This window comes from Chenopodium album, chromosome 9 (genome assembly GCF_948465745.1).
Source record: "Chenopodium album chromosome 9, dcCheAlbu1.1, whole genome shotgun sequence".
NCBI lineage: Eukaryota > Viridiplantae > Streptophyta > Magnoliopsida > Caryophyllales > Amaranthaceae > Chenopodium > Chenopodium album.
In genome coordinates this window covers 3,934,959-4,007,047 of record NC_137842.1, presented here as the reverse complement: position 1 = coordinate 4,007,047, position 72,089 = coordinate 3,934,959, and the positions used below count along the sequence as shown (strand labels likewise).

At 34.7% G+C, this 72,089-nt stretch overlaps 2 protein-coding genes and 4 pseudogenes across 2 annotated transcripts; 1 reads left to right on the top strand and 5 right to left on the bottom strand.

The window, feature by feature from the left end:
- Positions 1-27,595: 27,595 nt before the first annotated feature.
- LOC145557323 (7-deoxyloganetic acid glucosyltransferase pseudogene) lies at positions 27,596-30,511 on the bottom strand (annotated as a pseudogene).
- Positions 30,512-34,168: 3,657 nt separating this feature from the next.
- LOC145559421 (stemmadenine O-acetyltransferase-like) lies at positions 34,169-36,175 on the top strand (annotated as a pseudogene).
- A 257-nt stretch (positions 36,176-36,432) lies between these two features.
- LOC145557321 (akuammiline synthase 2-like) lies at positions 36,433-36,831 on the bottom strand. Its single transcript, XM_081618514.1, has one exon. The coding sequence runs from the start codon at positions 36,829-36,831 to the stop codon at positions 36,433-36,435; it is 399 nt and encodes a 132-aa protein (XP_081474640.1).
- Positions 36,832-38,435: 1,604 nt separating this feature from the next.
- LOC145559420 (2-methylpropanoate--CoA ligase CCL4 pseudogene) lies at positions 38,436-40,115 on the bottom strand (annotated as a pseudogene).
- A 2,563-nt stretch (positions 40,116-42,678) lies between these two features.
- Positions 42,679-44,226, bottom strand: LOC145557320 (stemmadenine O-acetyltransferase-like). Its single transcript, XM_081618513.1, has one exon. The coding sequence runs from the start codon at positions 44,224-44,226 to the stop codon at positions 42,838-42,840; it is 1,389 nt and encodes a 462-aa protein (XP_081474639.1). The 3' UTR covers positions 42,679-42,837.
- A 1,584-nt stretch (positions 44,227-45,810) lies between these two features.
- On the bottom strand, positions 45,811-65,219 carry LOC145557319 (7-deoxyloganetic acid glucosyltransferase pseudogene; annotated as a pseudogene).
- Between the last annotated feature and the right edge of the window lie 6,870 nt (positions 65,220-72,089).

Sequence of the window (72,089 nt, the reverse complement as noted above, 5' to 3'; positions counted from 1 at the left end):
AGATCTCCCAGATTCGACATGCTCAAGCACAGACGCTAGACAAGCATGTCCTACCCTACCGTTTGCAAATAGAAGCTTGCTAAAAATGCAAAAAATATATGCCCTTCTACGATATACATGATAAGACTTAGAGATGGGGCGATTAAAATATAAATTAGCAAGTTTTTCTAAGTCTACTTCATTACCACACACAATTCTATTTAAATCTGGATCTGTTAGATTTAAGTGGCGTTCAAAATCTTGGTAATAATATTCACGTAGGGTAGGCATGGCAATAAGATTTCTAGCAGGAAATCCAAAAATTGCACCAAATTCCTCCGGCAGAGGACAGATTTCATCATAATCAAATTTGAAACAGTGTGTTTCTGGACTCCAATAATCTAATACTGCCCTAAGAAAATCATGTTCAATAGCTACGTGTTGCAGGGCTAGCAGACCCCTGACATGAAATAATTCTAACTCTCTTTTTCAGCATTAGTCAAAGAATAAGACCAATCGCGCAATGTATTATCAAAATTCTGAGACATGATTATTGAAATATGAAATTCTAAATTATTTTGTGTTTCGTAATTATGCATATCATGAATAAACTAGTCTTATTTTATAGTAAAAGCGCTCGAAATTGCCCAGAATTTATCTTTTCATACGCGTAAAACAAACCGCTGACTAATACGCGTCCCGTGCCACGGGAAATTCCACCGTGTCACGGGAACTTTTGCTGTGACACGGCAAGTTTTTCCGTGACACGGTGTACAGTGCCGTGTCACGGCACTTCACGCGTCTTCTTTTTTTCATCTTTTCCCGTATTTATCCGGATTTTTTATAGTATTTTATCTTCACCGTTTATTTTCCAGTTTTTTGAGAGTTTTATTGCTAATAAACTTCTCACCTTTTTTTATCTATATTATTATTATTATCTTTATTTTATTTTATTTATTCATCACTTTATTTATTTTTTATTTCTTTTTTCTTTTGGGGGAAGGTAATTTCATTTATTTATTTTATTTCTTTTATTTTCGCTTGTCTTTTTATTTTCTTTTCTTGTGGGGAAGGTATTTTTATCTTTATTTCTTTGTTTTTATTTCTTTTTCTTTTGGGGATAATAATTTTATTTTTGTTTTTCTTTTTATTTCTTTTTCTTTTGGGGAAGGTCGGTACCCTCCATTACTCCACTTATGTTTTTCGTCGCGTCGTTAATAAATACACAATCACACACAAGGAGTCTCAAACACATACTAACACACAATAATAAACCGTAAATAATGTACAAAGAGTCGTAATACATAAATATGTCAAGTGTCTAGTATGTACAAATAAAAACCCTCGATCAAAAGTCCCTAGAGCCAGAATCAGTATCATCTCCACCCTGTGCATATGGGAACGGCGAACCAAAGAGTCCCTCCACCATCCGAGTACGAGGAGTAGTATCCCTACTAGTCCCTGTAGCCCCAGCAGTAGCCAAGCTCAAGGCAGGACCCGTCCAGCCGGAAAACGGTGTAGACTGGCCCAAAGACACTAGAATCGTCGGTGAAGGCATCGTCCCTTACATCGGAACCGAGAACAAGCCCGACAGCGGCGGAGGAATCCCGGACAATGGAGCTGAAAACGAACCAGGATCCAAGTGAGTCAAAACAGACCCAAACTCAGGTTGCGGAGGCTGTGAAAACGACTGTCGCTGCCCTTGACTCTGGCCCGGAAAGCGCTGGGAAGACTGAGGCTGCTGCCACTGAGCCTCCTGAAAGGGCTGAGTAGTCTGAGGCTCTCGCTGAAAATGAGAACGCCGGTGAGCCTCGGGAGATCGTCTACCGCGACCAAGCTCCTCCTCGTCCGAGCCTCTAGGCCTCGAGCACGAGCGGGACCTCCGTCGCTCCTGAAAAATACAAAATCAAAAGGTGTCAACAATGCAAAATAAAACAAATGGTAGAAATGAAAAAATGAATGATACCTCAAGAACGTCGCTAGAGCTCCGACAACTCGCACCACGCCGAAGCTTGATAATGCAATACTTCAGGGCGTCCACCAGCTTCATGAATCCCATCATCTCTGGGCGGTTAGGCTATGGATAAAACAAAGAAAAGTCAGTAACAAGCAGTATTAAAAGGGTGGATAATGCGTCGAAGAAAACTCACCGGCTCAAAGACCCCGGGGAGAGACTTCTGAGCCTGTCTGTAACCCTATGACGCGTCAGCAATATGGTCCTCCGTAATACCAATCGGCCCTGGATAGCGGACAGACTGAGGAGGAATCTCGATCCTCCCCACAGGGCGGATGGTCGTCTGAAAATATGATCGAATAATCAAGTTATTCGACTATTTAAAACAGAGACTAGTAAAGAAGATCCTCAAAAGAAATCATACCTCAGGAAGACGGGGTGGAGGAGCCAGAGAGGCAAGCAAGTCCCGCGCATAGTCACTCTCCATGTGAACAAGCTCCTGCCATGGAAGAGTATAGCGCTCTCCCCTGTTGATCAACTCTCTGATCAAGCGGGAGTCCAGCATCGACTCTGGTGGAGATGAGGGCACCACAAAGCGATCACCGCTATGCTGACGGGCAACTCGCTCTCCCAAATACCAGACAAAGCGTCCGGTACCAACCAAAATGGTACGGTACGCTGAAAGACGCAGGGCCTCAGGTAGATCAGTCATCCCGGCCCAAGGACGATACTGGACATCAATGGGAACCTGGAAACCATAAAAAGTTGGCATGAAACAACGGAAACAACATCAGAAGGAAAGAACGCAACAAAACTAATCCTTACGCCAACAAAAGAGGTGCCTCGGCGTAGTAGCCCACGCAGTGCCGGGACGGACTCCACCCGCGACTCTCCTCGGTCACGCCAGCTGGCCCCGACAGGGAAATCATGGACCGCTCCACGACGCCGGCGAGGAGCCAAGCCTGGGAAGTACTCGTAGAACCATAGCTGCGACAAAAGTAATCTTTAGCACATGAGTCGAACAAACTAAAGTGAAACAAAAAGGGAAAAGATCATCACCTCTACGACTCTCCACAAACCATAGACGGTGATGGGAGACTTGTCATTCAGCTGCCGGCAGCCATGACGTAGAGACAAAAGAAGACCCGCGTACCCAAGACTGGCCCAGCTATAGGATCCTATCTCATGGATCCTGGCCAAAGAGGGGAGGTAGCAAAGGAGCACGCGTGAACTCCTGTCGGGAGAGAGGGTCATAGAGATCAGGATCAGGATGAAGATCCGCACCCGCTGCTCAGCCGTCGTATCCTCCATCTCGAAGCCGCGAGCTAGAACTAAAGCCAGCTCCGATCGTCCACTCCTAGGACCACCTCGAGACACTGGTCGGGTCCTGATGTGCTGAACAATCGGACCCAACAAATCAGCTGCCTCAGCCGATCCCCAAGATAGATCGGACATCTGACCTACAGCCCGGTCGGTGAAGCGCAGCCCGCTGATCATGCTGAAGTCTAGAGGGGTCACCGTCATCTCCCCCCAAGCAAATTGAAAGGTGTTGGTAGTATCCCAGAAATACTTCAACAATGTGCGAACGACTGTCACGCCGCAACCCCGGTGGCTGCGAAACCCTACAACCGCCGTGTAGAAATCTACTAAGCCAGCCGATTCCCATAGGGCGTTCGTAGCAGGATCCCTCGTAATGACCTGGTGAAGTCGAGGGATCAAAACGCCGGCTCCGGAACCATGTTGGCGAAGCGTGCCATCGACTATGCCGGAGAGTGGGCGATGAGAGACATGGTTTTCACGGCAGAAAACCAACTGGTCCGGAGTCCACGGAGGTGGAACCCACCTACCCCTACTCGTAGAAGTCCGAGGCTCGGACTCTAAGACATCGTCGTCCATGCCCTCAGGGACAGTGGGAGTGTCCTCCCGAAAAGCCCGACGCCGGCCGTGGGTAGAAAGATCGCAATCTCGTCGTCTAGGCATGCTATTGTCAAAATCTAAATGTTTAGCATCATTTCCTAAACATTTAATTCAAGTTGCATATTTATAAAAATAAAAATACTTAGCATCATTTCCTAAGTTATTTAATTTTTTGTTGAATTATATGCTAAATTTTTACCTCCAGGCTAAAAATTGGCAAAATTATGGTATTTAGTTTCTCCATGACAAACTAATACTATAGTTCTCCTAGCCGCATGATACTATATTCTCCATGACAATATAGTACATATGCAAAATATGAATCAACACATCATTTCACAAGATTCACCACCATTTTTTCATCATTTCAAGAACTGTAGGGAATAGTTTCAAGCCTTTAAAATCCCACTAGCTTGAACCCCACTGTGATCATACACTAAAGTACGGTGGCGTCCAAAAAAAAAGAAGATAGAGCAAAAGAGTCGCCAACAAGTTTTTAAGGAACTTGTAAACCATCACGAGGTGAAGGTTACACCCCTTAACGATCCAAGAGATCGTCAACTCCATAAGGTCATGAACCAAATAAGGGTCCGGGGATGATGGTACAAATCCAACCTAAAAGAGATTGAACCTGCCCTAATAATAGGCCTCTACTTTATTCTGCTCGTATTCATGTGCGCTTTCTGACTAACATACAATCAATAGGATTAACCCTAAACCTGTTTAATCTATGTTGGTTGAATTTAATGCACAAATAAACTATTATTGGCGATCACTTGAATTATAATCACAATTAACCTAACCAGATTATTAATATCTTATTAAGCGTGATTACAAGTACAAATTCCCTTTAACATGCAATAAAAGGTGATCAAGCAATAACATAAAATAAAATAATGTATATCAAGCAACATAATAAATATTATTAACAATAATAATAATAATTCATCAATCATAATTATAATAATCATGTTAAAGCATAGCAAGATCCTAGGCATGATACTAACAAGATTAATAACAAACCCTAGCATGTCACTAAGCAATAGAAATCAAGTCTTTAGCCCTAACATGATACTAACATGAATAAATGTTAGGAAGAACATAAAAGGCATCATAGCAATCATATTTAATATTAAAAATACCCTAGACATGATACTAGGAATATCATAATAACAATCTAAGCATGATTTCTACATCATAAAATCAATAAATCAATAAAGTACTTACTTGGATGCCTCGTACCTCTTTCTAATAACAAAATACACACGTTAGTAACTTCAAGGAAAACAATAAACAAAGCAACTAAATTAAATAATTGAAAGAGAGATTTGGGACCAAACCCTCAGAAATTAAAACCTTTCACGTCTAGGGCGAAGGCAACTTCGAATATGGCTAGGTGTATCAAGATCTTGTGAATGCGGAATTTTGTATTTGAAAGAAAGAATTTAAGAGAAGAGAGAATAGAGATGAATTGTTGAATGAAAGAGATGAATGATTTGATGAATGAATATTGATGATTGGTGATTGTTCGTGAATGAAACCGGAGTTTTTAATATGATATTTATAGAGAAAATCATCCAAAAAAGATAATTTATCAAAACAGAGTCTGAAGACCACAAATCCACCTTGGCGCCAGACCTGGCTCATTGGCGCCAGGATCTGTGGCTAGCGCCAGGCGCCAATGCTGGCGTCTGGCGCTAATCCTGTTTCCAGGCGCCAAGGCTTGGGGTTGGACGCCAAACCGGATTTTAACGCGTTTTCGAAAATCTGATAATTTTACCGTACTGGAAGATAAAATAATATAATTTCAATCGAAAATGCTATTTGATCTGATTAAAACTCTGAAGAGTCCTAATTGAATTAAGAATCACAAGACCTTCTAGAATGTTCTAGAAGACTACAACCATTCCTAATTACATTAGGAATGATAAATTATATTAGGCCCTCCCCTAGATCATAGGGCCGTACTTAAAGCTCAAACCAGGCCCAGTTTAGTAAATTGGCCATAAATTCCTCAATATTCATCGGAATTGGGCTTATAATATATCGTTTGAAAGGTCTTTGCAAGCCCCATCCAACTATACCACCATTGGACCCATATTATGGACCAACCAAACAGGATTGGCTATTTTCTTAAAAATAAAGTTTTCAAAAACAGAGAGAAGAGAAAAGAAATAAAACTTTCCGCAACACTAGACCTTTCCACACTTTCGTTTCATTCGATTATGATTCGATGAGAAAGGCACTCATCACTGGGTTTGGTTTTGGGGAGACACAAATGGGTGTCTACAAGAACAAAGGAATAACATGAACATTATTTCACAAAGTAGTGCCCAAAAATGGTGATTCGCTCAATTCTCCATCAAATTATGCAATTTTTGTCTCAAATTCCTCACAAACACACATGCATACATATACAAGTAAAATCATGGCAATAATTTCAACATAAAACCTCGAAATCAAAAACCCCCAAATTGATTTTTAAGGGTTTGTCATGAAATTACTTACGTGAAGCAAATTCAAGACAAAAAATCAAAGGAAACTTACATGGATGCTTGTAGAGGGTCAAAATGAGGAAAATAGCAAGAAATTACAGCAAATTGGTGAAAATTCGAACTCCAAAAGCTCGAAAAAAGCTCCGGCCACCAGCAGGACCGCCGCGACACGGTCAACAAAATCAGTGACACGGCGAAGCTGTCCCGTGTCACGGTGAGCTTCACAGGCGACAGAGCTCCGGTGACTCAGACGGCAGCTCCGGTGACTCTGTCAGCATCTTCGAACAACAGCAACAGCAGTAGGCAGCACGAAACGACAGCAGCAGCGGGTCACAAAAAAAAAATAAATAAATAAATAAAAAGGAAAGAGAAGAGGAAAACCGCCGTGGCACAGTGGTAAACTCCGGCCGACGGGAAGCAAAACCGGGCACCGGTGAGAACTCGACGAGACACGACAACCCAAGGAAAATTTTTGAATTTTTTTGGAGTGAGAATCAGATGAGAAAGAATGGCCAAAATGAAAAAACATGTTGATATTTAAAAGCAAAAAGTAACCGTTGCAACGGACCCCGTTCACCGTGCCACGGTTACCGTTATTGTGTAACGGTAAACTGCTGACGTGGCGCGCTGGTATTCGTCGATAAAAAAAGCACAATATTCACGCGTTGACTGATTCAAACAACGAAAAAAAAGGAGGGAAAATATTCCCGTGACACGGGATTTTGTCCCGTCTGACGGGAGTTATTCCCGTGTCACGACAAGGCTGTGACGTGGCGAGGCAATTTTGTGCATTGTCAGCAAATATTCCTGACGTTTTTGACCAGTTTGAACGATTTTTCGAGGTTATTGGGCGATTATTTTTCGCTGGAATCACGCGGAAAATTCTAACTGATACTTCAAGGGGACTAAAATTACCATTTTACCCTGGCAAGCATAAGCTCTATTTTTCGGCATTTTAAGTACTTAATATGGTCGAATAATCGGCTTGAAATCGTGAATCATCTGCGGCCCACGAACCATCATACACTTACCAATTTCAGCAATCGTCGGCTTTCCTCAGGCTTGGAAAGCGTTATCGGTGGATTTTTCTTCAAGTATAGAAAACCGCCAAGTCGGCTTTCCTCAGGCTTGGAAAGCGTTATTGGTGGATTTTTCTTCAAGTATAGAAAATCGCCAAGTCGGCTTTCCTCAGGCTTGGAAAGCGTTATTGGTGGATTTTTCTTCAAGTATAGAAAACCGCCAAGTTGGCTTTCCTCAGGCATGGAAAGCGTTATCGATGGATTTTTCTTCAAGTATAGAAAACCGCCAAATTCTTTTGTCGGCTTTCCTCAAGCATGGAAGGCATTATCGGTGGATTTCTTCAAGCATAGAAAGACACCAAATTCGTTCGTCGACTTTCCTAGGCATGGAAAGTATTATCCGGTAGCTTTCTTCAGGCTTAGAAAACTACCAAACTCTTCAGTCGACTTTCCTCAAGCATGGAAAGCATTTCAACAAATGTCACTCGGTGGATTCCTTCAAGCTTAGGAAGCTGCCAAATTCGTTTGTCACCGATACACTGGTGCCAGATACGTATTCTATCCCTTTACTCTTTTATCTGTGGAATTAACATTTTTCTGCAGGTATCGGCGTATGCAGAGTGATTTAGAATCGCAGAACGTCTTAAATCATTCTCCGTCCCTATCGGCTACTTTGACTATCGTTTTCAAAACTGACGTTTCTACAAACTCGGTCAAAGTGGGGGCTTCTGTAGACACCTAAAAATGTCTCCCCAAAATCAAACCCGATGATAAATAACCTTTCACCGCCCCTATTGGTCGGGTTTAGTATTTAATCCCGAGAGTGCTTAAAAAATCGTATTTTATTAAATTCATACTTTTGAACGGTCCATGGATTAGTCTTAATTTCAGCCCAACTTATTTTAAGTCCAAACCTTTTTTTTTTATTTTATTGTTTTATTATTTATTTTTGGCCCAAACTCTTTATTTATTTTTATTTAATTATTTTCTTATTTTAGCCCGAATAATAAAAGCCAGAAAAAGCCCGAAATTATCAATCGGCATTTAAAAAGCCGAAAGAAGTTAGGGTTAAAAATGAATTTAGACGGAAAATGGACTGGAAGTTCCCGCGCCACGACAGACTGCCACCGTGTCACGGGAATCCTTCCCGTCTGACGGTGGGACTTCCCGTGACACGGGAGGTCTGCCGTGACACGGGACATTCCGTGTCCTTTCCGCGTAAACCCTTAACGCGTTTTTCATCCCGTTTTCTGAAAATTTCCCGCGTCACTCCAAAAGTGTACCGTGTCACGGGAAAGTGTACCGTCTGACGGTGGAGCTTCCCGTGTCACGGTACAGTCTGACCGTGTCACGGAATACTTTTTTTAGGGTTTTTATCATTTTAGGGTTCCGTGTGCTCCCTCAGCACATTTTCCCTATAAATACCCCCTCATTTCTGATGTACGGGGCACCGAGAATTTTATTATTTTTATTTTCTCTCTTCTATGCTATTAACCTAAACACTAGCCTACCCTTTTCATTTCAAAATTCCTTCTTCAAGCACTCAAAGGAGTCCATATTTTACTCGAGGTTCTGTCCTTAAGCCAAGGCATGAAAGGTAGAACTGTTTGAGGGTTTGGCCCCAAAATCAACTTTATTTCATTTAATTTAATTTAGTTATTGTTTATTTTATTTCCTTGAAGTTACTAACTCGTTTATTATTTTGTAGTTGCAAACAAACAGAATTAAAGTAAGGATCATGTTCCTTTTATTATTATTATTATTATTTTTCTAACGATTTTATGTTGTTGGAATTGTGATTAAATTGGTTTTAATATTAATGTTGTTTTATATTTATTTTGATCACCATATTGCATGTTAAAGGGAATATGTAATTGTAAATCACGCCTAATAAGATAATTTGGACAACCGGTTTAGGATCCTTTTAATCTTATTATTAATTGAAGTGATCACCAAATTTTTAGAATTATGTGTGCATTAATATTAAACCGATTTAGTTAAATAATAGTTTGGAGCGAATTGAATTGTTGTTTGTATGCCTTTGAGATCACAGGAATGCTTTTCAATATAAGAATCGAGTAGAGGCCAATATGGGCGAATGTGACTCCATGACTCACTTCGTACCATCATCCCCGATCCTCCTTTCGTGGTTCCGAACCATATGAAGTTAGTAATCTCATGGATTATGAATGGGGTGTAACCTTCACGGGTCAATCGTTGTTGCCTATCGTTGTCCCTTATCGTGGTTGCCTTTTTATGATCCGTGAACAGTTTACAAGTTCCTTAAAAACTTGTTGGCGGCTCCCTACTTTATTTGTCCCTAATCGTATTATGTTAATTCCCACTTCCTAAGAGTGCCAAGCATATTCACAACATGCTTTTAACGTAGGCGCACTTCGAGCGACGCCTACAATCACTTTATTGCTATTAGAGATAATATCAAGAGAGTATCTTGATATTATCTCATTGCTATACATGTGCCAAAATAAGCTAAAATGCTAAAGGATATAATGCCTCTGATCATGCCTATGATTATGCATATCTTATATAATCTTCTATTATTGTAAATATATATCTTTCTAATACAAAATATCTTTAGTCAAAGATATTATTAGCTTACTTAGTTAGCTCTGCTAAACTTTAGGAAATAATTTTAGTAAATAAATGTATCTTTGTGCCTTTTGTAAAGAATACGAATATATACAACATTATTCATTCCTACATGGTATCCGAGCAGGAAAAGATCTAAACACTTTTTTTTTTCTTCTCAAGTTACAAATCCTACCATGGCTTCCAACTCAACGCTCACCAACTTGAAAGGGCATCGAGTGAGATGTCAATGGTGTCATACATATAACCACACTTTACAATACTGCCCAACCTTTCAGCAACAATTTTCCATAAACAAATCCACCACCCATCCTTCCAACAAATCACTGCCAGCACTTCGGGTTCACGCTACCGCAGCAAGAAGTATTGCACTTCCCACCTCTTGGCTCCTTGATACCGGCGCCACTCATCATGTTACTCACCACATGTCCAACTTAGCTCTTCAGCATCCCTATCATGGATCCGAAGAAATTGTAATTGGTAACGGCACCGGTGTCCCCATCACTCATACCGGTTCGCTTACTCTCCCTACTTCTTCTTCTAAATCTATTCATTTAATGATTGTCTTGTGTGCACCCACTAATACTTGTAACATTATTTCTATATCTCAACTATGTACCGACAATAATCTTGTTATTGAGTTTTCATCCGATTCCTTTCTAATCAAAGATAGTCTCACGGGAGCACATCTTATTAAGGGTCCAACTAAGCAAGGGTTTATGAATTGCCATCACCTTCATCTATTTTAGGCTTATCTACCGTTAAAGCACCCACAATAAATTGGCATCACCGTCTTGGTCATCCTTCTCTTGCTATCTTCAAAAATATTGTTTCGGAATTTAATCTTGATGTTACTAGTTCCCTGTCTTTTAATTGTAATGCTTGTCAATGCAATAAAAGTCATAAGCTCCCATTTAATCACTCTACTTTGATTTCTCATGCGCCTCTTGATATAGTTTATACTGACCTTTGGACATCCCCAGTTCACTCTCTTGACGGTTTAAAATACTATGTCATCTTTGTCGACCACTTTACCAAATATATTTGGTTTTATCCCCTTAAAAATAAATCTGATATCAAAGCAGTATTTATTCGCTTCAAAGCTCTTGTTGAAAAGGTTTTTGAGAAATCAATCAAAGTCTTGTATTCCGACAATGGTGGTGAGTATAAAGCTTTAGCCTCCTTTTTAACCATTGATGGTGTATCACATCTTACGTCCCCTCCTCATACTCCCAAACACAATGGTTTTGCCGAACGACGCCATAAACACATTGTCGAAACTGGTCTCGCTCTTTTATCTCATGCCCAATTACCTATTACCTTTTGGTCTTATGCATTCTCTACTGCCTCATATCTGATAAACAGGCTTCCTACACCCATCTTATCACACAAATCACCTTATCATTGTTTATTCGGGTCTCCACCTAATTATTTAAAATTAAGGAGTTTTGGGTGTTTATGTTATCCTTGGCTTAGGCCTTACACCTCGCACAAATTAAATCCGAAATCGAAGCCTTGTATCTTCATTGGTTATTCAAAAACTCAAAGTGCCTACTATTGTCTATATCCTACCACAAATCGTGTTTATGTATCTAGACATGTTCGGTTTGTTGAAACCGAATTTCCCTATTCTACTCTTCTCAAAACGGACGCTTCACCACCAATTCCAAATCTTGAATCTTGGTGTTCAGTTACCTTGCCAATCTTAGACAACCTAGTCCAAAGATCCACTCATGATCAACCGGATTCCCCAGGCCCAATCTCATCTATCACTATCTTAAACAACTCTCGTACTCCCCTCTCTTCAAATGCTTCTGCCCAAAACCTTGTATCTCATGATGTATGCACAAATTCAACTCCTTCCTTCCCATTACATGCTGCCCACTCACCAAACTCCCCTCCCTTACACATGGCCCACCAACATGATTCACTTAACCAAAGCCCACAATCTCCTCCTTTACAACCTGATCAATCCACTTCCCCTTTAATACTTTCTTCTCCTTTGCAACAAGCCCATATGTCAAACCCCCCTAGGCCCACTAACCCTTCACCACTGCCACTTAACACATCCCAATCTACTTCTCATCCTACAAACCCACAAATTGAGAAATCACACACAAATCCAACTCATGGGATTGTAACAAGATCCAAAAATAATATAGTCAAACCTAACCCAAAATATGCTAACACTGCTACTGTAGCCTCCAAACCAGTGACTCCCACCTCTGTTAAACAAGCTCTTAAAGATCCTCTTTGGAGAAAAGCCATGGAAGAAGAACTTGCCTCCTTACACAAGCTTGGTACATGGGATTTCACTTCATCCGCTACTGTTCGTAATATTGTGAAATGCAAATGGGTTTTTCGAATAAAATACAACAAAGATGGGTCCATTGAGCGTTATAAAGCTCGTTTAGTAGCAAAAGGATTTCAACAACGTCCGGGTATTGATTATTCAGAGACTTTTAGCCCCGTGGTCAAACCAGCTACCATTCGCACACTATTGAGCTTAGCCGTCACTCAAAATTGGCATCTTCGTCAACTTGACATTAACAATGCTTTTCTGCAGGGGACATTACATGAGGAAGTTTACATGTCTCAACCTCCGGCCTTTATTGATGCACAATTCCCTACTCATGTCTGCAAACTCAAGAAGGCCATTTATGGTTTAAAACAGGCTCCAAGGGCTTGGTACACTGAGCTCACAAATTTTTTAATTGGGAAAGGATTTAAAAGATGTGTTTCCGATACATCACTTTTTATTCTACATCACACTAATACCCCTATTTACCTCATTGTGTATGTTGATGATATTATTGTCACTGGACCAAGTACCAGTCATCTCGATGGGTTCATTAAGCATTTTGCAAACCGGTTCTCATTAAAGGACTTGGGTGAACTCTCTTATTTTCTCGGGGTAGAAGTCATGCCTACTCCTCATGGCTTATTCCTTAATCAACGCAAGTATATCATCGATCTTCTAGACCGTATGGGTATGCTTGATACTAAGCCTGTGCCTACACCTTTGATTGTTACACAACAATTGACTGCCAATTCAGGTACTCCTTTGGAGGAACCCAAAGACTATCGCGCAGCGGTAGGAAGCCTTCAATATCTTACTCTTACTCGACCCGATGTTGCTTATGCAGTAAACAAGCTCTCACAATTCATGCATAGTCCACATTCTGATCATTGGTCTACCCTTAAGAGGCTTTTGCGGTACCTCAATGGTACTCTTGATAAGGGTATCAATATTTATCGAGACTCACCACCCATATTACTTGCCTTCTCCGATGCGGATTGGGCAGGTGATCGCAATGACTACCTCTCCACCATGGGTCATGTTGTCTTTCTTGGAAGAAGTCCTATCACTTGGACCTCGAAAAAGCAAAAATCATTGGCAAAATCATCCACAGAAGCAGAGTACAGGTCTGTAGCTTCAACTTCTACTGAGCTCATGTGGATTCAAAATCTTTTAATTGAATTGGGTGTTCGTTTGTCCCACACTCCGGTAATATATTGCGACAATCTCAGTGCCACATATCTTAGTGCCAATCCAGTTTTTCACTCTAAGATGAAACATTTAGCTATTGATTACTATTTCATACGAGAACAAGTTCAAAAAGGAGCCCTACGAGTTGTGCATGTTCCTACAGGTGATCAACTAGCTGATTTTCTCACCAAACCGTTATCAAGACCACGATTGGATATTTTGTTAACCAAGATCGGCCTTTCCGACCCGTCGTCCGACTTGCGGGGGCATATTAGAGATAATTTCAAGAGAGTATCTTGATATTATCTCATTGCTATACATGTGCCGAAATAAGCTAAAATGCTAAAGGATATCATGCCTCTGATTATGCATATCTTATATAATCTTCTATTATTGTAAATATATATCTTTCTAATACAAAATATCTTTAGTCAAAGATATTATTAGCTTACTTAGTTACCTCTGCTAAACTTTAGGAAATACTTTTAGTATATAAATGTATCTTTGTGCCTTTTGTAAAGAATACGAATATATACAACATTATTCATTCCTACAATTGCAAATCACTATATAAATATATAGCTACTTCCCTTGCTATTTCTTCCATGTGGGACTAGGGATAAAATTCTCAATAATCCTTTCCTCAAACCAAGCACTACATCACCACTTATGGTCTTCCCTCGAACTATAAACCTGACCTAGTCTGTTACTCGACCCCTTTTCATTATCCTTGATGGCTCGATGCACTATTGGAACCAGATGCTTTATAACACCATCAGCTAACCATGGTTAAATACATTCTGGTCATAGTGTTCAATACATTCTGGTCAAACCTGGAGTTAGGACCAAGCTTTGATAAATAAAAATATATAGCTCACTTCATCTATTTCTGTATCTCGATTTTTTTTAACTGTATATTTTAAGATAAATGCTTCATTCATTGCTTTATAGGTACATTATTTTGACGAGGCACATCAATGCAATATTTTAAGAACAGGTTGTATATATTTATAATAAAATGTGGGATCTTTTACCAAAATGACAATTTTACAAAAGTATTTACCAAAACGGCTAATAATAATTTTATTTTCAAAACTAGCTAAATTATTGACTTGAAAGAGATATTATTTATTTCTTATTTTTCTTTGAACCAAATTGGTTCCATTTATGGTTTTTTTGTTTAAAAAAATAAAAAGAAAATGGTTTTTTCTTTTATTATTTTGGTTTTTCAGTTTTTTTTGGGAAATTATAGTGCCATAGTTTAAAATATCTCATTAATTTGAAAAATAACATTCAATGTAATATATTTGTAACAATTCTCAGGAGACTCTACTTTATTCAGTGGTGTAAGCATCAACAATTTTTAAAAAGTTACACAAAATAAAAATATACTCCATCCGTTTTTAAATACTTGCTCCATTTCTATTTTTTGCATTGTTCATTTGTTCTACTTTGACTCATGTTTGTGATTTATACATAAGAAAAAATATAGTCTTGTGGGTACTTGTTGGAATCATCTCAATGAATAGATTATTAATTTTCAATTGTTAGAATTTATACTTATTGAAAATTAAAGATATTAGTAATCAAAGATTAGCATCGACATGTGTGTCCAAGAGAATGGAGCAAGTATTTAAAAACGGAGGGAGTATATATATTAAAAAAAAAAATCACTCAAAAAAGTTGATCCAAAAAAAAAAAAAAAAAAAAATCAACTGAGAACATATTCATTGTCTGTCATATTATATATCACATTAATATATGTTCATTATATATATATATATATATATATATATATATATATATATATATATATATATATATATATATATATATATATATATATATGACATAAATATATGTAAGTTTGATTTATTACACACATTAAACTCAAAAATATTCAAATTAGTCGACATTAATAGAGAGTATATACAATTGAGTAATTCCCTGTTTCTCCTATTGATTAACAACATTCGTTTCTCATGGGGGTAATACAGTAATTTCCGAGGGTATGAGTGGTTTTACATATTGTGGTGTTTCTGACTATGTCCAGCTGTACAAGTAGTGCAAAAGAAAAGATGATGGAGTTAAATTTCACCGTTAACTTACAAGTGAAGATCTGCATCTTGTTCGCAAATTCAAGTGTACTCAAAAGGAAGATCGAGGGATTCAAGTCTATTTCCCCTAATTTTGAAATTAAATCTGGATTCATGACGAAATTTTGATATATTTGTAAATTGGTCTTCTTTTGGCATCCATCTCTTCCACCAGTTGCTCTTCTTCTTCCCTTTCCTCACCTTCATCCATGGAATTCAAAGACTTTCAATGGAGATTTTGAAGCTCACGAACATGTTCAATGGAGTAGGAAGATAAACCTTACCATTTGGGGTTAACCATGCCCTTCTTTCCCCATTTTTGTTAGGGTTTTCGTGAACCTGAAAGACAAAGGAGGAAAATAAAGACAGAGGAACACAAAGAAGATGGTGGAGGTGCGAGTTGAAGGACACGAAGGAGATGTGGTTGACAGCTTCAATGGAGGACGAAGGTGTTGGAGGACAGTAGAATGAGGAACATTGATAATGTTTGATTACTGTAGGGAATAATTTCAAGCCTTTAATCCCACTAGCTTGAACCCCACTGTGATCATATACTAAAGTACGGTGGCGTCCAAAAGGGAAGAAGATAGAGCAAAAGAGTCGCAACAAGTTTTTTAGGAACTTGTAAACCGTTCACGAGGTGAAGGTTACACCCCTTAACGATCCAAGAGATTGTCAACTCCATAAGGTCTAGAACCAAATAAGGGTTCGGGGATGAAGGTACAAATCCAACCTAAAAGAGATTGAACCTGCCCTAATAATAGGCCTCTACTTTATTCTGATCATATTCATGTGCGCTTTCTAATTAACATGCAATCAATAGGATTAACCCTAAACCTGTTTATCTATGTTGGTTGAATATTAATGCACAAACAAACTATTATTGGCGATCATTTGAATTATAATCACAATTAACCCTAACAAGATTATTAAATATCTTATTAAGCGTGATTACAAGTACAGATTCCCTTTAACATGCATAAAAGGTGATCAAGCAATAAATATAAATATCAAGCAACATAATAAATAATCAACCATTAGAATAAACATGAATAACAATAATCATCATAAAAATAATAATCATCAAAATAATAATAATCATGTTCATGTTAATATTAAAGCATAATAATAGCAAGATCCTAGGCATGATACTAACAAGATTAATAACAAACCCTATCATGTCACTAAGCAATAAAAATCAAATCTTTAACCCTAACATGATACTAACATGAATAAATATTAGAAAGAGAATAGGAAGCATCATAGCAATCATATTTAATATTAAAATTGCCCTAGACATGAAACTAGGAATATCATAATAACAATATAAACATGGTATCTACATTATAACATCAATAAATCATTAAAGTACTTACTTTGATGCCTCGTACCTCTTTCTAATAACAAAATACACACGTTAGTAACTTCAAGGAAAATAATAAACAAACAATTAAATTAAATAATTGAAAGAGAGATTTGGTACCAAACCCTCAGAAATTAAAACCTTTCACGTCTAGGGCAAAGGCAACTTCGAATATGGCTAGGTGTTTCTAGATCTTGTGAATGCGGAATTTTGTATGAGAAAACCAAATTTAGGAAAGAGATTAAAAGAATGCTAAAGAGTTAATGATTGTAGATGAAAACTTGCGAATGAGGAGAATTGGCGAATGAAAACGGAGTTTTTAATACGATATTTATAGAGAAAATCAGCCAAAAAAGATAAATTAACAAAACAGAGTCTGACGCTCAGGAAACAGAGCTGGCGCCAACCCTGGCTAGCTGGCGACAATGGCTAGCGCCAGGCGCCAAGCCTGGTTCCAGGCGCCAAGCTTGATTTTAACGCGTTTTCGAAAATCCGATAAGTTTACCGTACTGGAGGATAAAATAATATAATTTCTTCGGAAATGCTATTTGATTTTAATTAAAACTCTGAAAAGTCAACAAAGTCAACTTATCAATGCTAATTGAATTAGGAATGAAAAGAACCTTCTAGAAGAATCTAGAAGACTAAAACCATTCCTAATTGCATTAGGAATGATAAATCATATTAGGCCCTCCCCTAGATCATTGGGCCGTATATAAAGCTCAAACCGGGCCCAGTTTAGTAAATTGGCCATAACTTCCTCAATATTCATCGGAATTGGGCTTATAATATATCGTTGGAAAGGTCTTTGCATGCCCCATCCAACTACACTACTATTGGACCCATATCATGGACCAACCAAACTGGATTGGCTGTTTTTCTTAAAATAAAGTTTTCAAAAACAGAGAGAAGAGAAAAGAAATAAAACTTTCCGCAACACTAGACTTTCCACACTTTCGCTTCATTCGATTATGATTCGACGTGAAAGGTACTCATCACTGGGTTTGGTTTTGGGGAGACACAAATGGGTGTCTACAGAAGCCCCCACTTTGACTGAGTTTGGAGAAACACAAGTTTCGAAAACAAAAGTCAAAGTATCGATAGGGACGGAGAATGATTCAGAACGTTCTGCGATCCTAAATCACTCTTGTAACACCGATACCTGCAAAACTAGCGTTAGTTAAACAGATAAAAGAGTTAAGAAACGCGTATCTTGCACCGTCGAGCACACGTCTCTGAAAGTAACCAATTTGTGTGATGACCTCCTGCAAGCTAGAGAATGCCATCCCGCTTGAAAACCGCTACGCCTGTAACTGCTTCCAAATAGAAGATTGCTTCGCCTGAAACGATCCTCCTCCGCATTGATAATATTCCACATCCTAGGGAATACCATCGAAGATTATTTCTCTTGAAACAATCCTCATCCGCATTGATAATATTCCGCATCCTAGGGAACACTATCGAAGATAACTTCGTCCGAAATTACCTCCAGTTGTTTGTGACAACTTTCCGCAAGCTAGGGAATGCCACCTTGCTGCTTTGACGTTCTGAACAAAGAGCTTCTTTTTCCCGCTGTGATAGTCTTCGAAAAGATCACTACTTTTTAATATTTGCTATGCCAGTATGTCGGCGCTTCCGTTGCTTTGAACCTGTATGTCGGTGCTTTTGCTGTGATGACAATCCTCTTTTCTTTGGGAATAGTTGCCAACACAACTCTTGTATGATGTATGACAATCCGATTTAGGGAAAGTTGTCAATGCTTCGTAACAATCCATCCTTGGAAATGTTGCCACGATGAAGCGACAATCCGTATCTCGGAAAATTTGCCAAAATCCAATTTTTGGAAAAGTTGCCAATGCTTCGTAACAATCTTTCATAAGAATTTTGCTACGATCGACAATCCACATCTTGGAATATAACTCTTGAAAGCAATCCATCTTGGAATTTTGCCAATGCTATGCGACAATCATTTTGGGAAAATATTGCCACTATTGACAATCCGCGTCTTGGAACATTTGCAAAAAAGAGTAGGCCGACAATCCACTTCGGGAAAATTTGCCATTTGCTGAAGACAATCCACGTTGAGGAACTTTTGCCGAAATTTATGATGAATAGAGACCTACAACAATCCTTTGGGAAATTTTGCCATAGGGAACTGGGTGTATGACAATCCAATCTCGGAAAACTTGCCAACGAGCTATGAATGTATGACAATCCGAACTTGAAAAACTTGCCAACAAAGAAGGAGCACGACAATCCACACTTGGAAACTTTGCCAGAGATGACAATCCAATCTTGGAAAAATTGTCGTTGAAGAATATGCACGACAATCCATTTTTGGAAATATTGTCAGTTGGGGATGACAATCCAATTTTTGGAAAACTTTGTCGTTTAATAAGAATGCGCGACAATCCATATTTGGAAACATTATCGTTTAAGTGCTTGCTTTTGAACCGATTGTAATGAGCCAGTGTTTTAGGCGTTTAAGCTAAGTGAGACGATCTTTCGTCAGGTCGATCACTTAGACTGTAATCAAATCGACTACTCAGTCATGTCAAATTGCTTATAGGGGCTAACTGGCGTACCAAGGAACCCGAAATCGCTGTATGAAGTCGAAATCACCTTTCTGAGAGGCTTCGAGCTCTGTCGTTGCTGAAATATCTCTAGCGCCAAGAATTGGAGTAGGGTCCTCCCTATTCTGCTGCACCTGTATTTATTTTGACTATAGAACTTTGCCAAATTCTTTAATCATCTTAGGGTTGACCTAAGGTTTAGCATTGCTTGACTCATCGACTTGACACGGCTCAAGGTATAAACTTGACTCGATATGATTGACTGACTCGAGGTTGACTCGATTGAACTGATACGTGTGACTCATGACCCGTGTGTTCATTGTATTGTGATTGTGCGACTCGAAAATGCAAAAAACAAAATTTTCCGTCATTTTTGTGGAGGGTACCGACTTTCTCCTGAAAAAGAAAGACGCGAAAAAAGAAAGAAGCGAAGTTTTTGAAGGTGCATGTTGAATGAGCTTAGTCAAATGTCATTTGATACTATCTCTCAAGGTGCAAGGATTAATCCATCATAGGCTATCTCAATGGTTGACTCAATGATGAAAGCATTTGGGTAACTTAGGCACGGAGGCTAAGCACTTCATACTTCGTGATGCAATGATGATTATGAGTGATGAGTGATGTGACAAGGCATGCTTCAGCGTTGTGTTAAGATTCCATGACAAAGGGTTCCTAAGGGAAGTATATTTGGTCATGTATGTGTGCAGTGTGTGAAAGTGACACTAAAGCTAGGCCTTAAGAGCTAAGTGTGTGGAAAGATATTATTTGAAAGAGTCAAATGGTGGTGACTCTTAGGCTAGGTAATCTAATGATGTAGGGATCAAGCCCCCAAGTCTAGCTCTAAATGAATAGGGATGAGCATTGGAGATCCCTTGATATGATCATGGTGTAAGTGTGTGAATGTGAATATGAATGCATTTTTATTACGGCCGCACCTCGATGTGAGGTTGCCTACGTATCCGTTAGGAATCAGGCCGAACGTAGCTCTAGCCGAACCTCGCACAAGTGTGTATACCTCAAAAAGGTCTTTTTAAGGGTTGTAACGTGGTTAGGCTAAAGGTTATAGAAGAAAGGGATAAAGGCTTAAGACCCTAGATAAGCCCCCAAGGTGTGCAACCTCGCTTTTGAATATTTATATTTTTATGCTTGAGTTTCTACTCTTTTTTTTTAGCTCTTTTTTTTTGCTTTAGCATCTATTTTATTTTTATAAGTGTGGGCAATCCCGATCATGCGGTCTATCACTCACTTGGCATTCATGTTTCTCAGGCACGGTACCGAGCACTCGATAAGAGACGCAATCTGAGACGTGCTCATATCAAAGATATTTTCATATCAAAGACATTGGAACACTTGCCCTTTTGTACACTTTTATTTATTATTATTATTATTATTATTATTATTATTATTATTATTATTATTATTATTATTATTATTATTATTATTATTATTATTATTATTATTATTATTATTATTATTATTATTATTATTATTATTATTATTATTATTATTATTATTATTATTATTATTATTATTATTATTATTATTATTTTTTCTTATTTTTGCTATTTCAATTTTTTTGAAGTACTCAAGCTTTTATTCTTTGAAAAATTGCATAAGTTGCACACCATCCCATCCCAAGGTTAGGTAGATGTAGGTTGAAAAAAGAAAGGTCTATCGTTAGACGAGGCTCAAAGTGGTTTATGAAGAAAGGATTTGTAAATTAGAAAGGCGAAAGGAGATATGATGTGGCTACAAGGGTTGCCTTAAATCATTGGTATACCTTGTGTTTAATTCGACATTTTTTTTTTATTTTTTTATTTTTTATTTTTTATTTTTATTTCATTTTTTTATTATTATTTTTTTAAATGCAATGCAATGTGATGATCATATATAGGGAAATAAATGCTCATTTTATTAAAAAAGGAAAAGGAAAAAATCCTATAAGATTAAGATGCCTATGCTAGACTTATTGGGGAAAGGAAAAAATGAAGAAGAAATAGAAAAAATAGGTCACGAAATCTTGTCGTTGAAGCTCGCCTCTTGTCTTGTGTTGTTCGCGTCATCATCACCTTGTCTTCTCGCTAGCTAGAGGCAATGGGACCTTGTTTGCTTCTATGAGGTCTTGAATGAGATTTTGAAACCTGTAGCATTCATCAGTGGTATGACCGTTTCCTCGATGGTACTTGCAATAGGAATTTGGATTCCATCTCGAAGATCGATTTTCTGGTGTTGGATCCTCGGTAGGGCCAATAGGTTTGATTAATCCTCGATCATAGAGACGATCGAAAGCAGCATCATAGGTCATTCCAATAGGTGTGAACTCTCGCCTGAGTTTCCTTTTAGATCCCTGATTGTCCATGGCTAAGACATCATTATGGTCAAAGGTACTAACATTATTACTAGAGTGGGCGTTTTCGGAAGAAGAAGGATTGTCGTTCTTCTTTCCTTTCCTGCCACCGTGGTTACTATTGTTAGTAGCTTTTTGCTTTGCGAGGTCGTCTTCGATTTCAATTCCGATGTCATAAACGACCTTGAAAGTATTCAAGTTGTGTTGATATTTTAAGTGCTTTGAATACTTCTCTTGAAGATTCTTGATAAACATCCTCACATACTCCTTTTCGGTGGGGACCTCAATCATCTTGGCGGAAGTTTCCCTCCATTTATTAAAGAAAGAAGTAAAACCTTCATTCTCTTTTTGTCTTAGCATCTCAAGTTTTCTATGGTCGGTTTCAACTTGGATATTGCACTTGTACCTATCAACAAAAGCGTTTACTATCGATTCCCAGGTAGAGGTTTTCTCTTTTTTAAGGGAGAAGTACCATTGTTGGCAAACGGTTTCAAGAGATAGTGAGAACAGAGAGGGAAAAACCTTCTTATCGATACCCTTAATACTCATTATGGTTTCAAAAGCTCTTAGATGAAAGTAAGGATTATCCGTTGCCTTGAATTTTTGGATGTCGTTGGAATTGAACTTATGTGGAAGAAGATCTTTTTCCACCAAGACCCCTTGTGAACTCATGCCCTGAAATTTATAGTCACTAGACAACTTGCTTAAACTCTCTTGCATGAGGTCCATTTGTTGTTGCTTCGCGGGATCGTCGATCCTAAGTGCGAGAAGCTTAAGTGTCTCAGTCACAGTAGCCAGTTGGTTCTTAAGATCATTGACTTCTTCTTGAGTTGCCATTATCTTCTTAGCCTTCCTCTTTTGACGAATCGGTTTATCAAAAAGCGAGACTTGAATAAAGAGGTTGTCCTTGATTAATCGCCCTTCTCTCCTCGACCAAGTACTGTGGAAAAGGAATTTGGGGATACTTATTGTTAATTTTTTGACTCAAAGTTTATTCAACATGCGATGGATGGAGGAAGTGAAGAAAAAATTGGAATAGAAAGTGAAAAAAGAAAAAGATGATGGAGGTGGAGGGATATGAAGAATTAGGGATAGAATGTACCCCCCAACTCAAATGACGGAAAAGACCGACTCATGCATGGACCTACGACATGGTCATGGTGATGTGTACTCAAAGTGTGTGCTAAGATTAGTGAGTGTATGGGACATGTTAAGACTCGTGTCATGACCATGTGGCTAGACTATGTGACTAAGACTCGATTAATGACTCGACAAGGTGTTATTGACAGCGAAAATTAACCGAATTAATTAGCAAACTGGTTAATTAGACCCTAGGTGATGACTCGACCAATAATCCGAACTGTCGGCCAAGCGACAGGACTGGCGTCACACTGTGGAGCTTGGCGCCAGACAACATAGCTGTCGTCAGGCGCTACACACCATAGTGTGGCGCTACAGCTCAGACCTTGGCGCCAATAGTGGAGCTTCGGTCTGGGACTTTTTTCGGTGTTATTAGTCAACTGGGGTATGCCTAAAGTCGTACTAGGTCAATTCCGATTAAAATATTAGACTTTATTGACTCAAATTAAATAATTAATTAATTAATTAGGCAAAGTTCTTTAATTCATTAATTTATTTATTTAGTCTTAACACAAGTCAACAAACGGTTAAGAGAAACATAGAATATATATGCACAACAAATAATGCGCAATTAGTCAAGTAGGCACAATATGATGCAATGAGTTTGCAACCTAACCATGGCTCTAGTTCTCTAAAGTTCGGGATATGGTTTATTCAATAGAGGGTCCATGGTTAATTGTCCGGATGCACCGCCGGAAGCCTAACCGTGAAGGGTTGGCGCGAGTGGATGGGACACCGCGAGTTTTAGAATAAACTCGCTTCCATGGTTTGGTGAATTCAACATCTCGGATGTACCCTTTGTTGCACGGAGCGTTCAATCAGGTAGATAGAGCATGAATTCCCAGAGGGTTATGCCCATATGTAGAACACATATGGGTTTCAGAAAAGTGAGAAAAAATTCAATCAGGAAGTAGGATCGAGCAAACAATACGAAAAACCGGTCGAAATTAGAACGCATATTTCTGGCTCGGTATTGGGAGAAATTGGCGCCAGCAATCAGAGACTGGCGCCAACTTTTAACTGTAGCGCCTGGCGCCAATACTGGCGTCTAGCGCTACGGCTAAAAGTGTGGCGCCAAGCTCTGGCCCCTGACGCTACTTCCCACATGCCTCAGCGGCTTTTTGTGCTCGATAAAATCTTCAAGTTTCGCGCGGTGTTATTTCAGTCCTAGTTGTGAAAGACATTCCTCAAATTTCCTACGTGTAAAATCCTATGTTTTTTACTCATTACGGATGGTCATTCCAATGAGATCCTTTTTATACATATGACGATAATGTTAATCAAAATTACGCACATAAAATACTTAGAACTTTTCGAGTCTCATCCACTCATTCTAAATCATTGCCGAAACAAATTCAGGAATTAAAATAGAAATCCTCCCCAGTGGAGTCGCCAAAAACTGTAGGGAATAATTTCTAGCCTTTAATTCCACTAGCTTGAACCCCACTGTGATCATACACTAAAGTACGGTGGCGTCCAAAAGGGAAGAAGATAGAGCAAAAGAGTCGCCAACAAATTTTTTAAGAACTTGTAAACCGTTCACGAGGTGAAGGTTACACCCCTTAACGATCCAAGAGATCGTCAACTCCATAAGGTCTAGAACCAAACAAGGGTTCGGGGATGAAGGTACAAATCCAACCTAAAAGAGATTGAACCTGCCCTAATAATAGGCCTCTACTTTATTCTGATCATATTCATGTGCGCTTTCTAATTAACATGCAATCAATAGGATTAACCCTAAACCTGTTTATCTATGTTGGTTGAATATTAATGCACAAACAAACTATTATTGGCGATCACTTGAATTATAATCACAATTAACCCTAACAAGATTATTAAATATCTTATTAAGCGTGATTACAAGTACAGATTCCCTTTAACATGCATAAAAGGTGATCAAGCAATAAATATAAATATCAAGCAACATAATAAATAATCAATCATTAGAATAAACATGAATAACAATAATCATCACAAAAATAATAATCATCAAAATAATAATAATCATGTTCATGTTAATATTAAAGCATAATAATAGCAAGATCCTAGGCATGATACTAACAAGATTAATAACAAACCCTAGCATGTCACTAAGCAATAAAAATCAAATCTTTAACCCTAACATGATACTAACATGAATAAATATTAGAAAGGGAATAGGAAGCATCATAGCAATCATATTTAATATTAAAATTGCCCTAGATATGATACTAGGAATATCATAATAACAATATAAACATGGTATCTACATTATAACATCAATAAATCATTAAAGTACTTACTTTGATGCCTCGTACCTCTTTCTAATAACAAAATACACACGTTAGTAACTTCAAGGAAAATAATAAACAAACAATTAAATTAAATAATTGAAAGAGAGATTTGGGACCAAACCCTCAGAAATTAAAACCTTTCACGTCTAGGGCGAAGGCAACTTCGAATATGGCTAGGTGTTTCTAGATCTTGTGAATGCGGAATTTTGTATGAGAAAACCAAATTTAGGAAAGAGATTAAAAGAATGCTAAAGAATTAATGATTGTAGATGAAAACTTGCGAATGAGGAGAATTGGTGAATGAAAACGGAGTTTTTAATACGATATTTATAGAGAAAATCAGCCAAAAAAGATAAATTAACAAAACAGAGTCTGACGCTCAGGAATCAGAGCTGGCGCCAACCCTGGCTAGCTGGCACCAATGGCTAGCGCCAGGCGCCAATGGCTAGCGCCAGGCGCCAATGGCTAGCGCCAGGCACCAGCACTAGCACCAGGCACCAGCACTAGCGCCAGGCGCCAATGGCTAGCGCTAGGCGCCAAGCCTGGTTCCAGGCGCCAAGGCCTGGGGTTGGACGCCAAGCTTGATTTTAACGCGTTTTCGAAAATCCGATAAGTTTACCGTACTGGAGGATAAAATAATATAATTTCTTCGGAAATGCTATTTGATTTTAATTAAAACTCTTAAAAGTCAACAAAGTCAACTTATCAATGCTAATTGAATTAAGAATGAAAGGAACCTTCTAGAAGAATCTAGAAGACTAAAACCATTCCTAATTTCATTAGAAATGATAAATCATATTAGGCCCTCCCCTAGATCATTGGGCCGTATATAAAGCTCAAACCGGGCCCAGTTTAGTAAATTGGCCATAACTTCCTCAATATTCATCGAAATTGGGCTTATAATATATCGTTGGAAAGGTCTTTGCAAGCCCCATCCAACTACACTACTATTGGACCCATATCATGGACCAACCAAACTGGATTGGCTGTTTTTCTTAAAATAAAGTTTTCAAAAACAGAGAGAAGAGAAAAGAAATAAAACTTTCCGCAACACTAGACTTTCCACACTTTCGCTTCATTCGATTATGATTCAACGTGAAAGGTATTCATCACTGGGTTTGGTTTTGGGGAGACACAAATGGGTGTCTACAATTACAATAACGGCATCCCACATACTCAGCTGCTCATGCCAACTAAGCATGTCCCACATATGTCTACTCATCAGCACAACAACACAAAAAAGTTGGAAAAAATTGCAAATATGCCACTAGAGAAACAAAACCCGTTTCTCATGAAGAGTAACTGGGGTCTCCTCTATACAATTAAGAGGCATGTAAAGATGAACAATGCCTTAAAAACCATTATTGTTGTATAAATTTGCGGTGGTATTGATAGAACAATACTACTTGAAATTCCAAATTTTTGTGATACAATCTAGACTGTTTTTTTTTTTTTTTGTGATCAAAATTATTCCGTATATTTGTTTATGGCTTAAATTTTCCAACTTAAAAAATTCCAAAATCAAAATAAAATTAAAAAAAAAAAATAAAACCAAAACAAAACAAAAAAAAATTACAAAAAAATCAATAAAGTGAACCAAACCGGTTCAAAGGAAAATAAGAAATAGCTAATTTCTTTCTTAGTCAATTATTTAGCTAGTTTTGGAATTAAAATTTATAGTTAGCCGTTTTGGTAAATACTTTGATCAAATTAGCAGTTTTGGTAAAAGATCCTAAAATGTGGCCAAAGTTTATATAGAAATAGTGTCAAAAGTCAATACAATATGATACATCGATCTATTAATAAATGGAGGAAATATATATAATACTAATTTCTATAACAAACTAAAAAGAATAAAATTCTGATCAATGTTTAATAATCTATATGCACTAATTTAATAATCTATAATTAGTTTCCATTACTTGAACAACAACATGGTATTTCTTATAATTTTGTAAAGCTAATCTTATACAAACTAAGTATCTTTCTAAAGTTTGGTTCATGTGGTTGTATGGTATTGTTAATAATATAGTAGTATAAAGTCATTATATCTTCCACTTGTGGCTATAAACTATAACAACAACAACATGATTCTAAACTCATAGTTTGATAACTCGAGATATCGTCTGACCAATAACTACTTGGTTAATAATATAGTAGTATAAAGTCTTTAATAGGAATATGCTTTGCAACCAACTTTTTACCCAAAAGTTGTCAAACATACCAAAAAGTTGTCAAACATAGAGAGAGAAAAATAAGAATTGCATATTGCTTAGAGTAAAAATGCAATTATTGACTAGAAAACCAAAGTGAAGAAGCAAGACATATATATTTTCTACTCACGTTGCTAATCTAAAAGACATTATATCATCAACTAATTTATCCAAAGAACAATAGGAAGATCCATTTTTCTTTACCGATTGTGTAGCTAAGTTGGCTAATGCATTTGATTTTTGTACCAACTCATGTTTCCTCTTATCCATGAGTTCCCTTACCATATTCTCTATTATAAATTTATCACACACATCCTTCATGTCTAATCCAATCTTCCAAACATGGCTCACATACCTACTAATAACTAATTGATCTACGTAACGAGGCCAACATATCATAGGCACTCCTGCCACAATACTTTCCATTGTCGAGTTCCATCCACTATGTGTTAAGAAGCCTCCTATAGAAGAATGACCTAAAATCTCTTCTTGCGGAGCCCAATCTACCACATAACCATTTTGGTTCACACTCTTTAACAAACCACTAGGTATTTGTTCGTCCCAATTGAGAACATCGTCGTCCATCCCTATCACAGATTGTGGTCGTTTAACCCATAAAAATCGAGTCCCACTATTCACCAAACCTATCCAAAACTCCATTAGAGTTTCCTTGGTTATATACATATGAGTTCCAAAACTACAAAAGACGACGCTTCTTAGGGGTTGTTGATCGAGCCACTCTAAGCATCTTCTATCCTCATGCCACAAACTATTTAAGTTATAAGATAGGGTCGTGTTTTGCGATATTCTTTCCTTCAAGTGTAGATGTAGGGGACCAATAGCATACACACTTGGAAAATGAGAGCGAATGTTGGAAAGCAATGGTGCTTCTAGTTCTTCAAACGTGTTGAGTATAAAGCCCGAGGCCTTGTTAAATTGCTTCGCTTGTTTCGAAATGCGTTGGATCATAACATTACTAGAAGGATTGTTGGCTCGACAAAAATCAGGAAGATCACGTCGCCTCAAGAGACCTTCCATGCCAGGGACATTAACTAGTGCTTCAAAATCATCATTTTCTACAACAAGAAAATCACATTGAGCTTAACTTTATTACAAATAAACATTGACTAAATCTATGTGCCAAAGAGAGTTCATAGAATAGACTGTTATCATAAATTGTTTTGGGAAATATTAATGAATTGAATATTTTCTAAGATAAACTAAAAATCAATTAAAGTAAAAATAGATTTTAGAATTGTAATGGCTCTCTTAGTTGGGTAAGTAAAAATAGCTAGATTTAGAAAAGGGAATTATTTTCAAAATACTCCGACCAACTCAACCAAAAGCTTAGCATGGGCCTTCCTCATACCCAGCGCTTAATATTCTAACCCGTGACCTTTATGTCACGCTGACTCCAATACTATGTTAGAGATCAGCTCAACTAAAAGCTTAAGCTGATAGTTGAGGCCTAAGGATATGTTTTATACTCTATCAACAATGGTAGTCTAGTATGGATGCATGCAGGGGCGTAATCAGGATTTTTTTAAAAGGGTGGCCTAATCAATAAAATAAAAAAAATAACTGACAAGTGATAAATGCATACATAATTTGGTTTAAAAAAAAAACAACATAAACCATTAAAATAAAAAGGTCCGTACAAATTTAAAGTGCCAAAAAAAAAAAAAAAATTCACTTAACATGGGCTCTCCTAAAGTCATCTATAATTGACTTTATTTCAATTTTCCAGCAATCTTCTTCTCGATATACACTATGTATAGATTATAGAAGTACTTTTCAGTTTTTGGTATTTAGTACTAGTATTTCTCAAAAAAAAAATAAAATAATAATAATAATAAAAAAATTAGTACTAGTAGGAAATGAAGTACTGTACACAAAAAGTGGGGTAATAAAAGATTCTTTCCTTTTTCTTGTGATAGCCGACAAATATGTTACGTACATGGGTTTTTTTAGCTTTTTTTTGTTTTTTTTTATATTAACATATTTGGGCTTAGCATTAAACAATTTTTTGGGCCCTGCCATGGCCCACCCAGGCCCCCCTAATTCCGCCACTGGATGCATGTGCTTATGTGAGTTGCGTAAACTGTGTTTGTAAGAAAAATCAATTTTAAAAAGGCTTACCACATGCTCTTCAATCTCAAGAAGCTATATAATATAGTAGGATATATTTTTTTTTAGAAACTACCTATTAAAATCCGTAATTTGTGAGATCTGACGAAATAAATAAATAAAAAATAAAAAAAAACGTTATAAAATACAACGAGTACTATTTAATAAAATGTAAAATGTTATAAATAAAACATAAAAAAATTGGAGGGAGTGCATATTTAGACATGGGTGATAATATGGGTTAAATCAGAAAGAGTAAAACTTATTGAGCATTAAGCACAATGATTGACGGATTATATTGTCATAAATTTCTAAACTTATTTTAGCAAACACGTTTAAAGGCTTAATGTTTAGATGCAACTTAAAGGGTTGTATTTTGTATAACATGTACTTACCATCAAATGGAACTTCACCAGCTTCAATTAACTTAGGAAGGCAAAGATAGACCCAAAGACAACAAGGACTAATTGTATCAAAGTAAACAACAGGAATTCCAGCCTCTTTACCAACATCCAAAGCAAAGTTGTATGAACCATCTGGTATCATACATGTTATAGCTACTTTTTCTACAAACTTTGAATCTTTTACTAACATCTCCTTTATAAGTGGGTAGCTCACAGCTTCTACAGCATCCAACATTTCCATAAATTTGTCGCCTCCACGAGGATGATCTTCCGGTAGGCCATCCGAGAAGCTCCTAAGAGAGAATCCGGGGTAGGCGTTGAAGCGGGTGGCTGCCTTGGCGTGGAGCTTGAGACGGTGGTGGACGTGCTCGGTGGTGAGGAAGGTGATGTGGATTTGGCCATTAGAAGCAAGGAGGATGAGCTCGGCTAGTTTTAGCATGGAGTTAACTGCACCTTGGATTGGCAAAGGGAATATCAATACGTGAGGAATTTTTAGTGGTAGTTGCTCCATTTCGATCTCAAACAACAATTTTATTTTTCTTTAGGAATTTTTTTGTAAGTTTAGTTTGGTGGGAAATTATTCAATCATAAGCTTATGGAGTCATAAGCCTTATATGTGTCTACTAACATAAACTTAGACCACCGTTTGTTTGTTTTTTAATTTTAATTTAATTTTATTTTATTTTATTTTTTGTTTTTATTGTTATTCAATTATTGCATAAAATATGAAATGTAGGTAATAGTACATATTAAAAAAATTTACTTAGAAATTACTCTAATAAGATTTTGGAAATTTTGTTTTTTGATGGAGAGATGAAACAGTTCATTACAGTCTTACTTTTTTTTTTTGAAATAAAATTGATTCATAAATAAAGTCATACGACATCTACAAAGAAATTTAGATCTAATGAATACATAATAATTGAATCAAATAAAAACATTCCATAAGCAAAACTACGATCGTTGTTGCGAATCGTACATTCTTCATACCCTCTTTCATATCGCTGTGATTTACAACCTTCATTGACGAAGGGGTCTATCGATCTGTTGTAGCCCTGCAGAAAGTTTCCGTCTTACTTGATCAAATTAATTGGCCCATTTTATAGTTGCAGATAAATAAATTTTGAAGAACCCTTTTTTTTTTTTTTTTTTTTTTTTTTTTTTTTTTTTTGTTCTACCTAGTTCACCCTTTGGCGAATCTGGATTTGGGGATTAGTTCTGGGTGGTTAGGTTCCAATCTCATCCCAATTGTTGTTGTGTGAGATTGAATACTAGTCCACTAAGGGTCTGTTCACATTTACTTAATTTTAGTTCAGTTCAGTTTTAATCAGTTCAGCTCCAATCAATTCAGTTCAGTTCAGCTCCTAATTTCCCTCTCTCATAAAATATTCATTTCAGCTCAATTCATTTCAGTTCAAATTAATCCAGCTCCTAATTTCCCTCTCTCATAAAATATTCATTTCAGTTCGGTTCAGTTCAGCTCCAATTAGTTCAGTTCAGCTCAGCTCAGTTTAGTAAATATGAACAGACCCTAAATCAACATCCAGTTGGTTGGAATTATGAACTTCTCTTGTTAATGATGAGCTTTTTTGCCCTATTGTTTAGAATATTAACTAGTTATTGACGCGGGCGATGCCCCGGATCATCATAAATTATAAGTTTGATTAAATTAAATTAGAAGAGTTTTTTTTTAAAAACAATATTAATAACTAAATGAAAATGTAATAAGAGGTCAATATGAAAAGTTTTTCAATTAAATAAAACACAATTATATAGCATTAAAGTTAAACCAATGAAGAGTATTTGTTAAAAAGACTAAACACTAATACAATTTAGGAAAATTTGTCATAAACAACCTTTTAAAGTGTACACTTTATTTAAAACAACCTTTAAAATTTTTTTTTTTGCAATTTCAGACCACATTATAAATTTTTTTTATCAAAGACAACCAAATGTTACTTTCCGGTGTTGACTCTATTTTTCCCGATGTTGAAAACGGGTGTGCGAGTCACGTGACTTCCTATATTGCTTAATACACTCGGCTCCTTTTTCCTCCAATCATCTCCTATAAAAATCCATGCTTCACTTTCATCCCTCTTTTAGAATGAGTGAATTGGAGGGAAAATTGGTGTATTAAGCAATATACGAGTTTATGTGCGTTGCACACTAGTGGTCAACATTAGGAAAAATAGAGTCAACGCCGGAAAGTAGCATTTGGTTGTCTTTGATAAAAAAAATTTATAATATGGTCTGAAATTGCAAAAATAATTTAAAAGGCTGTTTTAAATAAAGTGGACACTCTAAAAGGTTGTTTCTGACAAATTTTCCTACAATTTAATATGGTGAAAGTGGAGGGATAACACATAGGATGACATACAGTGCACATGTGGCATATGGGTGACACATGTTGTTAGCATGTTGTTCCCATGAATTTTAATAATATTATAGATGTCGTAGAAACTTCGTCTCATGCTTATGTAGAGACATACTCCGTATCACGTCCAAGTAGCTCTATTCAAGTTCAAATATTAAATTCTGTTTGAAAACTTAAAATTCAAATTTTTTTCATGAAGTAATATTTTAATTTGCGCGAAGTACTCGTAATTTAATAAGTTGAAGTCAATAGGTCAATTACAAAGATAATTACACTAAACATACACTTGCATTTAAAAAAAAAATGTTGTACAACTCTACCAGTGTCATGATTCTCATGAATAAAAAAATACTCGTCTTTATCGGCTCCATGACTTCATCTCATATATATGTTCAAGTCAATGTTATTTGCGCGCTTTATCCATTGATCCTTACGTATAATGTTTGATATGCTAAATTATCGGATCTTGCTTATTAATATTATAATTAAAAATTAAATTTTAAATATAACATTGTCTATCTAGTGGTTAAAATTTTAGTGTGTAAAAACTTAGGTCTCGTAGCGATATTACAACTTGTACAAATTAAAGCATGTTTAAAATATTATTTTACATGTGAGTGACATTGAAATAGTGAATTTAAATTAGTAAGACATTAATTTTGAAGAGATGTCACAGCACAAATAAAAGTGAAATTAAACTTCTGAATGGAATTGTTTAAAAAACTTCAGAATGGAAAGTTAATAAGCAAGAAAATAATTAAGTAAACCCAATTAAGGATTGCTAAAGGCATAAATGAGCATGCCATACCTCTCTTGATGATTTGCATCACGTCGATAATCTGCAATTCGTGAGAAGGAACAGGGTGTACAAAGCGGATTTTATGGCCAGGAAAGCAAGGTTCGATCATGCTCGGCCACTTTTAGCTCAAGGGGATTATTATAATATATATATATATATATATATATATATATATATATATATATATATATATATATATATATATACACACACACACACACGTGGCCAGCTGGCAATACAGTATGACCGGGGTTATTTATTCAGGGATTACTTGGTCGGTCAAAAGTTATTTATATTTAGTAAGAGGTTAATTAGTTAGGAATTACTTGGTCGGTCAGAGGTTACTCGATCAGGGGTTACTATTTAATAGGTCAATGGTTACTTATTTTGGGGTTACTTATTTAATCAGAAATTGTTCATTAGGTCAATGGTTACTTGAGTGATTTTTCTCTTATTATTGATGATATTTTCTTGCTTTGTAATAGTTTTGATAAGGTAAGTTGGTCCTTTGTTAAAAGAGGAGGGAACAAAGTAGCGCATTTTTTGGCTCATTATCACCCTTGGGAGGGGGGTCAGAGAGTGTGGCAAGATGTAATCCCGACTTGCTTGTGTTACTGATGCAGCTTTGGCCGATTTATCCAATTAATCCCCTTTATGGGTTTTTTTCAAAAAAAAAAAAAAAAAAGAAATTGTTCATTAGGTCACTGATTACTCTTAAATAAGTAACCCTAGTCCCCAGCCACATATAAAAAATTTCAAATGTGATTATTCACAAATCTCAATGTATCCCTTAATTTAGAAGCTAACATTTCTGGTGTTAATGCTTACCGGTTACTCCATTGTTAACTTGAAATAAAGTGAATTGACTTTGAATTAATCATACACTAAAGAATAACTATTAACTTCACAATAATAAAACATGATTAACCAGTTTGACATGACTATGAATATCAAATTAATCTCTAAAATAGCAAAAAACTTTCATAGTTCTTAGAATGGGCTTGAATACTATGAACATCAAACTAATATCTGAAGAAATTATCAAACCATCTTCCCCAACACCTAGCCATCTTCGTTTTCTTCGAGCTTCATTGTTCGACCATGTTAACTCACCCATCCTTATGCCCATGATTTTCTTCTATTATTCCCAAAATCATACTACCAAGATTTGTACTAATGAAGTCTTGGATCGACTAAAAGGATCTTTACCCAACACATTATCCGTGTTCTATCCGCTTGCAGGTCGAGTTCAAGATGCTAATTACTTGACTGCAACGACGAGGGTGTTCCCTATATGCAAACTGAGGTAGGTACACCATTAGATGATGTTATCCACAAGGCGGAAGTATCTCACCTCGACAAATTGTTACCTCCTTATGGCCAAGAGGGAAGTACGAAGTTGTTGCTAGCAATCCAAGTCAATGTTTTTAATTGTGGCGGTCTTGCCATTGGGGTTAAGATGAGTCATGCCATTTCCGATGCCTTCTCATTGGTGATGTTCGTCAAAACTTGGGCATCAATGACCGCCAATGGTAATGACCAACACCATCACAAGATTTGTGGTCAGCCTTATTTTGATATATGGAAGCTATTTCCTCCCTTACCACAATTAAACAGCAAAAATGAGTTAGATGATGATCAGAGTTATGATGTTATAAAGCATAGACCGGTGACAAAATGGTTCATGTTTAGCAAAACTAAGCTAGAAGCCCTTAGGTCTAAACAATTGTCCTACACAAACACGACGAGTAATAATGAGACTAGCCTCCCTTCACTTCCAATGGTATTGTCGGCGTTTATTTGGAGCAGGATAAAGGTCACTAGTCATGACATTGATAGCAATATCCCCTATGAAGTGTATCATTCAGCTAACATTCGTCGAATTATTCGTGATCCACCAATTGAGCAATCTTACTATTTTGGTAACATGGTTGTCAATGCCATAGCTAATTTGTCTATAAAACTAAAAAATGATGAACATGGCTCCTTATTAAGTATGGCTCCTTACAAAAAGTTGACCTTATTGTGATATACCACCACCAAAACAAAATCTATGTGATTATGTGTTAAAAAAACCAACGAGGCAATGTAAGAATCATTGTTGGTCATGGGGAGGTGGAAATAGAGTGCGGCATATGGAGTAGGTTGGCAGATGTGGTTACTGCCAGTAGTGGAAGGCGTTAGTGTATGCGATTGCCAACAATGATGGAGGAGGCTTTCGCAATTGCTACTGTTGGTGAGAGGCGCAAGGTTATATAAAGATTCTAAAAAAAAACTTTGAGAAAAGAAAAAAAAAATCTATATGTGTATTTGTGGAAGCATAAAAAACTTTGTATATCCCGCCGGTGGGTTTAATTTTCTAACCCACCGGCAGGGTGAGAATTTTTGTATATAATCCCAAGATCTAACCTAAGCTGTGATACCATATGAGATAATATAAAACTCCTTGATTAGAGTGCTTTCCATTGATCAATATTTATAGGGTTACAATGAGAAACCTAATCATATTAGGTAACTATAAGATATGTACAGATATCAAAGATAATCTTATACAAAATATATCCTAAACCTTGGATGAGAATATTCTATGGATATTCTCTATCAAAGTATCTTTTTAGGAAGAATGAAGGAGTCGATTGGAAAAATAATGAACAAAGATTTTGGGTTTGTAAAAGAGATGCAAGATGGTAAACAAGACTTGAGATTTATGACGGAACACATTGAGAAGATCATAAAAGGCGAAATAATCTCAATGGGGTTTAGCAACCAACCTTAGGAGTTTGCTAATGTATGAAGCTGATTTCGGGTGGGGGAAGCCGATATGGGTGACATCCACCACTCTAATGTTCAAGGGTTTGATCATTTTGATACCAGCTGGTCCAACAAATCAAGACATTGTGGCTTATATCAATTTGAGTAGTGAAGAAATGCTCAAACTTGAAAATGATACAGAGTTTATTGCACTGGTTTCGAAGGCAACTCTCATTAGTTGCAAGATGTAATAATTGAAAATAAGTTAGAGACATGCTTTTAGGGCGTAAATTAACTGAATGGAACACTTGATAAGGGATATCATTAGCGTTTTATAACAAGCTACCTTAATTCTACTCCAAATGAAAGCTGATAATACCATGTGTAGAGGAACTCGATAATGTTAACTTTAGGGCATTTAGCTTATCTTTGTGAAACATAAACCATTTGGTCATAGGCCTATCCTTTATCAGCCTAGTATCTTGGTTGGCGAATACGTCTATGCCATTTACTTTCCTTGGTGTTGATGGTGGAAATAGTTTACATATCTCAAAATTAGGGCAACCAAGAAGTTGATGATGATAGTTACCATTATTGTTAGCCATATATAATATGCCCATGTCTTGACAAACATCGATAATGAAAAGGCATCCGATACAACATGGTTCATCTTCACCCCAATGGCAATCCCACCACACGCGAAAACATTGACTTGGATGGCCAACATCAAGTTGGAGAAGCCTTCTTGGCCATAGGAAGGTAACATTTTGTCAAGCTCACATACCTCGACTTTATGAACAACATCATCTAATAGCAAGTCCACCTTAGATTGTACATAGGTTACACCCTCGTCGTTGCAAATGAAGTAGTTAGCATCTTGCATCCGCCCTGCGAGTGGATAGAACATGGATAATGTGTTGGGTAGGGATCTTTTAGGCTATGTTTGGATAACAAAAAATGGAAGGAAAGGAAATGAAGGGAAAGGGAGGGAGACAAACTTCCTTGTTTGGATAATAGGTTGGGGGAGGGAAGGGGAGGGGGAGGGAGAGATCCATTTTCCCTCCTCCTTTAATAAAGACCATCCCTTCAAAATTGGAGAGATTTGGAGGGAAAATGGAGCTCATCATTTCCTCCACTTTCCCTTCCTTCCCCTTCCTCCTATTTCCCTCCCTTCCATTTCCCTTCTAATTTCTTATCCAAACATAGCATTAAGGCGATATAAGACTTCATTAGTACTAATTTTGGTGCTAGACTACTAGCTTTTTGGGATTTAAAGAAGAAGATAAGAGGCATAAGGGTGGGCGAGTTTACGTGATCAAACAATGAGGATTGTAATATACGAAGATGATTAGGAGTTTGGCAAGATGGTTTGATTATTTCATGAGAGACTATTTTGATGTTCATAGTGTTCATTGCCATCCAAAGAACATAAATTAAAGAAAGTTTTTTTTTTTTTTTCTTTTTTTTTTTTTTTTTGGTTAAGTGTAAAGGCCAAAGCAACGAATACCACTTGATGAATTTCAGAAATTGATATTCAAGTCTTTTAATTAACATTGAGTTAATTCAACTAATTAAGCCGTGTTTAAATTTAATATCTGTAAAATTAATGTGCTGTACAATAGACGTAATCAACAATGACCTCATTCAATTCGGCTCATTGACATTTATAAAGCTTAAGTAACAAAACTTGATTACTGCATGTTATTGTAGTTGTAATTAAGAAGCAATTGTACTACTATACATATTACCACGTACTTGGTACTACATATATTAATTGTAAATACACACAACTTGTCATTTATGCCACTATACGATGAAAAAGAGAGATTCTTTAAATCTTAGGGCCTGTTCTCATTGGCTGAACTCAGCTGAACTGAACTGAACTGAATTGAGCTGAACTGAACTGAGCTGAATATTTTATAAGAGAAGGAAATTAGGAGCTGAACTGAACTGAACTGAACTAAATTTCAACGTAAGAGAACAGACCCTTAGTGTTACGAGTAAAGATGTGACGGAAGTAAAACAGAATCTAGATCATAGAGGTTCCATTCTAAAAAAGAAATGATAATATGTAGTCCCCTTCATCGTATAACACAAACTTTCATATATGGTTGGTGACAAAACGGCTAATTTGACAAACGTATTTACCAAAATGGCTAATTATGAATTTTAATTACAAAACTAACTAAATTATTGACTTGAAAGTAAAAAATGTACCACTAAAACCATAAAAAGTACCATTCTAAATACGCTTTTTCACTTTTGCCCTTTTATATGCAACAAATGCATACAAATGCATATAGGGACTATGCGACAAGATAGCACTCTAAAATCTTAACTACATAAAACAAACTAATTGACAATCAAATAGTCACTACCCCACGTTTATTCCTAGGGCAACTAGAATATGAACCATGCATTTACTTAAACATAGGTGCATCTTCAAATAATTCACTCGATCTTTTTCACCAAAAGGTCTTTACCTTAACCTTAAGAATGTATGTTACTAACTTATAAACGACTTGGTTTTTGTGTTGGATTCATTACCATTGCTTTGGCCATTTCTCTTAACACAAATTTTTGAATCTTTCCCGTTGAAGTTGTGGGGAGCTCATCCTTAAAAACAACCCGTTTAGGTACCATGTAATGAGGCAATCTTGCCTTACAATAGTCAATAATCTCCTTCTCACTTGCTTCTACCCGACCGCCTTCGGGTTTTAAGCATACAAAAGCACAAGGGGTCTCCCCCCAAAACTCATGTGGTTGTGTCACTACTGCAGCTTCATGAACCCCCGGAAATGTATATAGCACCGACTCGATCTCAACACTACTTATATTTTCACCTCCACTTATAATTACATCCTTGGATCGATCCTTGATCTCGATGTATCCATCTGAGTGGATCACCCCAAGATCACCGGTCCTGAACCACCCGTCCTCTCCCATACACTTCAATGTCCCTTGAGAGTTTTTGAGGTAGCCAAGCATAATTGAACTCCCTTGCATAACAACCTCCCCGACAGTTTCTCCATCTCGATTCACTGGTTTGTTGGTAGATGGATCAATTATGTCTAAAGATGTCATCCCAAGGGTACGAACCCCTTGTCGAGCTCTCAATTTCGCTCTTTCATTAGCTGGAAGCTCATTCCACTTGAGCTTCCACGCACAAGAAACAGTTACCCCACCAGTTTCAGTCAATCCATAACCATGTGCAACAACAAACCCTAGTGATTCAGCTTGAGAAATTATCGAGGCCGGTGGAGGAGACCCAGCAGTAAGGATGTGCACTGGTTTCTGAAGGGTTGTTTGTGTAGGGTTTTGCCTTGAATGATTGATGAGCATGTTTAAAACCACGGGAGCAGCACACATGTGAGTCACATTATGTTGGCTTATGAGATTAAATATTTTAGCACCATCGAATCGTTCGAAGCATATATTAGTTGCGCCTACAGCTGCCATCCCCCAAGTAAAGGACCATCCATTGACATGGAACATCGGTAAGGTCCATAGGTAGATTGGTTGCTTTGGTACAAACCAATCCATCAACGAGTGGAGGGCCGAGATATAAGACCCTCGATGACAGTGGACTACACCCTTGGGCGATGAAGTTGTCCCTGATGTGTAGTTGAGTACAATCGGGTCCCATTCGCTCAAGGGTGAAATCCACTTGAACATAGGATCTCCTCTCGCAATTAACTCCTCATATGAGGCACAAAATTCACATGGGGTTGACGTGTTATTGTCCTTGTCTGAGATGAGGACGAGGCGAGGACGAGGGTGGTTGGAGGGAAGTAGGGACAATGCTTCAAGAACTAAAGAGCGTAGTTGGTGATAGACAAAGACTAATTTTGATTCACTGTGATGAAGGATCACCGAGATCGTGGCGGGATTGAGTCGAGTATTGATGTTGTTAAGTACGGCTCCTGCCATGGGGACTGCAAAGTGCAGCTCATAGGCAGCGGGTACATTCGGTGCCACCACCGATACGACGTGTTTCCTTCTAATTCCGAGGGCGGAGATGGCGGAGGCTGCTTGGAGACATCTTTGGTTAGTTTGAGACCAAGTGTAGGTGGTGGTGTTGTAGATGATTGAGGGACAATCACCGTAAACAAGAGATGCTCTCTCTAAGAAAGATAGAGGTGTTAGAGGGGTCGAATTTGTTACTGAGGGCATCAACTCATCCATATTTTTATGATTTTAGCTAAGAAAAAGTTTCTATTTTCTTTTTAATTATTCAAGTTGATCATATTCTAATTTGTAAGTGCGTGAGTAATTCTTCCCACGTTTAGTTGTTTTAGGTCTTAGCAACCTCATTTTATACTTGCAGGGCAACAGCCAACAGGACGAACTGGTAGTGCTTAGAATACGCAAACAAATTAAATTGATTTCCAATTAATTAATACGGGTGATTTAATTCAACAGGAATCAATAGGACACCCAAGTTGCAATACTCCGGAAATGAGGTTCCTTCATTCAAAAGTTCATATTATTATTATTTTTTTTAAAGAAAAAAGTTTTTTATCCATACTACCTCCGTTTTTTTAGTTGACACTATTTGACTTTTACTCTGCTCCATTTTTCCATGCACAGAGTTTTAAGAGAAATTGGAGAAAGTAGTAAAATATGGAGGTAATGGGGTAGTTGAGAAAATAAAAAATTGTAAAAAACAAAAGTAGTGGAAGAATATGAGGAAAGAGAGTATTATGTTAGGTCCACCAACTGTGAGAAATGAATTAAATATTGTAAAAGGTTTCCAAAAAAGGAAATGGAGCAAGTATATATTTAAAAACGGGCAGAAAAATAAAGTGGAGCAAGTATTTAAAAACGGAGGGAGTATTTACTAACCATACTTTGACTAGCTTTTGTGGTTTATAGCTATGATGAAACATAGTCAAGTGGGATCTTGTTTAAATCGTCTCAATGTATATTTTATTAAAATTCATTTTTTATAATTTTATAATGTCGAAATTTAGAGATATTAAGCATTAATGTAGTGTATTGATAAGCGTGAAAACAAAACTGTGTCAACTAAAAAAATTGGAGTTAATAGTAAACTTCTTGATTCCATTTTTCTATGCTGTGTCCTTGAATATGACGAATTACACATTGTAACCCATATACGAAGTATATAATTGGTAACCATAGAGTGACCTCGTTGTTATCCCGCATTTAAAAATTTTTGTTAGGTTGTTTAATCACCATTTTAGTGGGCCCAGTCCATTTATTAATATTTTTTTTATTAATTTGTGTGTTAAAAAATGTTCTAGTAAAGGTTTTGGCCGCTATTTTAGTCTTTATGGGTCCAAATAGAGCTCAAATTTGGTTATTTAGGGGAAAAAACACAACTGCCATATTTTGCGTATTAATAAATATATCAATTTGCATGTTATTAAAACAAAATATACAATTATTAACAAAAACATAAATATATTCCCTATTAATAAATATATCAATTTGCGTATTAATAAATATATCAATATTCCCTATTAACAAAAACATAAATTTGCGTATTAATAAATATATCAATTTGCATGTTTCGCCTCATTTGGATTATGGAAAATTTTAACAAAAACATAATATTCCCTATTTCATTTTATATACTTTATTTGGATATTGGCGTGGAAAGTAAGCAAAATATTGTACAGTACATATAAGATTGTGTTTCTTTAAAAATTATACTGAATATTCCCTATTTCATCGAATATAATTTTTTTTTTTTTATTATTATTAAGGACGGCTTATCTGTTTCAACCAAATAATAAAAGCATTTGATAGTTTTTTAACCGACAAGTTGCTATTTAGGGGCGCAATCTAACTCTTAGTTATCAAATACATGGAATTAAGGGGATGAGATTTCACTCTAGAATAATCAAGTACTTTTTTTTTTTTTTGGTGTTTAGAGAGCCATAAGGGGCGGACTGAGAATCGATCCCAAGATCTCTTATAACCGGATGAAAAGCTCTAACCACTTGAGCTATCTCTCACTCTCTGTTAGGATTACTTAGTCAAGTTATTTTGTTCTTTATTTACGGATGATTTTATGATAATTATCCTTAAAATGACAACATGTATACTAATTTATTTATTGGTTGCTTTTAATTTAATTTTTAATGTAAATTAATTATAAATCATTTTTTAGTATTGATTTTTTAATATGTAATATTTTTTAAAAAATAATTTTCCTAATTAATTTTTAAAATTAAGCTCTTATTATTACTCCATTTAAAAATAATTCATCAGCCCATTTGTTGTGTGGTTGGCCACATTGTGTGACCACATACGAAGTATAAAAGAACAAAATGACTCTATATAACAATTACCAAGTAACCCCTATAATATTGGCTAAGTAACCTCTATAGCACTAGCTAACTAACCCTATTTTACTAACGAAGTAACCTTTTTAACACCGACCAAGTAACCCTTATAATGACTGGTCACACAGTTTGACAAGCCACATATAAGAAATTGTGATAATTCATATTAATTATAAAAATATTTAAAAAATTAAAAAATAAAATTTCAACAACATAAAAAAAAACATTTTAAATAAATTTTGATGGAAAAAATAAGCAAATAATCAACCAATAATTTATTTATTTTTGGACAAAAACCAATAAAAAATGTAGTACTATGTATAATGGTAGTCATCATAGTCATTACCATAGATTTTTTTATGTAGAAACGTTTACTTGGCCAACCGCACACGTACCTTTTTTTTTTTTTTTTTTTTTTTTTTTTTTTTTTTTTTTTTATTGCGCAGTAATGTGAAAGATAGTTGACGCATTAACTTAAGTAGCAAGAACAACAATACATTTGAAATCATCTCGCTTACAAATATGATTCAAAAAAAAAAAAAAAAAAAAAAACAGAAAAGAAAAGACCATGAACAGTATGAAATCGCCTTTTTAGGCTGTTAGAGCTTGGTGGTAGCATGAGGTGCCTTGGACACGACCGCGATAAATTCTTTATCATTTTCGAGTTTTGCCATATCTTCGCTACTTAAGTTAATATAAGCTACAATATTATTGGATGATGGACCATCAGGGATTAATATGACCAAATTCTTGAACATTAGTGTTGCCGATGTAACCCAAATTGGCTTCCCCCAACCAAAATCAGCTTCATACACTCGCAAACTCCGTAAATTGCTGAACCCGAGTGCAACGATTTCTCCTTTGATCACCCTTTCGAAGTGCTGTGTTATAAACCTCAAATCCTCGTTACCATCTTGCATCTCTCTTATGAACTCATCATTGTTTATTACTTTTTTTATGGACTCGTTCATTTGGTTTAAGAAGTCGAGTTGACAATTTGACATGTTTTTATCATTGATCGTCGTACACAACTTTATTATGGCATTTACAACCATGTTACCAAAGTGATACGATTGATCATCAGGTGGACTCACTCGAGGGCGTAGATTAACCGCGTGATAAACTTCGTAAGGCTTACTATCGACACTATTGTAACAACATAACTTGATCCTACTCAAAACGAAGGCCGATAATACCATAGGGAGGGAAGGAACCCTATTAGGACTGGTAGTATTTGTGTTTGTTTCGGAAAATAGATTGGATCTAAGTAATTGTAACTTTTCTTCGTTAAACAAGAACCACTTTGTAACTGGTTTATCCTTGATAAGATCCGCATTTTTCTTCGTTAAATCATCAAAATTGTTAAATTTTGGTGTCGAAGGTGGAAAAAGTTTCCATACATCGAAATAAGGGCGGCCACAAAGATTGTGATGATATTGGTTTTTACCATTGGCGGCCATAGATGTCCATGTTTTGACAAACATCACCAACGAGAAGGCATCGGAAATGGCATGACTCATCTTCACCCCAATGGCAAGACCGCCACAATTAAAAACATTGACTTGGATAGCTAACAACAAGGCCGTAAACCCTTCTTGGCCATAAGGGGGTAACAATTTATCAAGCTCAGAGACTTCGGCCTTGTAAGCTACATCAATCAATGGCTTATCGACCTCAGCTTGCACATAGGGCACACCCTCGTCGTTACAACTTATGGAATTAGCATCTAGAGCGCGCCCTGCTAGTGGATAGAAGACGGATAATGTGTAGGGAAGGGATCCTTTGAGTCGATCCAAGACATCATTTGTACTAATATTGGTAGTGTCTTTTTGAGAGTAAAAGAAGTAGATACGGGGCATAAGGATAGGCGCGTTTACATGATCAAACAACGAGGCTTTTAGAGTTCGAAGATGGTTAGGTGTTGGGGATGAAGGTTTGACAATGTCTTCAGAGATGAATTTGATGTTTATTGTAGTTATTAAAGCCATTACAAATATTCAATAGCTACTAAGAATTCATAAACGAATTCTGCTTGGTCAAAATTGCTTGGAGATCAACTATAAATCCAAGGCGACTATTATTATATCATCTAATGTGTTGCACGTTATGATTGTGTAATTCTTTTGAATGATTCAAAACGAACTACTACCTCCTGTCCAAATTAGTCGCAACTTTGAAATATTTTATATCTCACAAATAATACTCTAAAGTTGCAAGTAATTTAGACTAGAGGTAGTAATATTTTTAGATTAGGAACACTATATTAAAGCTTTAAAGTAGAGCTAGCAAGTTGTAAGAAAAATTCAAGTCATTTATTTTATTAAAAAGAAGATGATGTCTTATGATATAAGTGAATCGTGATCGATACGTTCATAACACATGATCATTTATTACGTTGACACAATGACACGTTCATAACACATGATCATTTATCACGTTGACAGAAGATAATGTCTTATGAGTTATGATAAGTGCATCATGATAAGAGGTGTCAATTAGTATGGGTATGATGAGGTCGGGTTAGATCGGGTCAATTTTTGAAGTCGGATCATAATTATTGTGTCCACACATTCGGGTCGGTTTCGGATCGGATCGGATCTGATCGGGTCGAGTGTGATTTTATCACCTTTAATCATGATCGATAATTGTAAATAATAAATCAACTTTTTATGAAAAATGGATCCCACAATTGTTGAACAATTACAAATATGTCATGCCGAATGAACTTTTTTGTTCATCTATTCACTTGTTTTTCCATTTGGTGAACAAATTTTGTTTAACAAAGTGAAAAATAGGGGCTTCCTCCATATTTACTTTCAACACATATTACCTTGACCATAAATATATATTTTCAAAATATAAATTGAGAATCATCCAACAATATTCTATAAATAGATAATTAGTGTATAAAAAACTATATAAAAATACAATTAAAAATGAAAAATATAAAAAGTCAAAATTTCTCATTTATTTTAAAACAAATTGAGGAATTATATTTTTTTTGAAGACAAAGCACGGGGAATTAATTTATTAAATCGAGCTCCGCCAAAGTTATAATACTTTGGGGAATAGAATCCATACAAAAACGTTCATTACTAGTTCCCGTATCTCCTCTAGCCACAAAGTGAGCTACGGTATTCCCCGCCCGTCTAACATGAACACAATTAAAATTAACAAACTCATTACTCCTTCTACTAATTTCCTCAAAGAAGTGGGAAATTGGAGCCGCACCCTCTTGCGTGTCTCTAACAGCTCGAACAACATTCAAGGAATCACACTCAAGAGTTACATTGTCATACCCATATCTGCACGTTGAATGGCATATCATTAAGTATTCTGGGCCAAGTTGAATTGGATCAAGTGATCCTTGAGTAAAAAAAAAAGGGACCTTACATGTGAGGGGGAGTGTTGAAGTGTATCACCAGATGTAAGTGTCCCACATTGGTTGAAGAAGAGACCGTTAAACACTTTATAAGGCTAAGGGGTTACTCCTCCTATTGCCATATGGTTTTGGGATCGGATGGAATCTCATTTGATCTTGTGAAGTAGACTCTCTCTCTTGGTTTGCGGGTGCGGCCCAATCCCGTGTTTAACATTTAGCCACAAGGCATAACAAACCCGTAAGATCTCGATCATCTTCATCCAATACATATGGAATCGAAAATAAAAGAACAATAGGTAAAAATAATACCAACTTTCACGTATTCGCTTTATATAATCCCAACTTAGATTATTTTTAAATAATCCGTGCTTTAGGGGTCATTCGCTTAAAATAGTCTCAACCGGTCACCCAACCTTTTATAATAGGTGAAGGTGACACGTGTTACTATGTGATTGATTGAAAAAAAAAGGAAAACTAACTAAAATAAAAAATAAAAAATAGAAAAAACTTTTAAAAAATAAAGAAAAAAAATAATAAATAAAAACACAGCCGCCTAGCCTCCACCAACGAACCACCTTCTGTACCACCACCACGACGATCGGGACCTCTGTCCCCGAGCCAGCCACAATACCCTCCCACACGCCGGCAGCTCTGATCCCCTACCCCTTTATCAGCGCCCCTTCCCCCAAAACCACCAAATCCGCCTACCTAAAACCGCCCGAACGATCCCTAATAATAGCCTCCCCACCGCATTAAACCCCCAATTGCCCCTCCCGGCCCCCACCATCAAAACCCTAGAGCGCTAGGATTTTATTAGAAGATTTAGTGACATGGTTCTGATCTTATGTCGTTGATTAGACTCTCGAGAGATCCATAGGAAGATCCACCTACATTGACCGACTTTGATGCCAAAGCAGCTAAATAACTTGAATTTTTCATAAATTCATCCTTCCTCAAATGCATTAATTCATTCACCATCTTTTTAATATTGGCTCGATCGCAACTATCTTTAATATCAACCCCAATCTTCCAAACTTCGATTACCATTCTACTAATCACTAGTTGATCAACATAGTGAGGCCAACAAACCATAGGCAATCCGGCAACTACACTCTCCATTGTCGAGTTCCATCCACTATGAGTCAAAAGCCCTCCAATAGCCGGATGGCTTAGGACCTCAACTTGTGGTGCCCAACTCATAATACACCCTCTTTTCTTTATACCTTCGATTACCTCTCTATTTATTAGCTTTTCATTTTCCATCATTTCGAAATTATTATCCTCGTCGTCCATGCCAATAACAGACCCTGGTCTTTTAATCCACAAGAACAAAACTCCACTATTAACCAAACCATGCCAAAACTCCACAAGTTGCTCTTTCGTGATTGATACTTGGCTCCCGAAACTACAATAGATGACCGATCTAGGTGGTTTTTCATCAAGCCAAGACATACAACTTCTATCCTCATGTAAAAAACTATTCGATTGAAAAGAAGATACCAATGGTTGATGCAACAAAGTTTTTTCTTGCAATCTTTTCGTCAGGCTAAAATGTAACGGTCCAATTGTATAAATATGTATTTTTGGACAATGTGAGCGCATGTAAGAAAGCAAAGGAGCATGCAAGTCTTCAAATGTGTTGACAATGATACCCTGGGAACACCGAATTTGTTTAACCATTGCTAGAACGCGATGTAGCATAACGTGGTCTGATACATCACGAGCTCGACAAAAGTCCGGCATGTCACGGAGGCGCAGATAATCATCCATGCCTGGGATGTTTATTAGCGCATCCAAATTGTTGTTCTCTATAAGAAGCAATATCTTACTGGTTAAATTCCTCACAAAACACAGATAATAATCAAATTTGCTAATCTAATCGATGACAATAAATAGTGTATTGTACAACATTTTAAAGACTTTATCATATATAATAAAAAGTTTAGTCACCTCTAAAAAGATGAACAACTTTATAAAGGGTAGAATATTATTTTTGGTCACCTAACATGTGATACAATTTTTGTTGCGTACACAGTGTAAGAATATGTTAGGACGCATGCATATCACAACTCATATTGTCCGATATGAGCCTAAGCTCGCATACATTTTTTTTTTTTTGGCACCTTTTTTTTTTAAAAAAAATAATAAATAAATAAGTAAATAAAACTATACTAATGTATTCATCTACTTATAAGAAAGTTTTCTTTTCCTTATTTCTTCCCATGTGGGACTTGAAATGAACAACTAATTTATACTCGTAGCATGTAGTTAAGCTTAGGTTCGTAAGTGTTTTTTTTTTTTTTTTTTTTTTTTTGAAACAGCTTAGTTTCTAATTTATAATATTTGATGTCAAGTTTATAATTTTGCATGTATGTTCCATTTATCTACATACAGAGTGTTTGGCACACTTGGTAAGAGATTACCTTAGAAGCCTTAGGTCCTAGAGGCCAGGGTTGAGCTCTAATTAAGTTCATCTTACCAAAAAAAAAAAAAAAAAAAACAAAAAAAAAAGGTTGAATTTTTTAATTTTAACAATATAATTATTTATTTTGTTGAAATATGCCTTGAATTTGGGTTTAGGAGCAGCGAGCTATAGCTCGAGAGGTAGCTCGGTAGTTTCGGAAGCATATGGAGTTGCGACGAAATTGGAGCTAGAGCTCCTATGCGAGTGAGCTATAGCTCACGAAGACATATTGGTTCGACTAGGCCGAGCGATAGCTCGCTCGGTAGCTCGCGTGGTAGCTCGCGAAGGTCGAAGGTGAGATAGGGGCCGAGCGATAGCTCGCTCGACCATGAGCGATAGCTCGACTGGGGTCAGAGCGATAGCTCGCCCGATGGTGAGCGAGAGCTCTCCGTTTGTGCACGGTGGAACCCACACGATTTATTAGGGTTTCATGGGCCGTTTTTATGCACTTATCTATCTTATTTGGGGAAGCTATATATATTCCTAGTTAGGGTTTATTCATAGCTTAGTCTATTATTGATAATTGACATTATCAATCTGTAATCTGGAATTTCTTCAAGATCAATAAAGCTTTTCTCTCGCCTGCCCGTGGACGTAGCCAACACATTGTTGGTGAACCACGTAAATCTGTGTGTGCTATTTATTTGTTTTGCATTCATTAATTTGTTCTTTCTCACATCCGTTACAACAATTGGTATCAAGAGCTTAGGTTCGATTTGAGTGGGAGAGATGTCTGGGATGAATGTTACAATTGATAAATTCACGGGGAGGAATAGTTTTAGTCTGTGGCAGATCAAGATGCGGGCTTTGTTGAAGCAGCAAGGGCTATGGGCGCCGTTGGCAAAGAAGTCATCGAGTCTAGATGACGCTGAGACACCATCGACAAAGAAGTCACCGGGTCCGGATACCGCTGAGATGGCCATTCTGGAGGAGAAGGCACATTCAACAATCATGTTGTGTCTGGCAGACGATGTTATCACTGAGGTTGCGGAGGAGGAAACTGCATCAGGTCTGTGGTTGAAACTGGAGAGTCTATACATGACAAAGTCTTTAACCAACAAGTTGCTATTGAAGCAACGTCTTTTCGGTCTGCGAATGTTTGAAGGTACATCCCTTAGAGAACACTTAGATCAATTGAATACGATTTTGTTAGAATTGTGTAATATTGATGTTAAGGTTGAGGATGAGGATGCTGCCTTAATTTGGTTAGTGTCTTTACCAGTGTCATATGAGAATTTTGTGCAGTCTTGTATTATTGGTAAAGAGACAGTGTCTTTAGAGGAGGTTAGATCTGCTCTCCATACTAGAGAGTTGCGCCATAAGGCGTCTGGTACAGGTAAAGATGATCAGGCTGCCGGATTAGTAGCCAGTGAAGGTAATGGACAGGGGAATTCGGGGAGAAAATCGAGGAAACTGTATTCTAGGGGTCCTAAACCTAATGATATCTGTAATTATTGTAAGGAGAAGGGGCATTGGAAATCCGAATGTCCCAAGAAGATGAGACAACAGGAAAATTCAGAGTCTGCAGATATTACAGATGGAGACACTCGTTCAGAAGAGGATTATGTCGTGATTGCTGATGAGCGTGCGCATCAATCTGATGTGTGGGTTCTAGATTCGGGGGCGTCTTATCATATGTGTTCACGTAGGGAGTGGTTTACGAACTACGAACAGGTTGATGGAGGTGTTACTATGGCCAACAACAAAGTCTGCAAAATAGTTGGTATAGGGTCCATCAGAATTCGAACACATGATGGTAAATTATGTATGTTGAACAATGTTAGGCATGTTCCACAAATCACGAGGAATTTGATTTCACTTAGTCTTCTAGACAGAAAAGGGTTTAGTTTCAAAGGTGAAGGTGGAGGATTGTATATCTACAAGGGTTCAAAGGTAGTTTTGAAAGGTGTTAAACGGGAGACATTGTATGTTTTGCAAGGGTCTACGTTATCTGTTTTTGAGTCTGGTGTTGTCACATCATCTGTTAGTGTTGAGAAACAGGTGGGGCATAGAGTCACTCTAGGTGGGGGTGGTGGTCCACGTCCGGGAAAGATCAGTCAACACTCACAATCTGAGTCCGAGTCTGAATCTGAAGCATCTCAGTCTTCGCCGTTGAAATCGGGTCAGTCTAGTTTGGCTCTTGGTCGGCAAGTAATCTTTGGGAACTCTCCCCAAAGGAAAGGTCGGGAAGACAAGGTGGCTTTTGCACTATCTGTTGGAGAAATGGATATATCTGAGCCGCCCAAGGGAGGTGTTGCTCGTGCTAGGAAGAAGCATTGTCAAGACGTTTGTTCGAATCTAGTTCCGCAGAGTAAGTCCCAAGGTTGCTTGGACTTACAAATTATTCGAAGCTGTTAGTAGCCCTTAGGGGCTAATCTGGAGCTCTACGGGGCTAATTATCTGGAGTCTTACGGGGCTAATCTGGTCTGGTTGTCTTTCGGGACAAGTCTGGTTGCAGGGAGAGTCTGGGCATTGTGATCAATGCGTCTGGTTATCTGGTTTTGTGAGAGGATTCAAGTCAAGGTGGAGATTGTTGAAATATGCCTTGAATTTGGGTTTAGGAGCAGCGAGCTATAGCTCGAGAGGTAGCTCGGTAGTTTCGGAAGCATATGGAGTTGCGACGAAATTGGAGCTAGAGCTCCTATGCGAGTGAGCTATAGCTCACGAAGACATATTGGTTCGACTAGGCCGAGCGATAGCTCGCTCGGATGCTCGCGTGGTAGCTCGCGAAGGTCGAAGGTGAGATAGGGGCCGAGCGATAGCTCGCTCGACCATGAGCGATAGCTCGACTGGGGTCAGAGCGATAGCTCGCCCGATGGTGAGCGAGAGCTCTCCGTTTGTGCACGGTGGAACCCACACGATTTATTAGGGTTTCATGGGCCGTTTTATGCACTTATCTATCTTATTTGGGGAAGCTATATATATTCCTAGTTAGGGTTTATTCATAGCTTAGTCTATTATTGATAATTGACATTATCAATCTGTAATCTGGAATTTCCTCAAGATCAATAAAGCTTTTCTCTCGCCTGCCCGTGGACATAGCCAACACATTGTTGGTGAACCACGTAAATCTGTGTGTGCTATTTATTTTTTTTGCATTCATTAATTTGTTCTTTCTCACATCCGTTACAACATATTTATTTATTAATATAGTTGTAAATACGCTTCGTTTTATACTATTTTACTCAAAAGTGTCTCCATTGCAATTTGCAAACTGCTGCCGTTTTGTTCTTTGATTGATTATGCTAGTGCGTGGCTAAAGATATTTTTATGTTTTATATTTTTGAAATGTCATAAATGAATTAAATAAAAGAAAAAAAAATTTCCCTTTGAATTTAACAAATCAATATTTAGTTTTTGACACTTGACAAAGCATGACTTTGAATATATTTTTTTAATTATCTAATTATAATTGTTATAAAATTTTATAAGTTGAAAATATTTGTATACTTAAGATTAATCCAATCGTGTATTACCTAATAAAATACTTGTTTTATGTTTGTAATAAGTGAATATGAAAAAAAGTTAATGTACACGTATGTAGAGGGAAAAGGTCAAATATAGCAATTTTAAAAGAAATGAGGTTATTATACATTGATACATATTGTATTATACGTAACTAGATAAAGTTGGATTGGTCCTCTTTCTAATGACGATGCTCAAATATTAATAAATGTCAATACTCTCTATGTCTTGTTCAACTGGCTCTTAATTACCCAAAATATTAAAGACAAAAATAAATAAATAAATGCCGACCACTAATCCAGCAACTAATTAAGATCATGTTATTAATAGCATCCCGCAGCCTATGGGTATGCATGAACGAGCCAAGACCCTCAATGAAAAAGTAAACCTTGAGTGAATAAACTCGTTTATCTAACAAATGAGGCGAGGTTGAACAAATTTGACTAAATGATAATGATCTGAACATGATCAAAACTTTACTCATTTAAATAGTTAATTAAGTTCAAGAACAACTTAAATCACTTAGCTTATTTATATATGTTTGTGAGCAAACTTGTTTGTAAGCAACGCTCAAAACGTACTCCTTTGATCAACTTTTTAAAGTTACATTTATTTAAGTATATAAATTAGCTTTGTTATCACATAATATACTAGCTAGCTAAACTTAGACTCGCCTAAATAAAATGAACACAAACATGAAAAGTGAGACATCAGCTTGTCTTAGCTCATTACACCCGACCTATCAATCAATCAATCAATAACTATATACTAAAAGACACACCAGCAATGACACGTGTCACCTGGTGTGTCCTTAGTATATATATATATTTTTTTTAAATAATAAAAAAATAATTCCAAAAAGCACATCAATCAATCTTTAATTTCAAACACTAATTTCCTAGAAAAGCATCAAATCAAACGAATATAATTCCAAAAAGCACATCAATCAATCTTTAATTTCAAACACTAATTTCCTAGAAAAGCAGCAAATCAAACGAAATAATCATGCATATATAATAATATATACTTTTGCTAACAAAACATTCTTTCAATTTCGATCTGCAAGATCACTAAGATGCAACTCATGCAAGTAATAATATCAGCTTTTCCAAATTTTGCTCCAAAAAGGAGATATTTTGCATATATATATGTAAATAATAATCAATAATAAATATAATCTTACGGTAATCTGAAAAAAATATATTAAAAAGATACAATATATTTAAATAATCACCATAAATCTTATTATAACTGTCCTAACATATATACTACGGTTGATATTAATCTTCCCTTAAAAAAACAAAATCCAAGCTACTCATATATATTAAGGTTGATTTGCAAACTTCCCTTTAAAAAATTCAAATCTTAGCAAATCATATTATTATTGTTAATTGATATGCAATCTTCCCTTAAAAAAATAAAAAAAACAAAATCCAAGCTACTCATATATATAAGGTTGATTTGCAAACTTCCCTTTAATGAACATTGACAAATGCAATCACCTACGTGAATGTTAACATACATGAAGAATCTCATAATGTGAACTAATAATTCAAGCACATCAATCAATCTTTAATTTCAAACACTAATCTCCTAGAAAAGCAGCAAATCAAACGAAATAATCATGCAAACGAAAAATATTACTATACAGGCTAGGGTTATCTACTTATGGACTATTCCATCTTTTAATAATGCAAACGATGTACATTCTCTAGAGATGGTTTTACTAGATGAACAGGTATGTAATCTAATGTTTGTCATCATTTTTTATATATGTGTATAAGTTGTGCTAGCATCTTGCGGAGTTTCAATATTTATGTTTTTTTTTTAATTTAATTTATTTTTTTTTATCTAAATTAGGGAGGAAAGATCCAGGCTTCCGTAAAGAAGTCCTTGCTTGTGATATTTCAAACTAAACTAGCAGAGGGACAAGTTTATAACATTTCAAATTTTGGAGTTGGATTTAATAATGGGTCGTATAAACCCACGGGACATGAATACAAAATTCTTTTTAAACACTTAACTACAGTCAATCAAGTGGAAGGAGCAAGCATTCCCATTCGTGGTTTTGATTTGAAACCTTACAATTCAATAGTTTCAAACAAGCTGGACACCAATATTTTAGTTGGTATGATTAATTAAGTTTTTAATATATGTTTGTCTTACTTTATTTTTACACATAATTGATTTATTTATTTTAATCGTGAAAAAAGATTACATTGGATATCTTTCCGGAATTTCATCAACCAATACATTTTTAAGAGATGGTAATCAACAAAAGATGATCAACATCCAATTGGAGGATTTGCAGTAAGTAGAATATAATTTTTTTCCATTAATAAATACATTGTTTTTAGTCATATCTTATCATGCAGTATTAAGATTTTTATTTAATTCATGACACACCTAATTTTTTTTATTTTTATTTTTTTGTTATAGAAAAAATGTCTTGGATTTCACATTGTGGAATACATATGCTGACCAACTAAGAGACTATTTAGCCGAGCATCCAAATCGACAAGTTTTTATTGTCATTCAATTTGCAAAAATCAGGACTTTTCAAGGTATATTTACTTTTTTAATTTTTTATTCATTATAGTGATTTATTTTCACTTTATATGTGTGTGTTTTGAATTCTTTCTATACAATATAGGTGTTGTTAGAATATCGAGTTCACTGTTTGTCACTAAACTTCATATAAATTCCAACATTACTAAGATAGAAGATTTCAAACAGAGGTATGTAATTTTTCTACGTCAAAATTAAATAATAATATTCTTATACAATTATAAAATGGCTTACGTGAATAATATGAATAAATTAGCATTCAGTTTTGATGGTGGAGGAAATACTTCTTCAGAAATGGTGGCACAGATAAGTAGTCATATCTCTCAAGGACAAGAAAGCGAGTTTTTGAACAAGTCAGAGAGGAAACTTATTGATGAGATACATGAAATACAAGAAGTAAGCAAATACTTCAATTACATGCTTATATATTATATATATCTAATCATATATCGCTTAAATACCTACGGTATTTAATTTTTTTTTAATTTGCTCATAGGTTTGTAACTGCGTGACATTGGCTACAATTGACTCTATTGATCTCGAAAATGGTTGGTTCTACCTCGCATGTAAGAAGGACTATAAGAAAGTTCATAGTTCAGTTATTAATGAACTTACAAAATTTTGGTGTGATAAGTGCAATAATCATGTAGAGCCTGTTCCAAGGTTTAAACTATAAGTAAGAGTTGTTGATGAATCGGGAAGTGCTTCGTTTGTTATGTTTGATCGAGAGGTGGTGCAAGTTTTAGGAAAATCCGCTTTATACATAATTATACATAAGAGAAAGTCAATTAAAGGTATACATAATTCGTACATAATTATTACTATATTTCATATAAAAATAAATGGGTATGAACCTCATAAAACTTACAAAATATAACTTGATCTAATTTTTATCAAATAAAATTTCTGAAAAGTACGAATGAAACATGCATGCATTATCATAACTCTAATAATCTAATTTTTTTTTTTCATGATACAAGATGGAGATAGTGATTCAATACCTAAAGATTTAGAAGAACTCTTGAAAAGAAAGTTTTTGTTTAAGGTTAAAATTACAAATTATAATCTTAAGCAAAATTCTCCTTTATTCACAGTGACTAAATTGTCTGATGATATGAACCTCATAAAACTATTCGAAGATGTAGACAATTTGAATAAGGTACTTATTAATTGCACAAAAACTTTATTCATTTACAATATATATACTATATACGGAGTATGTATTTACCATATTCTATTGAATGACATAGTTTGTGGAGCATGAAGAAATAGATGTGACTTCAAAGTCTATCAATATTTGCAAGGATCCCATCCAAAGTGAAATGGTATTGATATTATAGACTATATACAAAGATTTTCTTATGTTTTTCAACAAGATATCCATTATATATTTTTTTTAAACGTACTTTATTAATTATTATTTCAATTATGTAGGATAATTCTCTTAGTGACAAAGAGAAGACGGATGATAATTGTTCACCTATCTATATTACTCTAAACAAAAAGAGAAGCTTTGAAGAGATTGAGGACACATGTTCAGAACTATCAGAAGGACATCTCACATCATCTGAGTTTTCAACTAATAAAACTCAACAAAAGATTGTTATCAAGACAGAGAAGGAATAAAGGAATAACTCATGAATTACTTAAAACCCAATTGAATAATGTTATTAAGATAGATGATAATTAAGTGATTTTGTTTTGAAGTAGTTTTTATGTAAGGTTTTTGAATTATTTTTTAATAATACATCAACTGTGATTTTTGCTGGTTTGATGATGTTTTAATTTTCTTATTGGTTAATTTAAGGCTTTGGTTTAGCTATATTTGTTTTATATACTAATTTTATAGAGTTGAGTTGAATTGAGTGTTGTATTTAGAAGATAATTGATTTCGTATCTTTCAAATTTTCTAATGTGTTAATGTCTTATGAATCAAGAATGTTGAAATATTTATTCCCTTGATACATATATGATACATACGTATTTTATTTTCTCATCAAAAGCATTTGAGCAATTTTATTATATATCATAGTCTAACTTAGTTCGTTGAGATTTTATCATAAAAAAACCTCTTTTTCAGTCTATTAAGTTAAATATCAACTAAAATTATACTGTAGTACATTCATTATATTTTTTTTATGAAATTTAATAAATGAGATTTTCATGTGGGGAAATTCCCTGTTTCTCATATTGAGAAACGAAATCTGTTTCTCATGGGGGTATTTTCAATAATAAATCAACAACTTTTTTTATTATTATGGGTTCCACAATTGAAGAAAGTTGTTGGTTTATTTACAAAACTTTGTTTCTCGCTAATGGAAACCGAGGCATCCTCATGTATGTGATTTGATCAATCTAAGTCTTCCTCTTAATTTGGTTGTATTGTTGATGGCATTTTGCTTCTACTCATGAGTGTCAGATTGTTTCCTTCTCTTTTGTTAAGGGGGAAGGTGGTTCAATAGAGTTGCCCATAGTCTAAAATTGAAATGTACTTTTGATAGTTGATGTGTGTGGCTGGAGGAATATTCTCAAGACGACTTGGAAGCCCTTGAATCTGAATAAAATACTAAATAAAGGTTCAGTATATATCACTACTATATTTTATTATATCAACTATTATATATAATACTTTTATTTACTATAAATTTAATTATATATCATAATTATATTTTATTTTGAAAGAATTATATGTTATAATTGTCTGTAACAAAGAATCCTAATTTATCTTTCAATATATATATATATATATATATATATATATATATATATATATATATATATATATATATATATATATATATATATATATAATGTATGCATAAATATAATTGACTCACTTTTTGGTAATTTGCAGTGCAATTTTAGCATATTGTGGATAGTGCATATATTATTGATTGATTTCGTATCTTTTAAAGTTTTAAAATGTTCATGTGTTACTAATTCAGAATATATATATATATATATATATATATATATATATATATATATATATATATATATATATATATATATATATATATATATATATATATATATATATTATTAAAATCATTTGAACTGTTCTATAGAGACACCAAAAAAATGGATCAATTGCTTACAAAAAGTGCAAGAATGAATCGATTAACAATCTTAAGAGAAAAGCGAGCGCGACTATCATATGAAACACGAACACCAAGCCATTCAAGAAGACCACTAAATGATATATCAAATGGTAGGTCTTATCACTTTTTTTTTTTTGTTAGTAGCCATCATTTGTTTCAGAAAATGATATACTCCATAATAATAATACTATTGTACTGTGTGTCATGGTAATCAAACCTCAATTTTGTAGTTTACCAAGATTATGGTGAATCATCTACAAGGAAAACTCAAGTTCGGGCTCCCAACGCAATAGCAACATCATTTGGATATAATATCAATGGCCATATGAATATTGATGGTGAAAATAACTCAAATTTTGACTTAGAAGGTATAGGCCAAGCATTAATTCTTATTGACATCATATATATTTTTATAGTTTGTTAATGTACTATTTTCACAATAGGATATGGGATCATTGATGATAATGATACTTAATGAGGATGACATAAATAATGACATAGAAGGTGACGATGAACTTGGAGATGTTATTGGGTTTAAAGGTATGTATTTCATAAAACTTAAACTAATTGCATTTTTTTTATTAAATACAAGTATATATTTGTGTCCTTATAATTCAACAAATTTGTAGACTATTGGGACATTGGAGATCCAATGTATACTTGCGAATATTGTAATGCAATCATGTGGTTTGAAGAAAGAGCAAGAAAAGATCGAAAAACAAACCCAAAATTTTCTCAGTGTTGCATGCAAGGAAAGGTTCAAATTCCTAAGCTTCAAGATCCACCTCAAATACTTCGAGACCTATATACAAATCACGATGCTAGGAGCAAGAATTTCCAAGATAATACTCGACCATATAATATGATGTATGCTTTTACTTCAATGGGTGGCAAAATTGATTCATCTGTGAACAGAGGACGAGGTCCATTTACCTTTAGATTGTATGGTCAGAATTACCATCGAATAGGGAGTTTATTGCCAATGACGGGGTCGTCTCCAAAGTTTTCACAATTATATATTTATGATACAGAAAATGAAGTATCTAATAGAATGCATGCTTTCAGGTATGTATCTTATGATGATAATCGTGGATTATATTAAACATGCATTTATATGTATAAATTATAGTAAAATATTTTCCTTTAAATTAATATAGTAGTAGCACTTTTTATTACAATATCATAAAGACATGAATCATAAAGTAAATGATGAAAAGTATATACAATAATGTACCACCTAAAATCTATAAGCATAAATAACGCTTATCCTTATTTTATTATTTTTTTTATGCAGTTCAAATAGTACTAGAAATAATGCATTGGATGATACAATTGTTGAAGATTTGCGACAAATGTTTGATGAATATAATCCACAAGCTCAAGCATTTAGAGTGGCTAGAGATCGATTTGAGTCGAACAATCAGGAGGCTGTTAAGCTTAGACTCATTGGAGGAAGGGAGACTGATGGAAGGACTTATAATCTGCCTACTGCATCCGAAGTAGCAGCTCTAATTGTTGGAGATGTTGGAAGTTCAGTTGGAGAAAGAGATATAATAGTTGAGACAAAAAGCGGTCAATTACAACGTATAAATGAGCTACATCCATCTTATCTTCCACTACAATATCCCTTACTGTTTCCATATGGAGAGGATGGCTATAGACTTGGTATTCAATTAAGGGACTCAACTAGCATCAATCGAAAAAGAAAGAAATTGACCATGAGAGAATTCTTTGCTTTTAGAATACACGAGAGAGAAGATGAGGCTTTCACTATTTTATGGTCTCGGAAATTATTCCAACAATTTTGTGTTGATGGTTTCACGATGATAGAATCTGAAAGGATGTGTTACATTCGAACTCATCAAAAACAGCTCAGAGTAGACAAGTATAAGAATCTCAAAGAAGTGCCACGACAAAACACTAATTCTTCTTCGACAGGAAAACCTATGATATTACCTTCATCTTTTACTGGTTGTGCTAGATATAATGCTGAAAATTACAAAGATGCCATGGTTATTTGCAAATGGTATGGATATCCTGATTTGTTCATCACTTTCACTTGCAATCCAAAATGGCCCGAAATCCTAAGATATGTACAAAAGAGAGGTCTTAAACCTGAAGATCGACCAGACATTCTTTGCAGAATTTTCAAAATCAAACTAGATCAGTTGATTCGTGATTTGAAGGAAGGGAAAATATTTGGAAAAGCACAAGCTTGTGAGTATTAACATCATTGTTTAAACTTTAAAGTCAATTTTTTATATATATATATTGTTGTCATTATTACAGTATCTTATGCTATTTTTTGCATTATTGTTACCATAAAAATATTATATACGACAAAAAATAGTATTAGACATACATATTCTCCTACAAGCTGTAAATGCAAAATTGGAAACAAGCAATAAGATTTTTGATTATCTACTATTATGTATTACTACTATATTTTAGTGTAGATAACTATACAATTAGCTTAGAAAAAAGAAAGTGAATTATTATTATATTGAATGAATGGAAACATGCATGAAATCGATCACATATAGTATTAATTGAATCAAAGATTTTTAGTATTAAATTACTATATATAAGTAGATAAAATGATGAATAATATTTTTTATAGTATATATTATAATGATCACGCTTATATGACACCATTATGTATACCAACCCAAACCACTATAAGAATATATACTTCAATTAATATTATAATTATATAATGCTATACATTTCACTTATCTTAACTTTAAGGTATATTAATTAGTTTAATAATTAAATTGATAATGAAGTTCATTACATGTGCAGTGGTCTACACAATTGAATTTCAGAAACGTGGTCTACCTCATCCTCATATCGTATTGTTTTTGCGCCAAGAAGACAAGTTTCCTAATGCCGATGACATTGATAAGGTTATATCTGCAGAAATACCTGATCAGGAAACATACCCAGATTTATATATCTTAGTTAGAGACTCTATGTTTCATGGTCCATGTGGTGTACATAATATCCGCTCACCATGTATGAAAGATGGAAAGTGCTCAAAACATTTTCCCAAAAAATTCATTGATAGAACCACAGTGGATGATCAAGGATATCCTATGTATAGAAGAAGGAATAATGGTAGAACAGTTGAAAAGAATGGAGTTTTGTTGGATAATCGGTATGTCGTCCCTTATAATCCTTCACGACTCATGAAATATGGAGCTCATATAAATGTTGAGTGGTGCAATCAATCCCGTGCTATTAAATATTTGTTTAAATATATTAGCAAAGGACATGATCGAGTAACCGCATCTCTAAGTCATACAAGAGGGGACGATGGAAATAATAATGACAAAGATGAGATAAAAGCATACTATGATTGCAGGTAAATTCATTATAATTTATTACAAGGCTTTTGTACTTATAATTCATACTTGATATTTATTTCTTTATTTTTTTTCCAATTTTATATCTATTTTAGTATTTTACTTTCACTATAATTATAATCACTAAATAAATGGGAAAAATAAAAACATGTACATTTCTCCATGTGAGGCGGTTTGGAGAATTCTAGGTTATGATATTCATTATAGAACTCCATCAGTTGAAAGATTGAGTTTTCATCTCCCCGATGAACAAAGTATTGTATTTGAGGATGGCGAGCCACTTGAAGACGTCATGAACAAGTCGAGGATCAATAGTTCAATGTTTTTAAAATGGATGGATTGCAATAAAAAGTCTCAGAAAGCAAGAAATTTAACTTATTGTGAGTTCCCTATAGAATTTGTGTGGCACAAAAAGGGAAGGAAGGAATGGAGGGAAAGGGATCAAAGATATTCTATTGGAAGAATTTATTATGTTCCTCCCGGGAGTGGAGAGCTATACTACCTCAGTTCTTTGTTGAATATATTTAAAGGTCCAACATGTTATGAAGATATTAGAACTGTCAATGGTGTATTGTACTCAACATTCAAAGAAGCTTGCTATGCTCTTGGACTACTAGAGGATGACAAAGAATACATTGATGGTATAACTGAAGCAAGCTTTTGGGGATCATCACAATATTTAAGAACCCTATTTGTGACTTTATTAATATCAGGAAGTATGTCAAGACCCGAATTTGTGTATGAGCAAATATGGAAATTCCTTGCAGATGATGTACTTTTCAGACAAAGAAGTATTCTTCAAATTACTGGTACGGCATTAGTCCAATATATATTTTTAAGTTGTTTGGTTTTGTTAAATAATGTTATTAAATTTTGCTTATTTCAATAGTCTAATAACCGTGTTTTAATATATATTCTCTTAACTAGGTTAGATACCGTGTCATGCACGGTTATTTTCATTACTTCATATGTTTCAAACTTATAAGATAATCTATATCAATGTAATATAAAAATATAAACTAATTTATTTGAAACCGTAAGATAAGAATTCATTATAGGAAAATATGTAAAATATTAGAATTTATTATGAGAAGATATGTAAAACATGTTTACAATTCATTTCTTAAAAAACCATAGGATTAAAAAAATATAGTGGTTTCTTAAAGAGAAGATAAATCTGTATTAATAGCTATTGTCAATCAGTCAATGTGTAATCAAGATTATAATCGTTATAAATATTTCACCAAGATCATGACCATTCTAAAAAATATATTATAGCATCACTAGGCTACTGTAATAAAAGTTTCGTGTAAGCAAATATGTTTACTTTTTAAAACTTCAATTATATTATGCATGCAAATAAAGTCAACCATTTTTGTGCTAATATTATAAATTACTTTTGTTAGACTTGATGTTAAGTGAAGAGCAATTAAAGGACCACACTTTGGCACTTATAGAGAATTTATTGCAAAGTAATGGTCGTAGTCTTTCACAATTTCCTCCGATGCCATTACCAGATCATGATTTGGTTTCTCATGGGCTAAATAAGCTTATTCAAGGAGAACTTTGTTACGATAGAACGTCCATGGATTTAGAGCATAAAAGACTATCTTCATGTCTAACTGATGAGCAAAAAGGGGTATATGATGAAATAATGAATGCTCTTGCTGGAGATGAAGGAGGTGTTTTCTTTCTTTACGGCTATGGTGGCACAAGAAAAACCTTCATGTGGAAAACACTTTCGGCTGCTATACGATCTCAAGGTGAAATTGTACTTAATGTTGCATCAAGTGGAATTGCATCTCTTCTTCTTCCAGGAGGTAGAACAGCTCATTCTAGATTTGCTATTCCAATAAATGTAACTGAAAATACAACTTGTGAAATTAAACAGAGATCCCCGTTGGCCGATCTTTTAATCAAGACAAAACTTATTATTTGGGATGAAGCTCCAATGGTTCATCGATTTTGTTTTGAAGCTCTAGATAGAAGTCTGAGGGATATTATGAGGTTCTCTAATCCAAAAAGCGTGGATCAACCATTTGGTGGCAAGGTAGTTGTTTTTGGTGGAGACTTTCGACAAATTTTACCGGTTATTCCCAAAGGAAGTCGACAAGATATTGTATTTTCATCCATCAACTCTTCATACATATGGGATTATTGTCGTGTACTATCATTAACTCAAAATATGAGACTACAAGTGGGAAGTTCACATTTGAATTTAAATGAGATCAAAGAATTTTCAGAGTGGATATTGAGAATTGGAGATGGTAAAGAAGGAGAACCTAATGATGGGGAGGCAATTATAAAAATTCCTGATGAGTTATTGATTAAAGATGAAGTTAATAGTCCGGTTGCATCTATTGTTGAAAGTGTGTATCCATTCATATCACATAATTTGGATGACGCAAAATACTTTCAAGAGAGAGCTATTCTTGTGCCAACAAATGAGTGTGTAGAGGTGGTTAATGAGCATCTATTGTCTATTATTCCCGGGGAAGAGAAAATTTATCTTAGCTCAGATAATATTTGTCCATCAGATAGAAATGTGAGGGGTAATCAAGAGTTGTATACATCGGATTTCTTAAATACCATCAAATGTTCAGGACTTCCGAATCATACCTTGAAACTAAAGATTGGGGTTCCAGTTATGTTACTTAGAAATATTGACCAACCTAATGGTCTATGTAATGGCACTAGATTAGTGATTACTCAACTGGGTAACCATATAATTGAGGCTAAAATCATATCAGGAAACAACATTGGACATAAGGTATTTATTCCTCGCATGCTTTTAACCCCAACTGACATAAAATTGCCTTTTAAATTTCAACGAAGGCAATATCCATTAGTTGTCTGTTTTGCAATGACTATTAACAAAAGTCAAGGTCAATCTCTTTCCCATGTTGGCCTATATCTCCCAAGACCAGTATTTAGTCATGGTCAACTATATGTTGTGGTTTCAAGAGTCACAAAGAAGAGTGGACTAAAAGTTTTGATATGTGACAAAGAAGGAAAAATATATCATACTTCACACAATGTAGTATACAAAGAGGTGTTTCAAAATTTGCATAATGAGGTACGTAATTTATCTTTGTGTAAATTTAAAGTTTACTTTATTTATTTCTTAAATTTACTTCCTCTTATTTCATGGTCAACTTAAATATGGAAAATTTATTATACAATAATCATATCATGGAGATATTTTTACTATGATTTTATTATATATCATAATTATATTATTTTTTTTGAAAGAATCATATATCATTATTATCTTTAACAAGGAATATTTATTCCCTTAAAAGTGATGCGTGATGCGTGCATATAGATCATGAAATTATTTGGTATCTTTTGAAGTGTAAAAGTATTTATGTCTCACTAATTTAGAATATTTTTATTCCCTTGATACATATATGATATAGATGTGTATTTTATTCTAAAGCATTTGAACATTTCTATAGAGACACCCAAAAATTGTTCAATTACTTACAAACAATGCAAGAATAAATATATTCTATATAATCTTGACATATCATTTTTAAATAAATTTCTCAATCATATATTTTATCATTATTTTATTAATTTTACATAAGATATACTGATCCTTACCCTTTTTATGCAGTGATTGTATGTAGAAGGACGACCTCATTCAATTGTTATCTTCCTCGATTAAATAATAATTGATCAAGTTTCTAGAACAACTACCGGAGATGATAGAAATAAAAGGCAACGCAAATGATAACACATGATGTGCAATTCAAACATTAATCTTTATCTCTATTTTTTTGTATTTTAATTTATTTCTTTAATGATTTTTTCTTGACAAATACTTTATTATTAACAATAATAAAATGGTCATTGCAACATTATATTACGTCAATTGTTTGTTTGTTTACGCTTTATATTATGTTTTGTCAATTTTTAAAAAAAATTTAATAGACCGTGCATGGCACGGGTCCTAAACTAGTTAATAACTAAAATTAAAGTGCGTATATAAAAATTAAATATAGTGTATAATTGGACCGTATTGAGAACTTATTACACATTATTAGTTGATAACATCCATGTAACAAAGACATGTCAATTTAACATCCATATAAACTAAAGTAAATAACCTCATACCTCTAGTAAATGGCAGCTTTCCATCATGTTGAACTAACTTGGGAAGACAAAGATAAACCCAAAGGCAGCAAGGGCTCATTGTCTCAAAGTAAAAAACTGGTATTCCACTTTCATTTCCAACATCCAAAGAAAAACCAAATAATCCATCAGACACTATACTTGTCACTTTGGTGCTACTTGATGATGACACCAAATCCTTGACTATTGGTTGGCTAACATCTATAACGGCATCCAACATCTCCAAGAACTTATGGCCACCGCGAGGATGGTCATCTGGGAGGCCATCCGAGAAGGTACGAAAGGAGAATCGCGGGTTGTGATCAAAGCGTTCGTGTGCACGAGCCGAGAGGAGGAGGTGGTGGTAGACGACATCGGTGGTGAGGAAGGTGACATGAATGTCATTTGTTGAAAGGATGAGAAGTTCGGCTAGCTTTAGCATTGAGTTGACTGGGCCTTGCATTGGCAAGGGGAAGATTAGGACGTGAGGAGTTGTTATACTTTGAGATCCAAACTCCATGACAAAAGTCTACAGATGGATTTAAGTTAATAATGGTGTTCGTCTAAAAAAAATTTTAGGTGTTTGGATTGTTTTTATATAAAGATTGGGTTGAGATTTATTTGACTTTTAACATAGAATGAAATGTTCAAATGTTTATGCATTGGTACGGTCAATGGACATAAAATATGATATTACTTTTATGGGGTAGGTAGTTTATCTTATTTATCTATACATAATGCTTACAATTTAAAATACTTTTTTTTTTTAAGAAATACAATTTAAAATACTATGGAGTATCAAGTATTTAAAAGAACATTGCGACAAAAAAAATAAATAAAACAAAAATAAAACAAAAAAAAAATAAAAATAAAAATTATATTTGTCATTATTACTAATTAGTTTTGGGCCCCGTAAGAATCTATAAAGTATGATTTATTAATAATAACTAGCCTTTTGGCCTGTTCAACGAACGGGTTGTAGCTCATTTTATTTTTCTTGAAATGGGTTGCTTATTTGTGTTGTATGTGTCGGTGATTTTATGTAATAATTTGCTTAATTTTCTTACTTATAATTTGAAAGTTAGGAATACATAAAGATTTTAACATTAAATAATTTGTTATTATTTTAACTTTTACATTAAAAGGGATATAGAGAGGAGTACAACTTTTTTTTACAGTGAAAATGGAACACTCTATTTTTTTACTCAAATTTGCAAGTTAGGAATGCATAAAGACTTTAGCATTCAATAACATTTTATTTTATCTTTTACTTCAAAAGGGAGTATAAAGAGAAAATATTAATGAATATGTTATGTGGCATATGGGTCAATTCTGATGACATGTGTCATATAGGTGATTGTGGTTTGTCTTTTTAAATACTAAGTATAGAAGTATAGATATAGATAGAGATAATCAATTGAAATACAGTTAATTAAAATTCAATGACTTATGTAACATTTTTTTTTTTTTTTTTGAAATTTAAATTTATTAATGTCTATTCTTTAAATTCTTATACGTTACAATATATATAAATAAAATTTATTAAAGGATTTTTTAAAAAAATATTATTTTGGGGGGGGGGGGGATTTCACAAAATTATGCCAAATATCCCATCCGGTGATTATTTTAGTATATAGTATAGATAGATAGATTTTTTTTAGTTTGAAAAATGAATTAAGAAGTAATACTGTGTAGTATTTATTAATCATTTTGCTTGGTATAAAAAAAATCACTTTGCTTAGTTTCCTCTTATTTATCTCATTTTCTTTCCCTTCCATCATTTTTGTTTGTCCTTCTTCATCCGTTTCTTAGAACTATTAATAACTTTAATACAAATTGATTTGTGTTCTGATTAAAAAAAAAAAAACAAATTATATAGATGGCAATACATGAAAAGAAAATATCTAAAAGGAAAGGACTCGGTCATGAAAGTCGTCATCACCAATTCATCACCTTACCAAAATTTGTCATAAAAGACTAAAAGTTGTATGTTTGATGATCAAGGATATAGTGTGAACCCAAAACTAGGTTCAATTCATTATGATAACAGTAAATAATGTCAACTAATGATCCATTATTTGGGCCGTATTAATAATAGTTAATACCTATTGCGTAAACTATTTATAATGTAAAAGTTAAAATAATAACAAATTATTTAATGTTAAAATCTTTATGCAATAGGTCTTAGCTGCAAATCTTTATGCAATAGGTCTTAGCTGCATCCTAGTGCAACTAAGATAGCTACAACAAGGGGAGGCCCAAAACACGTGGCCCAAATCAAATAACCTAGACAACATGTCCGCGATTCGCCCAAATTAATACTATGCTCTATAAAAAGAATATTTAATTAAAAAATATGAACATGAAAAAAAATGAACATTTAATAACAAAAAATAAACACTTAAAAAAAGAAAATTTAATACTAAAAAGTGAACATGTTATAAGAAAATGATCATTTATTAAAAATGAACATGATTATCATGTAATCATAAATTTGCTGGACCATGACCTTAAAAATGAACATTAAGTTAGAAAAATGAACTCATTAAAAAAAATCAGCAATAAAAAATGAACATTCAGTAATAAAAAGTGAACAAGTCAAAAAAAATTAACATTTAGTATATTAGAAATGAATCGGCATATATGAACACTTTAAAAATAAACATTTAGTATTAAAAAATGAACACTTATAAATTAAACATGTAACTAAAAGTTATGAACATTTAGGATATTAAAAATAAACATGATTTTCATAAAGGTTCAAATTCATTGTATATAATTATTAATGAAAAATAAAGATAAAATAAATTGTTGAAATATCACTAAGTGGGAAAACGAAATAGGCACCGGTTCAAAACCCCTCAATGCCACCGGTTTTGAACTGGTGCCAATGTGGGGGGGTGTCAATTACTTGCATGAAAAGCCACCGGTTTAAACCGGTGGCAAAAATGGTTATTGGCACCGATTAACCGGTGCCAAAAATGGCCAAAAAATTTATTTCGTTGTTTTTGGCAAAGGTGCCCAAAAAATTATTTTTTTTTTCACTTAAAAATAAAATTGACTAAAACAAATAACAACATCAAAATATAAATCGAATATCAATCAATATAATCGAAAATTTACAATATATAATCAAAAAAAATTTACAATATAGATTAATAAAATAGTTCAATTACAACATATAAATAAAAAAAAATACAATATAAATAAAAAAAACCCCCCATACACATCTAAATCAATATTCTTCAATCTTGATTCTTCGATTTAAGATCTAAATCAATATACCTGCACCAATTAAAACAAAAAAAATCCGATTAATATAATTCAGCTTCGAAAAAAACCAGAAATTCAATCCCAAAAATTAAAACCCAGAAAAAAAAAAATTGAAATCGAAAAAACCCAGAAAAAAAAAATTGAAATCGAAAAAAACCCTGAAATCGAAAAAACCCAGAAATCGAAAAAAATTGAAATAAAAAAAATTTGAAATCGAAAAAACCCAGAAAAAACCGAGAAAAAAAAATTGAAATCGAAAAAAAAAACCCAAAAATTAAAATCGAAAAAAAAATCAAAATCGAAATTGATTAAAAATTCAATTAAAATAAAAAAATTCGATTAAAAATTCGATTAAAATAAAAAAATAATCGATTAAAAAATCTAAATTGATTAAAAAAATCGATTAAAATTAAAATTAAAATCAATTAAAATAATAAAAAAAATCGATTAAAAATTTGATTTAAATAAAAACCCAGAAAATAAAAAAAAAAACTAATTAAAATCGATTAAAACAAAAACCCTGAAAATAAAAATAAGAAAATGAATTAAATTCTATTAAAAATCGATTAAAACAAAAACTCAGAAAAAAAAAGGATTATAATCGATTAAACCTCAATAATATTGGATTAAACCTTTACCTTGCTCATGCATGTGTTCGTGGTGGTCTTGGTGGTGGTGGAAAATTCGGTGTTGCATGTGTAAGTGGTGGTCTTTGTGGTGGTCTTCGAATGAAAGAAAGGAGGAGGACACGAGGGAGAAGGAGATGAGGGAGAAGGAGATCGAGAAAGAGAAATAGAAGGAGGAGAACGAGATCGAGAAGGAGATCGAGAAGGAAAGAGGAGGAGAGGAGAGAGGAAGAGGAGGAGAGGAGAGAGAATCGACTGAGAGAAGATGTTAGGGTTGTGTAATCCCCCGTATTTTTAAACATTTTATAAATGAAATTTTATTTATTTATAATATTTATTTGTTATTTTCCGTAATTTAATTTCAAAAGTTTCAAATTATTAATCTGGGTCGAAAATTATATGAACAAATTAAATTAATTTATGCACCTATATCCTACAATCCATTATCATAAAAACAAAGCCTAACCTATTTGTTTATTTAATTGGCCCATTATTTTCACCGGGCCTGATTCTACCCTACAATTCTCTCCTATAAATACCCCATGAATCCCCAAAAATTTCCCACACAAAAAGGTTAGTTTTGTTTTCTTTCTCCTTTGTTTTATTAATTTGTGTAATTATAATTATTGATTTATGGGTTTTGATTTTATTATTTGAATTTAATTTAATTAGTATCAAATAAATTATATTTTGATGATTAAACTTTATAATTTCATATTTTATAACTATCATAACCTAGGGTTTTTAATTATTGAAAATCATGATTTTAGGGTTTTTATGAACAATTGATTTAGGGCTTTATAGTAATGATGTTTTGAAATTTTGGTGATTATAACTAATGATTATTTTAACTTAATTCCAGATTGTTTTGAATACGTAAATTCGTGTTTTAATTTGTAGATTTCCGTTTGTTAATATTAATCCCGTTTTAATCCCGATCAGTTTTGAATTCATCCGATTTTGATAAATAAAAAAAAAAAAGTAGTGTTTTCCATGTGGAAACAACATTTTTTTTCGGGAAAATTCAGCCTCTAAATATGATTTTCGGGCAGTTTTTGATTTTTAACGAAGTTTTTTTAATGCTTAAAATTTTATCCTTATGTTTGATTAATAAAATTAATTATGTTTTAAGTTAATTAAGCATATTATATTGTTGGAAATTACTTGGGTTAGTAATATTAATTGTTGGTTGTTTTTTTTAGTAAGTGATTATTTCCTAGTAGACTTTTAATTGAGTATAAAATTGATTTGTTGATAAAGATTTGAAGGGTTTTTAATTAATTAATCTAAAGTGCTGGAAATAATTTCTAAGTATTTCTAAGTACTACTTTTGATGTTTTATATAGAGGGTTTAATCACCCATTAAATAGGGAGATTATTAGGGGTTTTTAAATAATTTTCAGATTTTTCTTATAAATTGAACATGTAACAAAGTGTAATTTCATGTATAAGAATGTATTTTAAGGTTTTTACGAAGAAAATTTAAAAAACTATATATAAGCCTTTAATTTTAACTAAAGGGTAGGTTTTAAAGTGTTGTTTGATTTGGATTTTGAAGGTTTTAAAGTAAGTTAGTATTGCTGTAAATTTGAATGATTGGGTATTGATTGAGATATTATTGTTTGGTTTAGGAGAGGGGTTTATTGAAGGTTATTTCTAGATAGTAAAGTGGCATACCAATTCGTTTATTCAAGATACGTACGAGTTACGAAACCTTGCTTTTAGGTGCATGTTTAAGGACGGATCGAGAACTTTGTATCATGTATAGGGATGACTGGGTTAAATTGTTTGGTTATACATTGTGAATTTCATATGATGTGCACTATTTTATATTGCAAGTATTATTTGTGCTCTAATTATGCAAGGTGCGCTCAGAGGCAAATGTATGTGATTGGTATAAAGATTAATTTATTATTCATTCATGATTATGCAAATAGGATGAGTAAAGGAAGAATTCAAGTCTTATAAGACGAGGTTAAGGTTTTTAGGTGCCCTATGCACTCAAGGTGTTTATACACCGAGGTAGTAAAGGAATACGTAATAAATGTTGTTTGTCAATAATAAATCAAGAATTGAAATTGGAAACTTGCCTTGCTTGATTGAATTGTGTTTGGAATGTTTGTATTCTTATGCATGTGAGTCATCAACAAGCCTAAACCTGTAAATCACGTAAAGTGCAAGATGGATGAGCGATAAAACTCTGGATTGGTGCAGATCTGGAGTAATGACAATCAGGGGTTGGGGTACATGGGGTATTAGCCGTGTAATTTTCTCGAGGTCGTCTGATCTGCGAGTCTCTTATTTCAAATACTCCCTCTGTTTCTTATTTCTTGCAACAAAGGGGGGTTGCACGGTTCCCAAGTCAAAAGTTTTTAAGCATAATTATTAAAAAGTAAGGGCATGTAAATAATGTTGTTGTTTTAAAGAATACTACAAGAAGGGGGAATTGAATTGTAGTATGAGAAATTAGCCAAACTTTTTGTGGAATTAAAATTAAGTTAGCTAAAGGAACTAAATAATGCAAGAGAGATTTTACGTGGAAAACTCCTTGGCCCTAATCAAGGAGAAAAACCACGACCACTTGGGATTTTGGGAAAAGAATCTTCACTATAATAGGGCAAATGATCCTATTACAAGCTAAAGACTCAAACTCAAGTTCCTCTACGAACTTGAGACCCTGAGAAACAAGTCACCCAACTTGCTACTCTTCTCTTCTCTTTCTCTCTTCTCACTTCTCTGTTCTCTCTTCTCTTTCTCACTTCACTTTCTCATAAACAAACGTTCACTCGAACTTTCCCATTCCCCAAATTACAACAAACTCTAGTATAAGAACATTAAAAGCACTCTAATGAACTTGTGTGGAATTGACACTTGACTCGATTTGAAGCTTTAAAACTTATGTGAGCAAGGGTGAGATTTTCCATCTGAAATCAATAGCTATTTATAGATTGCAAAACGTCTTGGAAAATCATCTTTGTGAAGCAACACCATTACGCCACTACTCATACCCACTAAGAAGATCATGTCCCTTGAATTAAGGAACCATGAACTCCTCAATGTGAAAAACCATGACTGAAGAAGAACATGGGAGAGTAGGCCGCAAGTTTTGGAAAACATGGTGATTTTATTTTTCCAAAAGATATTTTCAAAAAGAAGAAAATAAAATAAAATCTTTTTGCATAAGATATTTTCGAAATTCAGAATAAAATAAAATCCCTTTCAAAAAGATAAACGTTTTAGAGAGAAACAGTTTTCCTAAAAACTAGCATGCACATATTTTATCTTTTAGACCAATTCCACACAGATTTTTCGAGTGCCAATTAATCTCTTATACTTACATAAATCCTAGAATATAAAATATATTTTAGTCTTCATGTTCTCTGATGAAGCTTCTACTCCGAGGCTTCTGTTCCTTGGGAGGAACTTCTCTTCTTAATTGAGGCTTCTTCTCTGAAGCTTTTGTTCCCTGAGGGAACCTTATCTTCTCCAGT

What these genes read in the sequence shown, in the direction of transcription:
- LOC145557321 (XM_081618514.1), bottom strand. Translation starts at nt 36,831, where the DNA reads ATGTTCTATCCACTCGCAGGGCGGATGCAAGATGCTAACTACTTCATT.
- LOC145557320 (XM_081618513.1), bottom strand. Translation starts at nt 44,226, where the DNA reads ATGGCTTTAATAACTACAATAAACATCAAATTCATCTCTGAAGACATT.